This window comes from Bufo bufo, chromosome 1 (assembly GCF_905171765.1).
Source record: "Bufo bufo chromosome 1, aBufBuf1.1, whole genome shotgun sequence".
Taxonomy (NCBI): domain Eukaryota; kingdom Metazoa; phylum Chordata; class Amphibia; order Anura; family Bufonidae; genus Bufo; species Bufo bufo.
In genome coordinates this window covers 185,154,644-185,226,732 of record NC_053389.1, presented here as the reverse complement: position 1 = coordinate 185,226,732, position 72,089 = coordinate 185,154,644, and the positions used below count along the sequence as shown (strand labels likewise).

The 72,089-nt window shown below is 47.3% G+C and overlaps 1 pseudogene; it reads right to left on the bottom strand.

Moving 5' to 3' along the window:
• Positions 1-18,047: 18,047 nt before the first annotated feature.
• On the bottom strand, positions 18,048-21,016 carry LOC121001985 (annotated as a pseudogene).
• Between the last annotated feature and the right edge of the window lie 51,073 nt (positions 21,017-72,089).

Genomic DNA, 72,089 nt, shown 5'->3' with positions numbered 1-72,089 from the left:
CTATATACCTCCAGGAATGCTACCACTGGTTGGGACAGATTATGCAGTGCATGCCAGCCCTAAAAGCTAGGAAGAGCGTGAGCATGCACTAAGGGAGAGAGTCATGAAAGCAGCTGAGAAAGCCAAAAGCGGCCTGCTGCATGGAACAATCAGGAGGGTGAGTACTCCACCAGGGTGCCTCGCCAGGGGAGAGGACACATCACAGTATGTCAAAAGCTTGGATGCAACCTACCTGCTAAGGGGGTCACAAAATTAGTGCATTCTCATCCAAAGGATCCAGTCAGTTTCACTATAAGTTCAGAGTTCTGCTGCTGTCACAGATTATCAGTCACAATAGGTGTAAATGTTAATTTATTGTATTTTTTTATTTTATTTGATTTTCCACTATGTTCTGCATTTTGGGGATATGATACTTTTCTGGAAAACAATAACACAATTTTTTTTTACAGAGGACATAAATTCTGGACGGCACCTTGATAAAAAAAAAAAAAAGGTATTATGTCAAAGTACTATGTTATCCCAGAGGAGGGGAAAAGTGTGTGATACCCCCAAAATGCATTGGATACATTACATTACTGGAAGTAAGTAAGGTGGAGCTCTTCTGATTGGAAGGCCTTGAGATCTGTTTAGTTTCAAGCTTGTGACATGGAAGGAATAGGGTGAGTTATGATTTTTAATTTTTTTTTTATAGACTTTTTATATTTACACAGCGACAGAAAGCAAAACCAAAATTACCCACAACTCTTCCCACAGACTGCTCTGCATGCTGATTGAACTACTGTGAGTTGCCAATCTCTGGTTTAGAACTTTATGTATTTAAATCAATATTAATCTACAGTAATTTTGATTGATAATCTCTAAAGACAATCAGAAATCAGAATTTATATTGAATGGGAAAGGCTTCTTGGGATGAAGGAGTATTAAATTTGTCTTCCCCTTTTAACCAAGTATCTAAACTAAATTCTCAGAGTAAATTAAGTCAATTGGATAGTACATACCATTACTTACTTTATACCATAACTGGATCATTGCTGTGGTGACATTTATGGTGGCCAACATCATGCATGTTAGGGCCACTTGACATATGTCTGGCGGTCTAGCTCAATTTTCCTCCTGAATGGTGCAGAAAATGCTGAAGGAAAACTGAAGCTAGAAGTGACCCCATGTTTTTTTTATGGGATTGCTCATATTCATCCAGTGCATCAGTTGTTGGATGTCAAATGGCGATGAACTAAAAAAAAATGGTACGTGTTACATTTTTCTGTCCGACACTATCAGTCTATAGAAGCTGGACCCCTGCACTAAGTGCACATATGCATACAGTATATGAGTTGTATCTGGCTCCGCAAACAAAAACTAGACAGACACAACTGATGAATGTGACCCAGTCTAACACCTGTTAGCACTTTCTTCTTTTGTATTCTCATTCTTTATTTTGGAACACTTGAATTCTGGTAGTTTTGGCCTATACCAGGGGCTCCTAAACTTCTTCAGTTCAAGAAACCCCAAGCCAGATAGAAGTCTTACTTCAGAACCCTAACCTGATGACACATCATTGTTTATTGCATCCAAGAATATTTCAGCTTCTAAGGAACCCCAGTTTCTACCATTACTTGATACATAGAGGTCTAACATGAATATTCCACAATTATCAACCAGCACTGTCTCTGGTAGAGATATTTTGTCTCCTCTGAGTTCCCTCGGGCCAAAATTTCCACAGGTTGCAATCAGTTTGCCATTTCTACTGTGTGATACCTTTTGTTACTGCTTTCCTTTGGAGAACACATGACCAATGTCCAAGGAACACCAAGGCTCCGAGTACCCTGAGAAACACTGTTTTATATGGATTAATATTTATATGCCCCATTTTGGCTAGTTTAAGGGGTTCTCCCCATTTTTTATGTAAATAAGGAAAATCAAAAACCATATATTAACTGACAACCTCTTTCTCACAAAGCTAGAACCAGCCCTATACCTTACAAGAATGCAAAGCTCCCCAATTAATTGCTCCACTTACTCTACTAGACTTACAGTTGTGTTCCAAATTATTCAACCCCCAATGCTGTAAAGGGTTTTAGGGAATTTAGTGTACATTTGTAATTGTGTTCAGAATGAAATCTTACAAGGACTTTTTAAAGAACCAAATGCAACTAAAATGACAAATTGTTTTTGTAATACAGTATTAAATGTTTTTTTTGTGATTTCTTCATTGACACAATTATTCAACCCCTTAAAGACTACCACTCTTAAGAACAGAGGTTCATTCAAGTGTTTTCGATCAGGTATTGAAAACACCTGTGGATGTCAAGGAGCAGCAATCAGGCATAATAAGCACCAATTAGGCAGATTTAAAAGGACTGTGATACTCAGCTCCTTCTAGACATTTACTGGTATGTTTACAAACATGGTGAAGTCAAGAGAATGGTCCAGGAAGACAAGAGAAGAGGTGATTTCTCTTCACAGGAAGGGCAAGGGCTATAAGAAGATTGCAAAGATGTTAAACATACCAAGAGACACCATAGGAAGCATCATTCGCAAATTCAAGGCAAAGGGCACTGTTGAAACGCTACCTGGTCGTGGCAGAAAGAAGATGCTGACTTTGACTGCTGTGCGCTACCTGAAGCGCAAAGTGGAGAAAAGTCCCCGTGTGACTGCTGAGCAACTGAAAAAAGATTTGTCAGATGTGGGTACTGAAGTTTCAGCTCAGACAATAAGGCGCACACTGCATAATAAAGGCCTCCATGCCAGAACTCCCAGGCGCACCCCTTTGCTGTCTCCAAAGAATAAGAAGAGTCGACTGCAGTATGCCAAAAGTCATGTGGACAAACCACAAAAGTTTTGGGATAGTGTTCTGTGGACTGATGAAACAAAATTAGAACTGTTTGGGCCCATGGATCAACGCTATGTTTGGAGGAGGAAGAACAAGGCCTATGAAGAAAAGAACACCTTGCCTACTGTGAAGCATGGTGGGGGGGTCAATCATGCTTTGGGGCTGTTTTGCTTCTACAGGTACTGCTTCTCAGCGTGTGCAAGGTACCATGAATTCTCTTCAGTACCAGGAGATATTGGATGAAAATGTGATGCAGTCCGTCACAAACCTGAGGCTTGGGAGACGTTGGACCTTTCAACAGGACAATTATCCCAAGCATACCTCCAAGTCCACTAGAGCATGGTTGCAGATTAAAGGCTGGAACATTTTGAAGTGGCCATTGCAGTCACCAGACTTAAATCCGATTGAGAACCTCTGGTGGAACTTAAAGAAAGCAGTTGCAGCGCGCAAGCCTATGAATGTGACTGAACTGGAGGCTTTTGCCCATGAAGAATGGGCGAAGATACCCGTAGATCGCTGCAAGACACTTGTGCCAAGCTATGCTTCACGTTTAAAAGCTGTTATAACTGGAAAAGGATGTTGTACTAAGTACTAAGATTGAATGTCACTTGGGGGTTGAATAAAACTGATAATGATGTGAGCACAGAAAAGACATTTGTGGTTATTTCATTATAAATGTTATGTTATATTTGTCTGACTTACAAGTGCCTCTTTGATTTAATTGTAAACAAGATGACTTAAATGATCAAAATCAATGTCAAACTGGCCAAAACACTCAATTTCAGTGGGGGTTGAATAATTTTGAAAACAACTGTATATCAAGTTGGCAACTCACGGGGTGAGCCTTTCTCAGTAGGTGTGTTGTGTAAGATTAGATCCAGCTAGTGGCACTTGGATGGAACTGAGCATGTGTGTCCAGAGAGGTGGACAGAGAAATAAGGAAAAGAACAAAAGATGGCACTATGCAGATACATTGTTTTGCGTAACTTAGGGGTTATACTATATTCTTAATTACATGCAATTACTGAAGTATTCAGATTCAGGTGCTAGTCTGAAAAATGTAGAACAGTCCTTTAAATAAAATAAGTGGTCCTCCTATTCCTCCAGTAGCTTAAAGTCAAGGGCAAAATCCAATACAGATATTAGCACTTCAAAATGGCAGAACTTGTGAACAATTATGGACTTCATTGAAATTTTGTGATTTTAAAAGATGCCCTTTCATACTTCACTTTCCTAGTATAGGGGAATAGATTACAAACAAGTCTCCTTTAGCTGTTTATGAGAATATCCATGTCCCATTGTATTTCTGGATTCAGTAAAAAGTGCCACAATAGGCAGCATGTTTATATAATTTACAATACCCATGGGGGGGGGGGGGGGGGGGGGCTGTAGGTCTCAAGAACTGTCCACTTAGTACAAACATGGAAATTACAACAACCAAGTAGTACATGACGTCCCAGTACAACTTCATGTATAAGACCCAGGTAAGGAGGCATGCAACACAGTAGCCTGATACACAAGGATCATGGTCATTTAGAAGACATCAAGACATCTATTCAGTTCTTATTCCTTTGTGATAAAGGGATATTATATGGCACTCTGCTGAGTTACTCTTACGAAGTTTATGCTGAGTCACGGAGCATAATATAAGTGGGTCATGAGATGTTTTGTCAGCATCTCAGATGTTTTCGCCACTAAAAGTCAAGAAACTGGTTTTCAGATCTGTGTCAGAATTTATAAAAAATAGGATCATGAGGTATTTACTGCAGGGTTACTCATAATTCTTGCATGTGTCTTACCCTCCTGTAGGATGTCCAGAATGAATTACACAACATCTCTGGAGGTTCTTTCCATGTACAAATTGTTACCTCAACCAACGTCAAACATCACCTCTCAAGATCCACTGGATTAATTTTTACTTAATCTATGCACTTGAAATCTGAAGAATGATTCTCTATTACATGACCAAATGCTTAATCATAAATGTCTACTCATTATAGCAATTTTTCTCATCACCTAAAGATAGTGGCCAGGTTATTCTTCTCAGTGTAACATATATTTCTGCTTCTCTGAAAGGACATACTATCTAACCCTAAAATGTTCTTCAATTATATAAATGTTAAAAAGTATAAATATGAAGGTGTCGGCCCTTTAAAGAGTAATGAGGGGGGAGTCGCAGAGAGCGACGAGGAGAAAGCAAAGCTGTTAAATATTTTTTTCTCCAATGTATTCACTGAGGAAAATAAACTGTCAGATGACATGCAGAATGTAAAAATAAATTCCCCATTAAAAGTGTCCTGTCTGACCCAGGAAGAAGTACATCAGCGACTTAAAAAGATTAATATAGACAAATCGCCAGGACCGGATGGCATACACCCCCGTATCCTAAGGGAATTAAGTAATGTCATAGCCAGACCCTTAGTTCTGATATTTGCGGACTCTATACTGACAGGGAATGTCCCACAGGATTGGCGCATGGCAAATGTGGTGCCAATATTCAAAAAGGGTCCAAAAACAGAGCCTGGAAACTATAGGCCGGTAAGTTTAACATCTGTTGTGGGTAAACTGTTTGAAGGTTTTCTGAGAGATGCTATCTTGGAGTATCTCAATGAATATAAGCAAATAAAGCCATATCAGCATGGCTTTATTAGGGATCGGTCATGTCAAACTAATTTAATCAGTTTCTATGAGGAGGTAAGTTCTAGACTTGACAGTGGCGAATCAATGGATGTCGTATATCTGGACTTCTCCAAAGCATTTGACACTGTACCACATAAAAGGTTAGTATATAAAATGAGAATGCTCGGACTGGGAGAAAACGTTTGTATGTGGGTAAGTAACTGGCTCAATGATAGAAAACAGAGGGTGGTTATTAACGGTACACACTCAGATTGGGTCACTGTCACTAGTGGGGTACCTCAGGGGTCAGTATTGGGCCCTATTCTCTTCAATATATTTATTAATGATCTTGTAGAAGGCTTGCATAGTAAAGTATCAATTTTCGCAGATGACACTAAACTGTGTAAAGTAATTTACACTGAAGAGGACCGTATACTACTACAGAGGGATCTGGATAGATTGGAGGCTTGGGCAGATAAGTGGCAGATGAGGTTTAACACTGACAAATGTAAAGTTATGCACATGGGAAGGAATAATGCAAGTCACCCGTACATACTAAATGATAAAACACTCGGTAACACTGACATGGAAAAGGATCCAGGAATTTTAATAAACAGCAAACTAAGCTGCAAAAACCAGTATCAGGCAGCTGCTGCCAAGGCCAATAAGATAATGGGTTGCATCAGAAGGGGCATAGATGCCCGTGATAAGAACATAGTCCTACCACTTTACAAATCGCTAGTTTGACCACACATGGAGTACTGTGTACAGTTCTGGGCTCCTGTAAACAAGGCAGACATAGCAGAGCTGGAGAAGGTCCAGAGGAGGGCAACTAAAGTAATAACTGGAATGAGGCAACTACAGTACCCTGAAAGATTATCTAAATTAGGTTTATTCACTTTAGAAAAAAGACGACTGAGGGGAGATCTAATTAATATGTATAAATATATCAGGGGTCAGTACAGAGATCTATCCCATCATCTATTTATCCCCAGGACTGTGACTGTGACGAGGGGACATCCTCTGCGTCTGGAGGAAAGAAGGTTTGTACACAAACATAGAAGAGGATTCTTTACGGTAAGAGCAGTGAGACTATGGAACTCTCTGCCTGAGGAGGTGGTGATGGTGAGTACAATAAAGGAATTCAAGAGGAGCCTGGATGTATTTCTGCAGTGTAATAATATTACAGGCTATAGCTACTAGAGAGGGGTCGTTGATCTAGGGAGTTATTCTGATTGCCTGATTGGAGTCGGGAAGGAATTTTTTATTCCCCTAAAGTGGGGAAAATTGGCTTCTACCTCAGTTTTTTTTTTTTGCCTTCCTCTGGATCAACTTGCAGGATGACAGGCCGAACTGGATGGACAAATGTCTTTTTTCGGCCTTATGTACTATGTTACTATGACTGATACATCTATGATGCAGCCATCAGCACATTAGATTCAGTGGAATTAATTACCGTACTGTGGATGGAAGATTTCACCTGACTATATTAATTTACTCTTAGGCCTCTTTCACACTTGCGTTGTTGGGATCCGGCATGCACTTCCGTTGCCGGAGGTGCCTGCCGGATCCGTAACAACGCAAGTGTACTGAAAGCATTTGAAGACGGAACCGTCTTCCAAATGCTTTCAGTGTTACTATGGCACCCAGGACGCTATTAAAGTCCTGGTTGCCATAGTAGGAGCGGGGAGCGGGGGAGCGGTATACTTACAGTCCGTGCGGCTCCCCGGGCGCTCCAGAATGACGTCAGAGCGCCCCATGCGCATGGATGACGTGATCCATGTGATCACGTGATCCATGCGCTTGGGGCGCCCTGACGTCACTCTGGAGCGCCCGGGGAGCCGCACGGACGGTAAGTATGCTGCTCCCCTGCTCCCCGCTACACTTACCATGGCTGTCAGGACTTTAGCGTCCCGGTAGCCATGGTAACTATTCAGAAAAAGCTAAACGTCGGGTCCGGCAATGCGCCGAAACGACGTTTAGCTTAAGGCCGGATCCGGATCAATGCCTTTCAATGGGCATTGATCCCGGATCCGGCCTTGCGGCAAGTCTTCAGGATTTTTGGCCGGAGCAAAAAGCGCAGCATGCTGCGGTATTTTCTCCGGCCAAAAAACGTTCCGTACCGGAACTGAAGACATCCTGATGCATCCTGAACGGATTACTCTCCATTCAGAATGCATTAGGATAATCCTGATCAGTATTCTTCCGGCATAGAGTCCCGACGACGGAACTCTATGCCGGAAGACAATAACGCAAGTGTGAAAGAGCCCTTAAGTATATTATCTTCCATCCAAGCATACCAACTGTGATTGAAACTGCTACATATTAGCAATATAACTGTATTGTGGCAACCAAAGGGGTGAGGTCATTCCAATACGTTGGCAACACTTAGGCAACACAAGTATACTACATCTACGGCAATAACTGCTGCCCATCTCTTATCCAATATTCGTCTTTTGGACTCTTTACCCCCCCCCCCCCCCCTCTCCTTTTTCCCCTTGGAGACAATAAGAACATTTACCTTTCATATTTGCTTTTATTAGTTTTTTATCATTGATTTTTATACGATTAATTTCTAATTATTTTTAACGTTGCTCATAATAAAATAGATAGTACCGGGTAGACTTGACTTCTGCACATTATTAGATGAAGAGTGCCTGTCTATTTATACTATTACCAATCAATTGTTAACTGTCCTGAGGAACAGGGCGTTCCAGCCCTTGAAACACGATGACTACATAAAAATAAAGCTACTTTGATACCACTACGCTGGATATATGAAATCCTGCTGACCACACCGGACAAGCGATCTAGTTCTTCTCTTCACTTGATGCATATTCTTCTCCCGGTTACCGCTCCTGGAGCGCGGGCATGGGTTCGCGGCAGCTGTCCAGGGTCCTATTCACTAGACGGGTTGTAAACCAGCGAGGCGCTCTACAGTTGTTGTGACTCCTCACAACAAACAACGGTAAGCAGTATATAACTGTACGGCTTTATATATCTATCGACACCACACATGTGGCGCTGCCTCTCTATCTTTTATATACCAACTGAGCTACAGCCATACTGTGATCTAGCTGTACAGCCTAAATGCACCTTTCCAAAAATCACTTAGTAGATATCTGCTGACAAGGTTGGGTGCAGTCATCGCTGTAAGTTAGAGGGGTGACATGGTCTTTAAGCACAATGCACAATGTTGTGCATTTATGGCAGCACAAGGATTATGGTTTTCTAGTACTGAGCCGTACAGCCTCCATGGGCTTCCATTTCATCCTCTGTTAGGTGATGGACTAAGCTAGTCACTCATAGGAGAAATGCTCCTATGTAGAATACTTCTGTATATACCTGTTATCTGATGGAGGATGCCACCACTAATCTTTCCAGGTCATAAAAGAATACAATAGAAATTAAAGGGGTTGTCTCACTTCAGGAAATGGCATTTATCATGTAGAGAAAGTTAATACAAGCCACTTACTATTGCAGCATACGGGTAGGTTACCCGACACTGCTATATCATAATGTATGTTTCCCTTTAAGCCAGTTAGGCCTGGTGCAGGCAATCTTTATTCCAGCCAGCAGAGGGAGCCCCCAGTTCAGTATAAATAGGCTAGGGCCTAGCCAGGAAGTCAGTTCAGAAGTTTCCAGAGTCTGTGCTGAGAGAGACAGAGGCAAGTCAAGAAAAGCAAGAGGTACTCAAGACAACAGAGGAGGTACTTGATAGAGATAAAACCAAGGATATACGCCAGAGCTAGGGCATTGGACCTTGGAGAAGAGTTTCTATGTTCCAGTATCAGTCAGGAATAGAGTGCAAGCTTCCTGTACTGCAAGTCCTGTGTTTAACACTCGCACTTGCCTGCATCAACTGTATTGAAAATCAACTGTCTTCAAAGGAACTGCGCCTCCGTCAATGTCCCTAATTGATGACTACTAAAGTTTGAATTCTGTTTTAACATCACGTGGTTCCTCAGTTATTCCTGCTATCAGCAAACGGCGTGCCACCGTTTAATTGGCACTGGCGTCACGAACATTTCTCATCATCACCTGCCCTTGCAGAGAGTCAGCTTTCTCAGGTTAGTGTCTATTGCACTACAACACCCAGGAACATTTCTAAACCTAACTTGAGTACGCTGCACCTCTCTTTTGGAGTCACGAACAGGATACGCACGCTTTCTAGTGCAAGAAGCGTGAACTTTGTGCCTTATACAGTTGCCCTGTGACCAAAGTGACAAATTGCCTGTTTTATTAAAGTGGACTTTGTGGACTGAAAAACATACCCAAAGTGTCCCTAAAACCTCCAAAAAGCGCTGTGCAGTGTTGCGCTATCAAGAGGAAGAAAATCGCCACACCGGAGTGTGGTTTTATGGACTTTTCAACAACCCTGCTTGCTGTCAGGGAATGGAGACCAAGATGGCCACCGGCCGCCTGGAGTAAAGTTTCCCGCGCTGCTGAGGACCTTCGTGGGCGGATCCCTGCAAAGACACAGAGAATCCCGCCCCTCGTCATCATCGCACCGCCGCGGCCCGGTTTCTTCTACGTCACCACGTACTCAGGACGTCCGGAATCTCTCGAGACTTGGCCTGCGCAAGCCCGGCGATACCGGTAAGAACTTGTAACCGGAGGGAAGGGGATTGTTCCGGCCCCTTTAGTCACCAGCGGCCACATCTCAATAAACTAACATGTCAGAACCGGGAGTGCCTGAGCAGCCGGCCCCGGGAGAGCTTGCGGCTCCGAATCATCCTATAGCCCCCAGCATGATGCCCTTTACCATGCCTTACTATTTTGGGGCCCCATGGTTTCCACGCTACAAAGGAGAGACCCATACCCTAAGAGACTTTAAAGAAAAGTTGCTGGCATTATTCAAACTGTACCCCATAAATGCCGATCAGCAAATGGAAATCCTGCTAGCGCAGCTGGAGGGAGCTGCCCGCAGGGAGGTATTATCCTGGCCTGCTACTGAGGGGAGCACTCTAGAGCAGATATTCACCCGCCTCAGGGCCACTTTTGAAACCAGGACTGCCTCAGAGATAAAGATGCACTTCTTTGGCAAGAAACAGAAGCCCGGTGAGTCCCTCCGTGAATATGCCCTATCACTTCAGGAGGCTTTAGGGGCTGTAATTCAGATAGATCCCAAAGAGGCTGATAACCAGAACCAGACCCTGAGGGAACAATTTATCAACGGGGTGTCTAGTGAACAAATAAGGACCCAATTAAAGATGCTGTCCGCCCAGCACCCTAACAGTACCTTTCTGGACTTTAAAGAACTGGCGATAAAAATTCTGGGGTCAGCAGTATCTCCGGAGTTGAGCACCCCACCTGAATCATCAGCCTGCAGGCCAAAACCGCTTATCACTAACCGAGCTGAGGCCGGCCAAGCTGTTCAAGTGTCAGCTACCGATACTATTGCCATGCTGACAGAGCAAGTAAATCACCTCACTAAAAGTCTAGAGAGAGTGTGCAGGAAGATAGAGGAATGGGAAAAACCCATAATGTCAGAGGAAGAGTTCCTGTCGCCTCCTAGGCCGTTCCCACCTCCATACCAAGAGACTCACCCCAGGGATCCTGGGAGGCGTAATAGAGATCGCAAGCGGCCCGTGTGTACATACTGCAAAAAGCTGGGACACACAGAATCCACGTGCTGGCAGTTAAACGGGCAACCCCTGAGGCTGAGGACCACCCCTCGGGAGGTAGAACACTAGGTCCAGAGGATCCAAATTGGATGCCACGTTATGTAGGATCCCATCCTAAAATCAATATAGAGATCAACGGGGTCCCCTTTGAAGCCCTATTAGATACTGGGTCTCAGGTCACTACTATTCAGCTGCCCGCCTTTGAAAGTTTCTGGGACACCAACCAATTGACCCAGCCGCCTGAATCCTGGGTGGAAATTATCGCCAGCAATGGCAAACCAGTAAAGATTCATGGATACTGGGAACCCACCCTGCAGGTGGGAGAAGTAACCTTACCACAACAGGGGGTGATAGTAGTACAGGCCGGCGACAGAGGAGGACATCCTGTCATTCTAGGCACCAATGTCTTCAAAAACTGTTATTCAGAAGTACTTGCCGTATTACACCAGACTTTGCCCACTGCTTCCTCTGCATCCAGGAGGGTGATTCAAAAGACTATTACTGTGTTAAGTGCCCAGCAGAGGTTTGCTAATGGGAAAGGAGAAATTTGTACTGCCAGGATTAGTGATATTAAGCCTGTGACTTTGCCTCCTAATTCTCAAACTCTTTTATGGTGTCGTGCTGTCCTGGGAGTCCAAGGCCGAGATTATCCAGCCCTGGTGGAACCAATCCAGATGGAGGATTACCCTTATGTGAGAGCTGCCAAGTGCCTGGTGAACGTCTCCCAAGGTAAAGTACCTGTCGGTCTGATTAACCTGAGTGATCATCCTGTTGCGCTTACTAAGCATTGCCGTGTTGCCCAGCTGTCCCAGGTGTCCTTCCAAGACATCATTCGTCTTCCAGTGACAGAAAAGCCGCCAGCTGCAGTCAGCGGATGTCCGTCGGTGACCCAGCCACAAGTGCCCTGGTGGGAAGAGCTCCATGTAGGGGACGAGACTACCCCCCAACAACAACAAGAAGGGATTATACAGCTTGTCAAAGAGTACCACCAGGCCTTCAGTAAGCATGCTACTGATTATGGAGAGGTGAGTGCCATACAACACACAATACCTACTGGCTCTCATCCTCCTATCAAGGAGAGATACAGACCCTTACCGCCTACTTCATATCAGACTGTAAAAGAAATGATCCAAGAGATGAAAGACTCTAATGTAATCCGGGACAGCCGTAGTCCGTGGGCTGCACCCCTGGTCCTTGTAAAGAAGAAGGACGGGGGTATCCGTTTCTGTGTGGATTATAGGAAAATTAATCAAATAACCCACAAAGATGCATACCCACTGCCCCGCATTGAGGAGTCACTAACTGCTCTGGGCTCCTCTGCCTATTTCTCCACCTTGGACTTGACCAGTGGCTACTGGCAAGTACCCATGGCCCCTGCAGATAGGGAAAAGACTGCTTTCACCACTCCCATGGGTCTATTCGAATTCAATTGTATGCCGTTCGGGTTATGTAATGCCCCAGGAACTTTCCAGAGATTAATGGAGCGGTGTTTGGGTCACAAAAACTTCGAAACAGTGCTGCTGTATCTAGATGACGTCATTGTGTACTCAAAAACATATGAAGACCATCTGAAACATTTGGCAGAAGTATTTGAAATCCTTATCAAATATGGCTTGAAGGTAAAGCCATCCAAGTGTCACCTGCTCAAACCTGCAGTAAGATACCTGGGGCATGTGGTCAGCGGAGAGGGCGTGCAACCTGACCCTGATAAGCTAGCGGCTGTCCGTAATTGGCCGGTTCCTACTACCGTCAAGGAAGTGAGGGGTTTCCTTGGTTTTGCCGGCTACTATAGACGTTTTATCCCCCATTTTGCTCAAATAGCTGATCCTATCCAGGAGCTCTTGAGGGGGCAACCCAAGAAAAGCCCTAGAACTCCGGTGCCCATTGAGTGGAATGAGGAAAGAGAGATAGCGTTCCAATTGCTAAAAAAGAAACTGACCGAGCCTCCTGTGTTAGGTTATCCAGACTACAGCAAGCCCTTCCATCTGTATACTGATGCTAGCAAGCGAGGCCTGGGAGCTGTGTTAGCCCAGATCCAAGAGGGAAAGGAAAGAGTGATAGCTTATGCGAGCCGCTCCCTGAAAGGAGTTGAGAAAAATGACCAGAATTATAGTTCCTTCAAACTAGAGTTCCTGGCATTAGTGTGGGCAGTGACAGAAAAATTCAAGGATTATCTAGCCGCCACCCCGTTCATTGCATTCACTGACAATAACCCTCTGGCACATCTAAATACAGCTAAATTAGGGGCCTTGGAGCAGAGATGGGCCTCCCGCCTCGCCAACTATGATTTCTCTGTAAAATATCGTGCTGGACGTACTAATGATAATGCTGATGCTTTATCCAGGCTTCCCACAGAGACAGCTCCTGATGATGTGCGAGATGCTTGGGAAGATGTAGAGATGCCGGCTTTCTATAACAAATTTGCTCAACAGGATCAGGCTCGAGCTACCAATGACAGAGCTGCAGTTCCTTCACCCTCCAGTAGGCCTGATCCTAAGGAAGAAAGGTGGGTGAAACTACAGTCTGAAAGTAGAGTGCTGGGTGAGTTGTTGGACTTCATTACTAGTGGCAGAGTCCCTGAGAGGATTCGGCGTAAGAGTGCAGATCCTGAGCTCATCAAACTGTGGAGACAGCGCCATCAACTCTTCATACAAAAGGGCCTATTGCTACGGAGAAGCCTAGACCCAGTGTCCAACGAAAGGGTACACCAGATTCTCATACCCCGACGAGATGCAGGTATGGTGTTGGAGATGTACCACAATCAATCCGGTCACTTTGGGGTCCAAAAGACTGAGGCTAATATCCGCCAGCGGTTTTACTGGGTGGGCATGAGAGAAGACATTGAGAAGTGGTGTCGGGAGTGTGTAGCCTGTGCCTTAAAACGAAGTGAGCACCATGATCAGAGGGCACCACTGAGACCCATTGTAAGTACCCGTCCTCTTGAACTTGTCGCCATCGACCATGTGAAGCTGGAGCCTAGTCGCTCAGGGTATGATTATGCCATGACTATTATTGACCATTTCACTAAGTTTGTTGTAGCGGTGCCTGTGAGAGACCAGACAGCCAAGACTACAGCCGAACTGTTCTGGAAGCATTTCCTCCTGCCCTACGGATGTCCAGAAAAGATCCTCACCGATCAAGGACCTGCCTTTGAGTCCCATCTGTTCCAAGAACTGTGCCGCTTACACAACTGTAAGAAGATCCGGACAACGGCCTACCATCCTCAAGGTAATGGATTATGTGAAAAAATGAATCAGACCTTGATAGAGATGCTGAGGGCCGTGCCTCCTGACACCAGAGGAGATTGGCCTAATCTGTTGCCACAGCTCATGTTCACGTACAATCATACCATACATTGTTCCACCGGGTATACACCCTTTTATTTGATGTTTGGGCGCCAAGGGACATTGCCTGCTGATCATTCATTGGACATACACGTACCTGATTGCATTAACCCATTACCTAACACCGACTGGGTTGCTGAACATCAAAGGCGATTGAATACAGCCAAAGCCATTGTTCAGGAACGTATGGACTATGCTAGGGACCGACAGCAGAGAGACTATGATCAAGCAGCCCATGCAGAACCCTTGACAATAGGGGCTGTGGTATGGTTAAAAATAACCGCCCGTACCAGTAAACTGGACAGTAAATGGGAGCGAAGTCCCTATGTTGTCACTGCAATCCCAAATGTTGGAACTCACACCTATGAGATCACCGGGAAGGCAAGGGATCCCAAATTGTACACCGAAACCGGTTAAAGCTCTGCCTGACACCAGAACCTAGTGCCGAGAGTTCTGGAGCTGAATCCCCTGTGTCAGAGTCATCAATACAGCCCGAGGATCCTATGCAGGCTGTCAGTAATCTAAGGTATGACGCTGATCCCATGCATTGGCTTCTGACACCATGGTTGAACTTGCTGGTGCCTGCTCCAGCACCTACTGTATCTTCACCTCAGAAGAGCCGGTTCAGGATGCCCGGATGCAGTTTCCCCTCTAGTGGATCTAGTTGTTCCTGTTGTTCCTGTTATTCCTGTTGTTCCTGACCAAGGTCTCACTGATGGAGACCCTCCTGTTGCTCCTCTCTCTTCTACCTCGTTGCTAAGGGAGGAGGAGACCCCTGTGTTGAGAAGGTCCACCCGGATGACCAGGGGACGTCCGCCAGTCCGTTTAGGAGACTTTGACTATACTGGTGGTGTCTCCTCCCGAGCAGTTGCTACTGTAATACTTTACTTGACATTTGTGCGCAAGAATGGACTCCTCCACGTGAGCCCTTGCCTGTGATACACCCACAAGAAACTCCTGGGTAGTTCTGTTATTATACTGTCACCAAAGACAATGGACTAACCTGGTTCACCCTAAGTCCGCTGTGCCAGGTCAGCGGCCGTGCCTAAGAAGCAAGAAGACGCCCCTTTTCCTTACGTCATTTGTTCATGAAGTTACCAATGTTATGTTTTCTGTGTGAAATAATTATTTATTGTATTTATAATGGAATGCTTATGTTATGTACCATGTTATGCCGGTTCAGGAAGATGTGTGTGAGTACGAGGCCTTACTCACGTTAAAGTCTGGGGGTGTGCAGCATACGGGTAGGTTACCCGACACTGCTATATCATAATGTATGTTTCCCTTTAAGCCAGTTAGGCCTGGTGCAGGCAATCTTTATTCCAGCCAGCAGAGGGAGCCCCCAGTTCAGTATAAATAGGCTAGGGCCTAGCCAGGAAGTCAGTTCAGAAGTTTCCAGAGTCTGTGCTGAGAGAGACAGAGGCAAGTCAAGAAAAGCAAGAGGTACTCAAGACAACAGAGGAGGTACTTGATAGAGATAAAACCAAGGATATACGCCAGAGCTAGGGCATTGGACCTTGGAGAAGAGTTTCTATGTTCCAGGATCAGTCAGGAATAGAGTGCAAGCTTCCTGTACTGCAAGTCCTGTGTTTAACACTCTAAAGTCACCTTGCTATATATATATATATATTGCCTGCATCAACTGTATTGAAAATCAACTGTCTTCAAAGGAACTGCGCTTCCGTCAATGTCCCTAATTGATGACTACTTAAAGTTTGAATTCTGTTTTAACATCACGTGGTTCCTCAGTTATTCCTGCTATCAGCAAACGGCGTGCCACCGTTTAATTGGCACTGGCGTCATGAACATTTCTCATCATCACCTGCCCTTGCAGAGAGTCAGCCGTCTCAGGTTAGTGTCTATTGCACTACAACACCCAGGAACATTTCTAAACCTAACTTGAGTACGCTGCACTATTATATTATTATCCATATTGCTTCCTTTGCTGGCTGGATTTATTTTTCCATCACATTATACACTGCTCATTTCCATGGTTACAGACCACCCTGAAATCCATCAGCGGTGGTCATGCCTGCACAATATAGGAAAAAGCACTAGCCTATGTGTGGTTCCATGGTCCCGGCCACCACTGATGGATTGCAGGGTGGTCTGTAACCATGGAAAACGAGCAGTGTATAATGTGATGGAAAATGAATCCGCCCAGCAAAGGAAGCAATATGGAGAATCACAATACATTAGTAAGTGCTTGTATTAACTTTTCTACATGATAAATGCCACTTACTGAAATGAGACAACCTCTTTAAGTTCGGGGTGAAATCTGTACAGTAAGAACTCAGGCTTTATAAGCATTTGGCATACAATCTACAGCCCCCTTCCTTTATTTGCAGATTGAAATGTATACCAAGAGGACACCATCAACATATGCCCCACAGAAATAGGAATGCTATAATAATTCTGCCTTCACAGATATCAAAATTGAGACAGCAAGTTGGGATAAGCAGGGCTGGGCCGACACAGAGGCTGGGGAGGCTCCAGCCTCAGGGCGCCCCAGCCTCTGGGCGGCAGGCAGGCCACAGACCACGTCGCTGCCGCGCCTGCCGGCCACGCTGGAGGACGGAGGGAGTAGTGAGCACTTGGCACTGACTTACGTGCTCACTCCCCGCTCTGGTCTCTGCTCAGTCGCTTGCCTGACTGGCTGCGTACAGCGCGCACTTTGTGCGCCCTCTAGAGACTGGGGTTCTGGATGGGGTAAAATTACAAGGAACGCCCCGGGGGGGGGCGCACTTGGGCAGCTCAGCCTCTGTTGGTGGTGGACCTTGTCCCAGCCCTGGGGATAAGTGTCCAGTTATAAAATCTTCAGTATTCTCAATTTGTGTGCATTATGAACATTCGAGACCAGACTTCGGGATCCAATAGGATCCGCCCTCCAAAACAGCCTAGGGCAGACCGCCCGTTTATGCCAGTGACACCATCAGGATGACTGCTAGGAGGAAGTCTGTTTTTGCGGGGGGGGGGCGGGAAAGAAAAAAAAAAAAAGTCGACCACTGGGTCGCCTGCCAAACTGCAAAAATAGGGGTCCAGTTTCCCAGTTCTGACGGAATGGCAGGTTCATTCATCCTCTATGTGACTGCCAGAAATAACCAAGAGCTGTACTCTGCCATCTCCAGAACTAATAGAGCAGTAAGGCACATGCCTGACCTGCTGCTTCATCATGAGACTGGGAGAACGGGACCTTTGTTTTTGGGATTGGTGGAAGTCCCAGCGGCTTGACCCCCACTGATCCTGTGGATGGGACCTTCAAAACTTGGCACAATTCGTTTAATGGCTGATGACCTACTTTGTTGATTGTCCTTTATGCCTGCCAGTTCCCCCAATGTGCACTTTGCTCAAGTTGGTAAAGAGATGTCACCTGAATGAAACATAGAGTTCCTACATTAAACATCGTTACAGATAATACAAACTGTCTACCCCTCAGTCATCTGAAGACCATTTTATGAAGGACACAAACGCAAGAAGCATTAGAATGCAGAAAAACTTTATTGGAAAACTTGTTGACAAGCACAGTCACGTCTACTTAGGCAAGAGAGGGATCACAAAAGGATTACTGGCCCACCACGAGTCAGGGGGTTGTTATATTCATTCCACAGAGACAGGGAATTGTGAATGCAGAACAGACTGGTAGTATCCATGAAGGAGACATCTTAGCTGCTGCTCTCTCCCATGGTGTGCTTGTCGAACAGGTACTCGCCCATGCCGTTCTGTGGTACCCCAAGGCGCTTCAGGTTGGTGATGTAGTCTCCAAGCTGCTTAATAGCCTTTACCTGTTCTTCCAGGAACTCCGATTCCAGGAAGTCACAGAGCTGAAAGAAAAGGTCAATTAATGCTATATAAACACTACTACCTTCATTATTCAAGCCGTGATTAAAGAGCTAAGACTAGGAATAGAAATATGCAGCTGTCTTCTTTGGAGGAACAGTGCCACAGCTGTCCCAGGTTGTGTGTGGCATTGCAACTCAACCCAATTTACTTGAATTGAATGAAAACTGCAACACAGGTGTGGTGCGGTTTTGGAATTAACCCAACAGTTTTTTTTTAATCCTGTACTGTCCCTTTAAAACAAAACAAAAAAACAAGGGGGCGTTTTAAAGAAAAGGAAGAGTCAGCCATAAATGTTAAAGGCGTATTCCCATCACAGACCATGGGGGCATATCGGTGGGACCCGCACCTACAACGAAAACGGTGCGGGGAGAGCTGTGGCTGGTGGACCCTGGATTTCCCAGGGGTCCTTCCACCACCAAGCGCTGCTCCATAGAGTGAATGGAGCGCACAGCGCACGCTCGGCCCCTGCTCCCATTCATTTCTAATGGGGCAGACGGAAATAGCTGAGCCAGCGCTCGGCTATTGTCGGAAGGCCCATAGAAATGAATAGAGGGCGGCTGCACATGCGCAGTGTGCCCTCCGTTCATTCCCTGCTCCGTTCTTATTGTAGGTGCGGGTCCCAGGGTGGTGGGAATACCCCTTTAAGCTTGCGATAGCAGATATTAATATGCCGAGTAAACACGCCTGCAACGCCCTATACCAGGTGTTGCGCAATAGAAAAAAAACAGAATTTAATGAGTATTCATGAGGGTGGGGAAGTTAACTAACCACAGAAGAACTAACTAAGCAGAGAACTTACTTGAGGGTCAACTTTGTCAGAGGCCAACTTGTGAAGATCAGATGGGCCTGGTTCACAGTCTTCTCCAGCTGCAGAGCAGCCTGCATGGTCTCCAGAGTGTTGGTCCACTCATCACGTTCAGGTTTCTATGAGTAAAAAGACAGTATTAGGAGCATTGGTGATCGTCACTTTTAAACAAGACCTGGTCTTTTGTCAGCTTAGGAGGAAATCACGTCAAGATATATAGCCAACATTCACTTACTGGCCTCAGGTTTAAAAAGGGCATGAGGACGTGACGAACACTATAGAGTTGTACAGTTGTTTGTAAACCTCAGACTAGCCAGATAAGGTCCATATAGAATCATGTGACCTAGTATGATATCTACATGAGTTATGCATTATTGGGGTCCACTAGAATAGTACTTATTAACGACTTCAGGTCTTGTCAAGGAACAAACAAAAGTCTCACCTTAATGTCCTGCAGGACAATGCGGCCCCCACGCTTGTTCTGATACTTCAGTAACTTCTCAGCATGCTCTCGCTCTTCATGGCTCTGTTCTTAAAGAACTTCGCCACATTATGAAGGGCTACATTCATCACGGTCAAAGTAGAAGGACTAAAAAATAATGGAAATACATTTTAGTTGTCAAGAAACATCCACTATTATATATGTAGACAGGCTATTAGGGATGTGCCACACAATTGCCTCAAGATCATCACTGCATGCAGGAAGAGGACAGTTGTTCTTAGGAGCCGTGTGTCTAGGTCAGACAGGCATATACCGGTATGCATAGCATTGGAGGAATGAGATACTTTCCAACTCACTGCATTAGTAGTGGAGAACAAATGTCTCATTGTATAATTGGCAACATAGTTTTTATTGACATGCATGTGTACTGAACACTATGAAGCCATGGGAATGTGTAACCTCAAAGACCAAACAACAGCAGTGAGAACCACAGATGTTCATATCAATCCAACCACTGATCTGTGTGTCAAGGGTAGATGCTCTTCTGCTATAGGCAATTTGAATTCTATTCCCTTGGTAGGAGGATTCTTTGAGTTTTTTTCTTCCTGATGGTATCTTATGGTGCTTTCCTCAGTAATTTTAGGTCATCAACCTGTGCTACATGGGGGCATGCAATGTCCATTCTCCTCTTTCACTAGTGGGGCCAGTGCACAAGCATTGATTTGGGGGTACTTTGATGAAGCTGGTGAAGAAACAAACACTAGTAGAGAACATTCTTCCAAAGATCTTCCCAGGGCTGCTTCATTCCTCCCTCCCTATGTGGACTTTGAATGCAAGCAATGCAAACAAAGGTGTGGGTGAGGATCATGATCATGAGGTTTCCTTTCCCCACCCCATGATGCCCTTGTGTAATCACTGTGCAAAACACATTTCAGCCCAAGCATTAGAGATAAGTAGTGTTTTGCTCATCAGGAAAACACACTGCACAGAGTGTGTATGGAGATCTCTACAAGGAGCCAATATCACTGGAGGGAGTAACAGATGGAGATGTTTGGCAAGTCACATCACAAAGCAATAGGTGAGGGTGAAGATCAGAAACAAGAGCTCTCAATGAAGCTGAAGCTCAGTGCTGAACATCTATGACCAAATACCTCCTATGGAGCGACAGGAAGACCCTCAACCTTCGCATCTAAGGCTACCTGGACCTGCTGGCACTTAGCTTGAGCATGCATGGTCACCATGAGAGTAAGGTCCCACAACTAGAAGCAGCATACATCTAAAGACTACAGGACATAAATGGGTACTCACCATGGAGAGATAGGTGTAGGAGGCATAAGCTCCATATTCACCATGCGGTTGATGGCAGCCTCGCAATCGCTGTGGAAGTTATGCCGCTCCTGGGATTCCATGCGGGCTTATTGATGGTTTTCGTGGCGCAAAAGGAATAAAAAGTCTCAATGCAGGAATAGAAGCGGTTGGAGGAAGGCGCTGAGGACTCAGAGAGTGTTCCGTCAATCACTGTTGAAGCAAGAACTCTGCTCAGAGTCAGGGATGTTCTAACCCCAGCCCTATGGAGCTGGATATTTATAGCGGAGTCTGGGCGAGGCTTGCTGCCCTTCATACATCTGCTGGGCCAATCATGTGCGGACCTGCTGCAACAAACATGATTGTTAGTGCGACTAACCAATCTTCAAAGTTTTTAAAATCGGGACTTCATGGAGATGGACTCAGAATCTACATCATGCCTCAGGTGCCAGGCATTCAATTGTGTTATTGTGCATGACCATATTATGCTTGAGAAAGACTACTGCTTAGTTGAAAACGTTGCACTTTATTCTGGTTTTTGTATACACCACTTTTTATGGACCCATTGTGAATAAAAGAAATTGCTTGGATATGCTGCCGTCAACCTCTATCTTTGTGCTATTCTACTGACCGTGTGGATCTGTGTCAAAGGACGAGCTGTCGCATTCCTGAAGCAAGTCTCAGTGGTCACTTGTGCTGCTCTCATACGATATTTAGACTATTTCTATCAGTCCAGTAAGTGTTCTGCAGATACAGGCAGGGCTAATCTGGGACTGTATTCTGCTTGGAGGACAAGGATCTCAGAACCCTACGGGGAGAAATTTACTACGGTACATATCACATTAATATTGCTTTTCTAAAGAATTTTCCCTACGTTTTAGTTGCAAAAATCTACGGACTAAACACACAGGCAGCGCCTGAGGGCCAAAGACAAGCAGGGGCCCGCAGTCCTATGGTCAGTTAGAATACATAGCCAGGCTTCATGCCCACTGTCCTATTGCAGCTACATCAATCTCTTAATGCACCATTCATAAAAATTCCATAGGCAGTTACTGGACCTGTGTGTGCCTCTGATTTCATGGAGGTTTTTCCCAGAGGTATTCCGCAGAAAATAATCATGGCGTGTTTCTACCAGCATTTCCTGTGTATGGATGGCAGGACCAAAAGCTGAGACCAGCAGGGACCTGGTAAGTATCAGAAAGGGACTGGCGTAGGGATCAGCAAGGTATCGCTTTAATATATTTTTAACCTATTCTAACCGCTTAGAGCGTTTCTTCCCCCCATTGGACATTCACTTTCAATCTACAAACCCATTACTCCACTCTTAAGTGTGTTCTCTGGCAACAGATATCAAATCTGTGAGGGATCCGCACCAGTTAGCTGTTTTGGGCTGGCACGGCGCCCCTAAACTATGCATTGTATGGAGCTGGAGGTATACACTGTGTATTGGGCGTGTACCGTGGCAGCCCGAAAAAGCTGATTGTTGGGGACCACCATCGTTCTGATATTGGTGGCCAAAAGGTCATCAATATCTGATAGCCCGGAGAACCCTTTAATACTTTCTCCTAATGGGCCTGTTAAAACTTATACTGTTCATCTAAAGCCCCTAGGACCAGTGGGACCACCAGCTGTGTGGCCAGCGCCATCTTGCCCTTGCAGGACCCAATACGTATTCTAGAGCTATGCCCCAATCGTCATACTTTCTGCTGCAGCATGGGGAAGAAGCCATTCAGCTCTCACGTGATATTTTTCATTTTGTGACAGTAAATGACAGAACACTAAACGTGTGACACAAGTATCAGAGATGTTCCACTGGGGTCAGGCAGGAATGACTCAGCAGAGAGCACACAGCAGGCAGGCGGTGGGTGTCGTGCAGAGCCCTCAGCCAGAATGACATGCAGAACTGGAGACATAATGCAGGAAGTAGAAGTGGTGCTGGTTGTCATGGTGACTGAGGAGGAAAGGCCAGGCCTTCAGGCCTTGTAGCTGCTCCCGTCCTGTGCTTTACCCAGACTGGAACTGCAGCATTCCCCTGACTACTAGCCCACTTTTTCACGTGCGAGTTTTCTGCACGGGTTCATGTGTGAATGAAGCATAGCACCGCACTGAATCCTGACCCATTCATTTCAATGGGTCTGTGTACATGAGTGAGAATCGAAAGCATGATTCTGTATTCTCCATTTTATTGATTGATATATTATCACTGGTGTAGCTATAGGTTGCAGCGGTCGCAATTGCGACCGGACACCCCCCTCAAGTCAGGGGGGCCCACGGGGCCCCTCAAGACAGGAGAGCAACAGTAACCCCCCTATCCCCCCCCCATCATTGGTGGCAGTGGCAGTTCCGATCGGAGTCCAGCAGTGTAATGTGCGGTGTACCCGTGCAGCCCGAAAAAAGCTGATTGTTGGGGACCACCACCGTTCTGATATTGGTGGTCAATAGGTCATCAATATCTGTAGCCAGGAGAACCCTTTAATACTTTGGAGAGCACCCGACGGTTTAGGGAGGGTGCTGAGGGACTGTTGGTGCCCCCATCCCCTTCCCAGGTTATAAGAGCAGGCCCCCCTTTCCCCCCCCTGTCTCTTCTCTTCTCTGCCCTAACCCTGCAGTCTGGGCCCGTCTGGGCGATGTGTGATTAAAACTAGTTGGGAGTGCGGGGTGTAAGGGTTAAATGAGCGGCGGTGGGCCTATGGAGCAGGAAGGGGAGGAGGAATGACAGGTGATATATACGCCCCCCCCCTGCTCCTGCCTCTTCCTCTGTTCGGTGAGGGCAAGCTGGTAGCTTCTGCTGGCTGCATGTCCCCTAAGAGCTATGGCCGCAAGAGACGCTCACCTCCGCAATGGGCTCTTGGCAAGGTTCAGTGAGGAAGGGGAGGGCTGGCTGCGTTCGTTCTTAGGCAGCCTGAGCGCTCCCTCTTCCTCCATCCCTCCTGCGCCCATGATGCCTGATGCGGTGGGGACACCGCAGGTGACTGCCCCACTCCCACCCAACCCCTTTGTCATGCCGGCCGAGCGGCGTTCGGGAGGACTCACCGCCCTCCTGTACGTCTGGGCACTCGCCTCCTTCTTCTCCGGGCTCTACTCCGGCTTCGGTGGGATGCGCAGGCGCGCGGCTTCTCGTGCGCAGCCGGGAGTTTGCCCCGCCCCTTCCTCTTCCTCCGCTCCCTCCGCTTAAGCCACTGTGTACCTCAGCGTGGCAGGCGGCAGGAGCGTGTAGCATGGGTCAGGCAATAGTGTGGAGGTAGCGGAGGATCGCCCATTAACCCCTCCGGATTCTCAACAGGCGCCCCCCCCCCCCCCCTCTTCCCACCACTGCAGGAGACATGTTGCCCCCCCCCTTCTGTGGGGTTGGGGCTGGCTCAAACAGTTCAGCCACTGCAAGTGACTCCTGCTGGGGGTATGCCCGTTTCTGGCCCCCCTCAATTTTCCCCTCCCTCACCAACCCTCTCAGCCACTTGCGGTCCATCCCCCCCCTGTCGGATCACGCAGGCGCAGGGAGTTGTCATTGTCCCCCTCCTCGTCAGTGGACGGCAGGAGTAGGGGCCGGCGGGACCGCCGTAGTCGCCGTTCGCGGCGGGGTTCCCGGTCGTCTAGATACAGTCGGTGGTCCAGATCCTCTCGATGGCGCTCCCCCGTCGTCCTCGGGTGGGTCCTCGGGGCGCGTCAGAGGAGTCTGTTCGTACACTGCGTTCCAGACGGGGACAGACCGGTTCCGGTTGAGGGGTCCAGGGCCTCTAGCCTGGCTACTTTGGCGGTTCACAGGGATGTCGTGCCTGTACCTGCAATGGCGGCGCCGATGCCTTCTTCAGCTGGTGAGTACCAATATGCGGGGGCCTGGGGGGCGGGTGGGATCCAGTACAGGTCTGGAAGTGTTGCTGAATCCTTATTGGACAAATTGCCGTCCTTGTTGCCCCCAGCGGCTCCTGTGTCTACGACGGCCGGAAATCGGGGTTGGATCCACAGGAGGCCTGGTCGCCCTCTGGGAGGGTCCCCCCGGTGTTGGCGAGCGTTGCATAAGGATTCCTTTTTCTGCGGGGTTAGCCCCTTAGGTTCTCATTTAGAGGAGGGCGGTGCGGGAAAAAAATTGGTCCAACCAATATGTGGACATTTGTTCTTTGATATCGGTGGATCAACACACGGTAGATAAAGAAAAAACGTTTTTTAGATAAGCCGTATGACAGGAGGGTGAAGGTGTCAAAGACTATGAACAATTGGTTTCAAGCGTTCTCAGTTCTGGGTTGCGTTATGGGTCAGCGGCACCCCGAGCGCTGTTCTGAATTGTTCATATACTTGGACACTATCTATAGTGCGTATAAGGCTCACGGGGGCAGTGCGTGGTGGAGATATGATGAGGAGTTTAGGAGACGTTTGGCGCTTCAGCCGACCTGGGTAGGGGGGTGAAAGCCACGGATGTATGGCTTCACCTGATGGTGTCACAACGACCCCCTTCCTTTCAAGTGGCAGCCGCTGGGACCGGGTCCTCAGCAGCCCAGGGACCAGTGGCCGTTCGACGACCAGGCGCGTGCTGGTTGTTTAATGAAGGTTTCTGCAAGTATGCCGGTTTGTGCAAGTACAAGCACGAATGCTCGTCATGTGGGGATTCTCACACAGCGGGTAGGTGTACCAGGTCCCAGGTTAGGCCCGGTAAAAACCCCATCCACCTTCGAGCAGAAGGACGCCAGTCAGCGTGGTAGAGATGGCGCCGTGGCTAGACAGGTTATCCCAATAAGGAGGCAGCTTTCCACGTTGCATAACGTTTTTCTGAGGGTTTTTTCATACCGTTTGTTCTTAATAGGTCCCCGGTTTATTCTGATAATCTTAAGTCAGTCAGGGAAAACCCGGAAGTACTGGAGGCTAAGTTGCGGAAGGAGGTTGTCAGCGGGAAGGATTGCCAGCCCTTTTGTAGCCCCCCCTTTTCCTAATTTGAGGGTTTCGCCGTGGGGCGTGATTCCTAAAAAAGAGTCAGAAAAATTCCGCCTCATACATAATTTATCTCATCCCCGGGGTTCGTCTGTTAATGATGCTATCCTCCAATGAAGAAGCATCGGTAACGTATGTCTCGTTTGATAGGGCAGTGGCGTTGGTGAGAACAGCGGGTCAGGGTGCCCTTCTGGCCAAATCAGATATAGAATCGGCATTCTAGACTTCTGCCATTCACCCTGACTGTTTTCTTTTGCTGGGAGGTTGTTCGAGGGCCTTTTTTACTACGGACATGTGCTTGCCCATGGGGTGCTCTATTTCGTGCCATTATATCGAAAATGTTCAGCTCATTTTTGGAATGGGTTGTGCGTGTTGAGTCTGGGTTGTCGTCAGTGATTCATTATCTTGACGAATTCCTTTTTGTGGCTCCGCGGGAAGGGGACGGCTGACGATTCCTGCTGTCTACCTTTCTGAGTTAATGGCGCGTTTGGAGTCCCTATCTCGGCCGAAAAATCGGAGGGTCCGTGACCTGTCTCTCCTTTTTAGGAATTGAGATTGATACGGTCGCTATGGTCTTTCGTCTCCCTGCGGACAAATTGGATAATCTCATGGGATTGATTGATGGTTTTTTGGTGGTGCGGAAGGTTTCCCTACGGCAACTCCAGTCTCTCTTGGGTTTACTTTGCTTTGCGTGCCGAGTCGTGCCCATGGGACGTTTTTTTTCGCGGCTCCTATCTTTGGCTACGCGCGGAGGCCTGTCCCCTCGGCATCGTATTCGACTTACGAAATCGCTGAAAGCTGACTTGAGGGTATAGAGTTCTTTTTTAGGTTCCTATAACGGGCACACTTGCTTTATTGCTGCGGAGGTTTCAAACTCGGAGCTGGCATTGTGGTCTGATGCGGCTGGCTCCTGTGGTTTTGGCACAATACTGGGCATGGAGTGGTGCGCGTCTTCCTGGCCGGAGGATTGGCATGCCTCGGGGCCCGTTCGGAACCTTACTCTGCTGGAGCTGTTCCCTATAGTGGTGGCGGTGGAGATCTGGGGGGATCGTTTTACGAATCGGCATGTTTGTTTTTGGTCTGATAATTTGGGGACTGTCAATGTATTAATTGTTTGTCTTCATCATCCCTCCCGATGTTAGCGTTGCTACGGCACTTGGTCCTCCGTTGCCGGGAGTGTAACATTTATTTTAGGGCCAGACATGTTCCTGGGGTCGACAACCGGATCACCGATGCTCTTTCTCGCTTCAATGGCGGGGGTTTCGGGAGCTTCTTCCGGTGGCGGATGGAATGGACTGCCCACAGTACCTGTGGCAGCTAGTAGCCAGCAGTTGATGTCCCTTGTGAGTGCGTCGGTGTCATCGGCGACGTGGCAGGCACATGGTAAGGCCTGGGCAGACTGGTTGGCTGTGAGAGGGGTAAGAGAGGTCGCTAGGAGGGATGATATTTGTTTAGAGGTTACTATTGAATGGCTGTTAGGGATGAGGTCCATGTGGGTCTCTGCCCCGGTGGCGCGGCGGCGTTTGGCGGGGTGGCGTTTTACTTTAAGTTGTGTGGATGGGCGGATGTGACAAAAACTTTGTGGTGAGGCAGGCCATGAAGGGATGGCAGAGGGAGTATGTAGTGAGGGATAGTAGACGGCCTATTTCTTTTACAATTGCTATGCAAGTGATTGAGTGTTGCGTGGAGGTTTGTTCATCAGCCTTTGAGTGTTCTATGGGTGGCGGCTAGTTTCAGTCTCGCCTTTTTTGCGACTCTAAGGGTGGGGGAACTCGTGGCGCCTTTCAGGCACTAGGCCTGGTGGCTTGTTGGAAATGGATGTCGTGCTGGGTAATAATGCTCTCAGAGTCCGTATTAGAAGGTCAAAGACAGACCAGTTGGGGAATGGGGTATGGTTACCGATATTGCCAGTATCGGGAGTAGCCTGCCCGGATCGGTTGGTGTCTGAATACAAGTCGGTTAGGATGGGAGGCGTAAATTTTCTCGGTCCCATGCTGATGGGTTACGAAATTTCAGTTTTCTTCGGTCTTGCGCAATTGCTTGAGGCATTCGGGGGTGGAGCCTGGTGAATTCGGCACTCACTCTTTTCGTATTGGCGCGGCCACAGAGGTGGCTAGGGCGGGTTTATCGGAATCGGAGGTGATGCGCATTGGCAGGTGGCGGTCGGCCTGCTTTGCGCGATATATTCGTCCTGATTTACTGGTTTGAGTTATTATGTTTGCAGCCATGGCATTATTGACACATAAAGTAAAAAAAAAAAAAAAAAAAAAAAAAAAAAAAAATATTAGTGATTAAGGTATTCATGGTAGATCTATGTTTCATAATTTTTTCTTTTAGGGGCTGTTCATCCGGTGGTGTGGCTGTTGGGCCACTCTTACATATTTTGGGCAGCACAGAGGGCGGAACGCAGGCCTGGAGGTCGGAGCCTTGGATTCAGGGAAGTAGAGTTTTTTCGTAAGGGTATACGGGGCCTTCGATGGTCACAGCCACTGGAGAGGTGCCGGAAAACTTTAAATGCCCGTATTTCACGCTTTGTGCGCTCCCGAGGTGGTGTAACGGTTCGTCACCGGCAATTGGAAGGTGACAATAGGGTGTTGATGAGACGGATGGGGTACACCTGACAGAAATCGGTTTGGATATATTTTTATCTGTCCTTCAGGATGGCATATTGAGCAAGGTTTCTTTTTGCTGGGTGGTGGTCGGAGTCCCGTATAAAGTCGGTCCTCCTCCGTGGCGGCAAATGTAGAGAACAGGAGCATGGTGGGAACAGATTTGGCGCACGTGCCCTCTGGGGTCCAGGGGTTGGCACACCGCACTGAAGGAGTGGTTGGAAGAGGAGTTTAAGTATAATGTTTAGCTGTGGCCGATCATCACCCAGTAAAGCAAGTTAAAAGACGGGTAAAACGGTGTTCGTGTCCTTAGTTATAGGATAAGTTGATAACGGGGGGGGGGGGGGGGGGGGGAAGGGCTGGTGGTATTTTTTATCCTAACCCTGCTCCTGAGTACCAGCAGTCTGGAGAGCACCCGACGGTTTAGGAGGGTGATGAGGGACTGATGGTGCCCCATCCCCTTCCCAGGGTATAAGAGCAGGCCCCTCTTCCCCCCCCCCCCCCCTGTTTCTTCTCTCCTCTGCCTTAACCCTGCAGTCTGGGCCCGTCTGGGTGATGTGGGGTTAAAAGGAGTTGAGAGCGGGGGGTGTAAGGGTTAAATGAGCGGCGGTGGGGCTATGGAGCAGGAAGGGGAGGAGGAATGACAGGTGATATATACGCCCCCCCCCCCCCTGCTCCTGCCTCTTCCTCTGTTCGGTGAGGGCAAGCTGGTCCCACCTCCCTCCCTTTTTATGGTTATGTTTGTTTGTATTTTGGATGGTCATGTTGTCTTTCCTTTTTTTTGAGGTTCCTGAGTTGGAGCGGAATTCGGAAGTCACAGCTGGCGGCAATGTAGAGAACAGGAGCATGGTGGGAACAGATTTGGCGCACGTGCCCTCTGGGGTCCAGGGGTTGGCACACCGCACCAAATGAGTGGTTGGAGGAGGAGTTTAATTTGCCGTTATAATGTTTAGCTGTGGCCGATCATCACCCAGTAAAGCGAGTTAAAAGTTAAACGGTGTTCGTGTCCTTTGTTATAGGATAAGTGGATAACGTGGGTGGGGGGGGGGTGCCTGGTGGTATTTCTCTTATCCTAACCCCTGTTCCTGAGTACAGCAGTCTCCTCCTAATGGCCTGTTAAAACTTATACTGTTCATCTAAAGCCCCCTAGGACCAGTGGGACCACCAGCTGTGTGGCCAGCGCCATCTTGCCCTTGCGGACCCAATACGTATTCTAGAAGCTATGCCCACTCGTCATACCTTTCTGCTGCAGCATGGGGAAGAAGCTATTCAGCCCTCACGTGATATTTTTCATTTTGTAAATGACAGAACACTAAACGTGTGCCACAAGTATCAAGATGTTCCACTGTGAGAGCACACAGCACGAGGCGGTGGTGTGCAGAGCCCTCAGCCAGCATGACTAGCAGAACTGGAGACATAAGACTGTAGAGAATGTAACTTTATAACCCACCTTGTCACTTAGCAGCTAGGAATAACAACATGACAACACTTTTTGTTGGGTGAGAGTCGGTCACAGCTTTATACTTATTTTCTTTATCAAACCACTTTTTTATATATCTCAAACAAACATCTACAATTTGGATGTCTCCAGAAGCGGTATGCCCCACAGACTCCCTCTGTGGGCAAGTCCGCCTTCTTCTCCGTTTTGCTTTGATCACCGACCTCCACGAGGGGCCCGTGTACTCCTACACGCGCTCCGACCCCCACCCAACAAGAATTGGGCTTGCTCGATTCCATCCTGTAAACCAGACAAGAAAATATCTAACCCTATGTCGTTTAGATGGACACCATCGGGCCGCATAAGACACCCATTGTCCCCTTCCAACTGGCGATGGCGTACGACTACCCCAGCTCTGGAGCGGACAAAACGCGAAAATGCGGTTATTGACCGTGCGCCTGGCCCTTTCTATCGCTGTGCATCCCTGGTACCTTGCCACGTAACCCGGGGAATAATTTCCGACCACACAATAATCGCCTCTTGGAAGAAAGAAGGGAGTCTCTCCAGAACAGCCCTTATCAATGTGATCAATTCCGCTATTTTTAGCAGACACAGGTCATTGCCACCTGCAAGAATAACTAATATCACCGGGGATCGCACTAGATGGCTACATTCCACAGCTTCCGGGAGAACCTGAGACCAGCGTAAGCCCCGGACACCCCGCCAGCGTGCTTGTATATTTCGGTAACCGAGGCATCGACCACCCGGACGACTTTCTGCTCTCTGTCCTGCCCAAAAAATGTACGAATGGCCGATGAAACATACTGTAATCTGGACCGCATCTAAAAGAAAATCCAATCAGTAAATGAGGTCGCACATATGAAGCAAAGCAGGCAGATTTCCAACGCCCGATCCTCTGAACCTCGGACTCTGGCAACCCAGCGCGAGCCGCCTCCGTGGCTGCCCCAATTCTGAAAGAGTGTGTGCCAAATTCGGAAACTGGTAAGTGAAGGAAAAGGAGGCAACGGCGAAATATGGACCTAAATTGAAAACGGGTAAGGGGAGGTGCCGTCAGCATGTATCAGGAAAGTAGCTCCCACTGGTCAAGTAGACACGAACTGGGCTACAGCCGCAATGGGGACAAGCTGGGCAGCCAATCTTATGCAATGGAAGCCAGGCCCCTCGCGCAAAAGCATCTGTTTTAGAGCGCCTGATGAAGACCCTTAGGGCCGAGTCGCTGATGAAGATGTCCGTAGCTCCTAAGCCTCTTGCGCGAGCGAGAGAAGTGGAAACCAGCTCCCCTATACGAAGGGCCGCAAAAAAAGCTAAGCAAAAAGCAGCCCTAAATAAATACACCTCATAAGGAGATGCACAAATAGAGGGTAGTAATTGACATATACTCGCTAATAATGAAAATGATATCGGGCGGCGACATTCGCGGCGGATATGCTCCTTTCGCCAACCCCTAATAGCTTGCCTGATTAGGAAATGCTGAGTCACATCCTGCCAACCGCGCATTTTAAGGTAAAAACCAACACCACACAATCTACGCTGCGCCACCAAAGCACTAACTCCCTTGGCTTTCAGGGACAAGAGATAAGAAATGGTCACCTGTAAACATGCTTGCTGGCAATATAACATTTGCGGAATTATCCGCCACCTCCTCCATTCCGCCCACGCCTTACCATGTGCTGCACGTGGCTGGTGTCACTGACGCTTGTACCATACTCATCAGTCGTTGATTGGCAAAATCCCAAAGCGTTGGCGGGGCATGGGATTCCTTCCTGGATTGCCCCCGGCAACAGGAACCTGAATTCCTGCCAACGAAAACGAGAGAGAGAGCGTCAGCTATAGGGTTGTTTACGCCTGGCACATGCCGGGCAACGGACCAGACATTGAACTCTAGGCAGCGGAGGACAAGGTGGCGGAGTAGTAGCGAGAGAACTGGGAGGGAAGAAGAGGTTAATGAATTAATACAGCAGACTACCGCCATATTGTCCGTGTAGAAACAGAACGCCTGTTTCGGAAACAGGAGCCCCATACGTTGATGGCTACAATAATAGGGAACAACTCCAGCAGTGTGATGTTCGAACACAAGCCCAGCGAACGCCAAGAGTCAGGCCACGGTGTGGCGCACCCCTCATGGCCTAATATGGCACCAAAACCGGTAGTAGACCCAGCAGCATCCGTGAATAATGACAAATCCGGAGAAGAAATCTCCAAAGATGGTAACAAGTGTGGCCATTATACTGAGACAAAAAAGATTTCCAGAAATGCAAATCCAATTTCAGCTTCTTGGTCCAATCGGATGTGGTGAGAAGGCTTTTTTGCACCGCGAGTTGACAGTGATAGTCGGGAAAAAACGCAAGCCATCGGCATGATGCGGCACGCAATACTAATAATCCCAATAACTCATTTGTCGTAGCGTAATCGATTTTACTGAAAGGAAACCCAATATCAAGCCAGATAATTTTTGTAATTATCGCTTGGTAGGCGAAAAACCATCAAGTTGGTATCGATTTCGATACCCAAAAACGTGATAATTGTCGCCAGAACCCACCGTTTTATCCTCAGAGAGGGGGACACAATTCGGGCATGAAAAAACGAAATGTGTCCAGGAGAAATTGACATTTTTTTGAATTGCCAGAGGAAACAAATAGGAAATCATCTAAGTAATGGATAATATTCTGTGAGCCCGTTTCAAAACGGATGACCCATTCCAAAAAGGTGCTAAATGGAGCACCTCGATGCTGAGCCATGGTGTAACCCAAAACTGCAAATGCTTGTATCCAATTACCTATGGTACGAGCTACCTTTGGTTTGCGGTCTATAAACCATTCAGCATTAGGGCGTCGCTCTTTGTCCACCGTATGCTGATCCACAGAAATTAACGACCAGATATCTATATACTGGTTAGCCCATATTTTGTTTTTGGTGTCATCATCTAGGTGGGCACCTAACGGAGTTAACCCGCAAAATATTGATTCCTTATGATCGCTAGGTCTGGACTTACTGGACAGAGTAGCCTCCGTGGCGGGCTGTGTCAGGGAAGAACCGGGGTCTAATTGTGCTAGCAAGGCCCTAAGCGCCGAACTAAACCTTTGGCTACTGTGTCCGCACCCCAGGCCCCAGTAAAATGTACTCACGGTAGAAGGATTCTGTTGTGTAGGAGCGACTAAACTCGCCTGGGGAGTTGTTGTTGGAACCGCGCTGGCAGACTCGCCACACGGGAAGGCCTTCTTGACTGATGTCTGGGGGGCCCGCATACTTCGAGAACGTGACCTGCCGGAGTCCGAACCGCAGGAGCTCAACTCCGAAGACGAAGGCGTCCGCCATAGCGCGATCTTGACCGTGTCGAACGGCTACTCCGGCTATGGGCGCTGGCTGGATACATGGCGGGAACGGCGGCAACGGTGAGAACCCGACCTGCACCTTTCTCGGCGGTCGTGTGTAACTGCAGGTGATCTATGTCGGGAAGGCTGGCGTGGGGCAGGCTCCTGCCCAGGAGGAGCGCTACCCGGCAGGGTCATCTGTAGGTTGGCAGATGCATTTGGGATGTGAAGAGGAGGGGGGGTGACTGTAACAGTGGCTGGGGGGTGGGAACATAGCTAGGAAGCAGCTGCATTGGGGGGCCTGGAGGGGGCATGATCTGTTCTGTAGGCTGTGTGTGCGGCGCTGCTACAGCTACAGCAGTACTATAAACAGCCTCCCCCATATGGGCCTCTTCAGTAGGGGCCAATGACTGCATCTGCGGCAGTAGCGTTATATTCTCCTCAGCAGAGGAGCGCTCGCTGTGCCGATTCCCCATGGTGTGCTGCACAGGGCAAACAGGAAGGAGGGGCTGTGACTCGGCCGGCGGGAACTGAAGCTGCAGTTCCCGCCGCGCCGGAAGTTGGTGAGCGGGTGGGCGTGGCCTGCGGACGTACAGGACGAAGCGCAGGAGTCCCTCCGAACCCTGGAAGCCAGAGGATCGTTGTGCTGCTGCTGCCGCCGGCTTCTGGTGCGGCGAGGTACTGGGGCAGGTGAGGGGCTGAGACGGGCAGGTGGACCGCCTGCCACCCGGCCGCTCCGGTAGTTGTGTGCAAGGGGCGGGCGGGGGAATAGATGAGTGGGGCGCTTGTAAGCCCGCCATCAGGCGGGATAGAAAAGACGGGCCCTCAGTTTGGAAGTGTGCAGCAAGCGCTGCCAAAAGCTGCTCCTCTGTGGCCATACCTGCTGCAAGCTGCCGCTGGTGCCATAGAGAAAGAGGCAGAGACTTGCCTCATCCCCCTTTAACCCTACATGGCCCCTACCATCTTTAGCCACCAATCAGAGGGCAGGGGAGGATAGCCTGGATCACCAGGAAACACAATAAGCAGACCAACTAGGTCTGGAGAGATACCCCGCTTTATTTTGGTAACTTCCATAACACAAGCTGCTAGCTGCTGATAGCCTTAACCCCACTGTATCGTCTCAACAGTCTATGCCGCCTTCATTTAACCCCCTCGGCGCCACCTATGCAGGAAGTAGGAGTGGTGCTGGTCGTCATGGTGACTGAGGAGGAAAGGCCAGGCCTCAGGCCTTGTAGCTGCTCCCGTCCTGTGCTTTACCCAGACTGGAACTGCAGCATTCCCCTGACTACTAGGCACTTTTACACGAGCGAGTTTTCTGCACGGGTTCAATGTGTGAAATGAAGGCATAGCACCCGCACTGAATCCTGACCCATTAATTTCAATGGGTCTGTGTACATGAGTGAGAATCGAAGCATGTTCTGTATTCTCCATTTTATTGATTGATATATTATCACCTGGCGTAGCTATAGGGGTCGCAGCGGTCGCAATTGCGACCGGGCCCCTAAGTCAGGGGGGCCCAAGGGGCCCCCCTCAATCCAGGAGAGCCACAGTAACCCCCCATCCCCCCTCCATCATTGGTGGCAGCGCAGTTCCAATCGGAGTCCCAGCAGTGTAATGCTGGGGCTCCGATCGGTTACCATGGCAGCCAGGACGCTACTGAAGGTCTGGCCTGCCATGATTAGTTAGTTAGTAGCATACTTAAATGCGCTGTGGCCGCCCGACGCTCCATCTTCTTGTAACTCGTCTCAGGTCTGTCCGGCGCATTGCTATAAGCATAAGCAATGCGCCGCACAGACCTGTGACGAGTTACAAGAAGGAGCGTCGGGCCGGCCACAGCGTATGTAAGTATGCATGCTGACTAACTGACCATGGCAGACAGGGACTTCAGTAGCATCCTGGCTGCCAAGGTAACCGATCGGAGCCCCAGCATTACACTGCTGGGACTCCGATCGGAACTGCCGCTGCCACCAATGTTGGGGGAGGGCGCACTGCCCACCAATGATTTTAATACTGGGGGGGGGGGGGTGCACTGCCCACCAATGATTTTAATACTGGGGAGGGCGCACTGCCCACCAATGATTTTAATACTGGGGAGGGGGGGGAGGGCGCACTGCCCACCAATGATTTTAATACTGGGGAGGGGGGGCGCACTGCCACCAATGATTTTAATACCGGAGGGGCGGGGCGCACTGCCCACCAATGATTTTAATACAGGGGAGGGCGCACTGCCCACCAATGATTTTAATACTGGGGAGGGGGGTTGGGAGAGGGTGCACTGCCCCACAATGATTTTAATACTGGGGAGGGGGTGAGAGGGCGCACTGCCCACCAATGATTTTAATACGGGGGGGCGCACTGCCCACCAATAATTTTAATACAGGGGAGGGGGGGGAGGGCACACTGCCCACCAATGATTTTAATAAAAGGGGAGGGTGCACTGCCCACCAATGATTTTAATACAGGGGAGAGGGGGAGGGCGCACTGCCCACCAATGATTTTAATACCGGGGAGGTCGCACTGGGGGCTGATGGAGAGGCACTGGGGCTGATGGAGATGCACTGACTGGGGGCTGATGGAGATGCACTGACTGGGGGCTGATGGAGATGCACTGACTGGGGGCTGATGGAGATGCACTGACTGGGGGCTGCTGATGAGAGGCACTGGGAGCTGATTGAGAGGCACTGGGGGCTGGTGAGAGGCACTGGGGGCTGGTGAGAGGCACTGGGGGCTGGTGGAGAGGCTACTGGGGGCTGGTATGAGGCTACTGGGGGCTGCTATAAGGCTACTGGGGGTTGCTATAAGGCATGGGGCTCTTATCTGAGGTCTGATTGGGGGTCATTCATATTGGGGTCTGAGCTGAGGTGTTATCTGAGGTCTTATGAACATTGGGCATCTTATTGGGGCTGTTAGCTGAGGTCTGATTAACATTGGGGGTATGATTGGTGGTCTGACCTGAGGTATAATGAATTTTTTTTTTCCGGAGCAGCTTGGAGAAAAAAGGCCTCACAGTCTCCCACACTCCTTCTGCCCGGCCAAGCAGCCAGCACCCCTGAGGCCAAGCCAGCCAGCACCCCCTGAGTCTTCAGAACTGTAAGTAAATTATATATAAGGGGAGCTTATGATATGAAAGAGACGAATTATGTCTGAACAGACATATAGCGCAAATTCAGTTTTTGTTTATGTTTTATGTAGCACTGAATTTTCTGCGAAATATATTTTTTTTTTGGGGGGGGGGGGGGGTTCCACACTTTTTTTTCCCAGGACTTGACCCCTGGAGTGGTCCCGCAGTTCTGACTAGTCCTACTTAAACCCCTTCCCGACTGCAATACGTTTATATACGTGATATTTGCACATGCCCCGTGCAGCTATCACGTCTATAAACGTCAAACCAGCTCTTTAATCCAAGCGCTGCAAAGCGCTTGGATTAAAGCTTCTGCCCCTGCACTGCTGCTGTCACGGACAGCATACAGTCCAGTAATGCGGGCAAGGGACCAATCAGAGTGGCCCCTTGCCGACAATCGATCCGATTGGTTAGTCTGTGCAGACTAACCAATCGGATCGCGGCAGTGAAAAAATGCCGGTTTCAGGCTCTGATCTGCGCTCTGTGCCCCCTCTGTGTCTCTGTGCCCCCTTCCTGTGCCCCCCGATCTGTGCGCCTCCAACACCCCCCTGTCCGCGCCTGCCCCTGATGCAGTAGTTCCCCCGCCCGATCCATATTCATGTCTGCCCCTGATGCGGTCCGCCCCATGCATTCTCCCCGCCCCTCCTGCCCCAGCCTCCCTCACCCTCAATGTTGGTGGCCGTACCCCCCTCGCCCCCCCCTTTCCAGCGCTGCCCCCCGGTCCCCCTGCTGTGTGTGATGGCGGCGACTCCATTCCTGAGCCGCCGCCCATCAGCAGCGAGTGTCAGCTCTATGCTGACACTCTGCTGTAACCCCATAGATGCCGCAGTCACGGCATCATGGGTTTAATAGAGGGAGGGAGCTCCCTCTCTCAACCATCGGGGCTGCAGCGCTGTGATGGCAGCGCCCGGTGGTTGCCATAGCAACCGGACGCTTTGCAAAAGCGTCCGGTTGCCATGGCAAAGGCGTCCAGTGCTGCCACCTACAGGGCATCTAATAGTATTATACTTTGCAATGCAAGAGCATTGCAAAGTATAGTACAGAGCCATCAGCCCCACTGGATCTTCATGATCCAAGAGGGACTTGATAAAAAAAGAAAGTGAAAATAATAAAAATGAAAAATAAAAAAATAAATAAAAATGTAAATTAAAAAGAAATTGCCTTTTCCTATAAAAAATAAAAAAATAAAATAAAATACACATATAGGAGTCACCGCGTCCGTAACGACCGTCTCTATAAATATATCACATGATAGACCCCGTCCGATAAACACCATAAAAAAAAAAAAGCAATTTTTGTCACCTTACATCACAAAATGTGCAACAGCAAGAGATTAAAAAGGGCTTATGACCCCCAAAATAGTACCAATCAAACCGTCACCTCATCCCGCAAAAAATGATACCCTAAAAATATAAAAGCTATGGCTCTCAGACTATGGAGACACTAAAACATAATTTTTTTGGTTTCAGAATGCTATTATTGTGTAAAACCTTAAATAAATAAGAAAAAGTATACGTATTAGGTATTGCCACGTCCGTAACGATCTTATCTATAAAACTATCACATGACCTAACTCCTCAGATGAACGCTGTAAAAATAAATAAATGAACTGTTCCAAAACAGCCAATTTTTTGGTCACCTTGCCCCATAAAGTGTAATAATGAATGATCAAAAAATCCTATGTACCCAAAAATGGTACCAATTAAAACTTCAACACTTTCTGCAAAGAACGAGCCCCTGCACAAGACGATCGGCAGAAAAATAAAAAACATATGGCGTTCAGAAAACCAATCCAGCAAAATCTGCCTTCCAAAAACCGTATGGCATTCCTTTCCTTCTGCGCCCTGCCGTGTGCCCGTACAGCAGTTTACGACCACACATTGGGTGTTTCTGTAAACCGCAGAATCAGGGTAATAAATATTGAGTTTTGTTTGGCTGTTAACCCTCAATGTGTTAAAGAGAAAAATGTAATAAAATGGAAAATCAGCCAAAAAAGTGAAATTAAGAAATTTCATCTCCATTTTCCTTTAATTCTTGTGGAACACCTAAAGGGTTAACAAAGTTTGTAAAATCAGTTTTGAGTAACTTGAGGGGTGTAGTTTCTACAATGGGGTCATTTATGGGGGTATCCACTATGTAGGCCCCACAAAGTGACTTCAGACCTGAACTGGTCCTTAAAAAGTGGGTTTTGGAAATATTCTAAAAATTTTAAGAATTGCTTCTAAACTTCTAAGCCTTCTAACGTCCTAAAAAAATAAATTACATTTCCAAAATGATGCCAACATAAAGTAGACATATGGGGAATGTTAAGTAATAATATTTTATTAGGTATCACTTTCTGTTTTAGAAGCAGAGAAATTGAAATTTGGAAATTGTGAATTTTTCAAAATTTGGGTACATTTAGTTTTTTTTTATAAATAAAGGTGAAATATATTGACTCAAATATATGACTATCATGAAGTACAATGTGTCACGAGAAAACAATCTCAGAATGGCTTAGATAAGTAAAAGTGTTCCAAAGTTATTACCACATAAAGTGACCCATGTCAGATTTGTAAATTTTGACCTGGACACTAGGGCATCAATGACCCTTGGTCATGAAAGGGTTAATACACAGACATTTAGATTCATACATTTCCTACACTGGCACAAATGCGTTGCCAGTGACCAACTGTCTGTGCTCAGTCCTACGCGTAACCGTCGCAAGTGCATGAGGAGCTGCGGATGTGGCGGCGAGGTCCGAGAGGTATGTGGAAATCCGAGGAGGGGGGGCCCATAATATTTTTTTGCTATGGGGCCCAGTCATTTCTAGCTACACCCCTGTATATTATGTATAAATTTACACCGAGATACTTATATATATATGCGGTCTGGGTTTTGTGGGCGTTCCAGCGTAAGACGCATAGCGTCAATTCCGGTATGTCACATCCTGTTTAGTGGCGTGTAGCATGAGGAGATGCCATGCATGATGTAATTTAGGTGAGCCTAACAGGTGGTGTGGATTATTTTAGATTGGATTGGTATATAGGTACTATGTGGCTATCAACAAAAGAGGAGAGACCAATAACCCCATTGAAGAATGAGAAAACACTCATATAAAATATATGTAGTTTATTAGGGCACAAAATAATAAATATACCATAACACGAAGGCACAAGGTAAAAAGGGGGGGATGGGACGCCCCGTGTAGCGGGACCGTGAACCCCCACCCTCACATATACCAGACTAACAAGGAAAGGTGTCATAAAACACTAAGTGTAGACCCGCACTTTAATGGGAGAACTGTAGATTCGCCCAGAATAACATATAAGCATACAGTACAGACCAAAACTTTGGACACACCTTCTCATTCAAAGAGTTTTCTTTATTTTCATGACTATGAAGGCATCAAAACTATGAATTAACACATGTGGAATTATATACATAACAAACAAGTGTGAAACAACTGAAAATATGTCATATTCTAGGTTCTTCAAAGTAGCCACCTTTTGCTTTGATTACTGCTTTGCACACTCTTGGCATTCTCTTGATGAGCTTCAAAAGGTAGTCCCCTGAAATGGTCTTCCAACAGTCTTGAAGGAGTTCCCAGAGATGCTTAGCACTTGTTGGCCCTTTTGCCTTCACTCTGCGGTCCAGCTCACCCCAAACCATCTCGATTGAGTTCAGGTCCAGTGACTGTGGAGGCCAGGTCATCTGGCGCAGCACCCCATCACTCTCCTTCATGGTCAAATAGCCCTTACTTTCAAAGTTTTCCCAATTTTTCGGCTGACTGACTGACCTTCATTTCTTAAAGTAATGATGGCCACTCGTTTTTCTTTACTTAGCTGCTTTTTTCTTGCCATAATACAAATTCTAACAGTCTATTCAGTAGGACTATCAGCTGTGTATCCACCTGACTTCTCCTCAACGCAACTGATAGTCCCAACCCCATTTATAAGGCAAGAAATCCCACTTATTAAACCTGACAGGGCACACCTGTGAAGTGAAAACCATTTCAGGGGACTACCTCTTGAAGCTCATCAAGAGAATGCCAAGAGTGTGCAAAGCAGTAATCAAAGCAAAAGGTGGCTACTTTGAAGAACCTAGAATATGACATATTTTCAGTTGTTTCACACTTGTTTGTTATGTATATAATTCCACATGTGTTAATTCATAGTTTTGATGCCTTCAGTGTGAATCTACAATTTTCATAGTCATGAAAATAAAGAAAACTCTTTGAATGAGAAGGTGTGTCCAAACTTTTGGTCTGTACTGTATGTATTGCACACATGTGAAAGATCAATAGGGTCACACATAACAGACTTGCCCAACACTAGTAACTATTGTGGCCGTCACGTGTAATACAGACAGCCAATTCATATAGTAACTAGATACGGGTGAAACAAGAGTGGTATGTGTAAGCAATAACACTAAGATAACATACTAGGCATGTATAAAGCAAAACATAAATTACCCATGATATGCGGGAACACTGGGTGTATGACAGGAGCTGCACCTCGACGCGCGGTTCGCAAAGAAAGGCTTTCTTCAGGAGGTAAAGATTACACGCAGGTGTCCGTCTTTAAAAAGTGTGGTCCACAACCAGCATTCGACTTTGCGCATGCGCCTAGTGATTAAGGATGTAACATCCACTAACACCCTCCTATATGCCAAGTCCTCACATTACCCACAGACGGTTAGGGCCATTCCGGTGGGACAATTTTTGCGCCTTCGACGTGTCTGCTCAAGCGATCAGAGATTTGAGGCCCAGTCTAGGGAGTTGTCCAGGAGATTTCAAAATAGAGCGTATAATTAACGTGACATTAAAGGGAACCTGTCACCAGGATTTTGGGTATAGAGCTGAGGACATGGGTTGCTAGATGGCCGCTAGCTCATCCACAATACCCAGTCCCCATAGCTCTGTGTGCTTTTAATTTTGTAAAAAAAACTATTTGATACATATGCAAATTAACCTGAGAGGAGTCCTGTCCCGGACTCATCTCACGTACAGGACTCATCTCAGGTTAATTTGCATATGTATCAAATAGTTTTTTTTACACAATAAAAGCACACAGAGCTATGGGGACTGGATATTGCAGATGTGCAAGCGGACACCTAGCAACCCATGTCCTCAGCTCTATACACAAAATCCTGGTGACAGGTTGTCTTTAAGAGGGGTTATACACGTGCTAAATCCACAAATCGGGACTCTCTCTTGGCCAGCAATAGACAAAAGACCGATAATACTAGCTGTCGGTTCATTACGCCTTTTAATATGCAATGGCGTAAAATACGTGAAATACTTACCAACTACTGGCCCATACTGCTCTCAAATAATGATTTGCGGGCGACACTTCGAGACTATCCCCAGGTTACATGGCGTCGATCCAAAAACCTGGGTGATATGGTTACCAACAGCCACTATGTATCCCCATCGCCATCTTATATCTTTGGGAGTAAGGGCCCTAAATGGGGCTCTTACCCATGTAACAACTGCCAGGAATGTAGATACATGGTTCGGACCTCCACATTTATGGACTCTGAGGGTCTACGGGATTATCATATTGTACATCACATCACATGCATAACTGCATCTGTGATATACCTGATCACATGTCCCTGCAATCTCTTGTATGTTGGGATGACGACTAGGGAGTTGCGTGTTAGGGTATTTGAACATGCAAGTAAGATCCGCCAAGCAGCTACCACAGAATAAGACGAGTTGACCCAATTTCAACCTATAGCCCTACATTTTAGGGATAAACACAATTGTGACCCCCGAGCTTTACAGGTTAGGGGCATTGACAGGGTCTCCATGGGCTGTCGTGGAGGTGATATTAAGAAGCTGGAGCTGCAGCTGGAGACAAAATGGATTGTTCTGCTTAAGAGCGAGATCCCTAGAGGTTTAATTGAGATAGTTAGCTTCAAGTCTTTTCTATAAATCGTGTTTTTTTTGGTTGTCCCCTTATTATGTATTTATTGTTGTTATTTGTTTTTCATAGTACATCTAATTCTGCTGCGATTTTGTGTGGTTCTACTGGAGACATGTGAGACTCGGGCCTAGAGAAGAAAAACTGCTATTGGAGCAATGGATATCCATTAACATCCTAATACCTACACACATCTGTGTGGGGGGTTTTGGCTGCTGCTCTTTTTTCCTTTATACTTTTTTGTTAGTATTTGGCGACCTCATGATGCAGTTGGGGCATTGGCACTTATAATGTATCTAGCATTTATTATTATTATCTCCTTTTGTAGGGATATGCTCTGTGGATATGTCTCAGGGCTGTATTGCACTATGCACTTTATTGTTTTCACACTTTATATTCACGTCATTCATTTTTATTATTATTTTTTATTTTTATAATGTGGATTGGTTTTATAGTTTATATTAAGTGTTCTGATATTGTGACATGTATTGCACTTTATATATGAATTGCACTTTTTAGTATTATATTTTATACTAAATTATATATGGAAGGGGGGATGAGAAATTTTCAATTATTTTTATTGATTGTTTCTCAGTCCTGTATATCACTTTTCAATTAATTAACTTTTTCATTATTACACCACCATTATGGTATATTGTTTAATGATATCACTGTATCTATTATGAGGGTATATTGTTAGTATGTCACTTATAGTATAGGTCACTTTTAGTTACGCATCATGTGGTATGATTGAGAGGGGGAATATATCCCTGCTTGTTTGCCAATACTTTATCATTGTATTTTGTATTTATTAATTATTTTTTATAATTCTATAATCATTGGATTTTACAACTTGCCTTGACATGATATGTACTGTAATGGGAGGTATATTGCACTTGGGACATGTTATGTTACTTTTGAGTATTATGTTACCCCTGTATGCTGTATTACCTAGACCAGTGGTGGCGAACCTATGGCACGGGTGCCAGAGGCGGCACTCGGAGCCCTCTCTGTGGGCACCCACACCATGGAAAAAGTCTAAGGTGTACCAATATGCCATAGATTTTTCCTGCCATTCATCAGCGCAGGGCGCACTATGAACAGCACAGGCAGCGCACTGAATGTAGGCAGGATATTATAGCTAAATGATAAAGTACATGGAAGATATACTATATTGGTATTCATATTGAATTGCAGTGTTGACACTTTGCGATAAATAAGTAGGTTTTGGGTTACAGTTTGGGCACTCGGTCTGTAAAAGGTTCACCACCACTGACCTAGACGATATTTATGATATTTGCCCCATTTGTCTTCCACTTATTGTCTCCACCTGGCAATTGCGCATCGCACCGGTGCGCTGTGGAGTGACATTGTGGGGGCGCTCCTATACCTGGTTTCCATGGGAGCCGACTGACGGGCGCCCTCGTGTCATGTGATCGAACGGGAGGGGGTGTGGCTGCGCGTCTCCAGCACGGCTCCCTCTTCCTTGCCTGGCCATGTGACGTGATGGGCGGGTCTCGCTTGCTTTCCGGGCAGCGGGTGGCGCGTTTCTATGATGTTACATCCTTAATCACTGGGCGCATGCGCAAAGTCGAATGCCGGTTGTGGACCACACTATTTAAAGACGGACACCTGCGTGTAATCTTTACCTCCTGACGAAGCCTTTCTTTGCGAACTGCGCGTCGAGGTGCAGCTCCTGTCATACACCCTGTGTTCCCGCATATCATGGGTAATTTATGTGTTGGGCAAGTCTGTTATGTGTGACCCTATTGATCTTTCACATGTGTGCAATACATATGCTTATATGTTATTCTGGGCGAATCTACAGTTCTCCCATTAATGTGCGGGTCTACACTTACTGTTTTATGACACCTTTCCTTGTTAGTCTGGTATATGTGAGGGTGGGGGTTCACAGTCCCGCTACACGGGGCGTCCCATCCCCCCGTTTTTACCTTGTGCCTTTGTGTTATGGTATATTTATTATTTTGTGCCCTAATAAACTACATATATTTTATGAGTGTTTTCTCATTCTTCAATGGGGTTATTGGTCTCTCCTCTTTTGTTGGTTTCAGTATATCATACTAGACCTCAGTGTATTTTGTACACCTTAGGCCTCATGCACACGACCGTTGTGTGCATCCGCAGCCGTTGTTCCGTTCTGCGCTTTTTTTCGCGGACCCATTGACTTTCAATGGGTCCGTGGAAAAATCGGAAAATGCACCGTTTGGCTTCCGCGTCCGTGATCCGTTTTTCCAGTCCGTGAAAAAAATATGACCTGTCCTATTTTTTTCACGGACAACGGTTCACGGACCCATTCAAGTCAATGGGTCCGTGAAAAATCACGGATGCACACAAGATAGTCATCCGCGTCCGTGATCCGTGTCCGTGATCCGTTTCCGTTTTTCCTATCATTTTCAATGCAAACTTGACTTAGTTTTTTTATTCACTTTTCATGTCCGTGGATCCTCTAAAAATCAAGGAAGACCCACGGAAGAAAAAACGGTCACGGATCACGGAACAACGGAAATCCGTTTTGCGGACCGCAAAAAAAACCGGTCGTGTGCATGAGGCCTTATTATAGAGTTTTTATTATAGGTTGGTCTAACTATGTGGCTATCAGTCTTTACCCTGATGAAGCTTTGAGGGAAACGCGCGTCGGGGCGCAGGGTCCTGCGGCCGGTATGGTATACTCATAAATTATATTTTGCACTTTGTTCCTGGCTATATTTGGTGTCTTTCTTACTTAAGTTTTATTTACTGAAGTATATCTGTATACACTTGCACTTTATCTGTTATGTTTTCACTTCTGACTAATATACCAGGTTCCATCTATTCCGTATAATTGTCAACCGTTTGTGTTCCCCGCTTTAGCCATGTGCCTTATGTATCTTTTGACCATCATGGATCTATTTTAATGATGTAATTTTATGATAATTGTATAATAAAGATTTATTGATTTACTTATTTACTGGCTGTTGCTTTTTGGTGATCTGGGTTTAGCTCAGTTAAATGGAGCTAAACCGCGAGCAGGCTCCCAATATGGATTTGTGAAGGATCCGCTCAGTAACCTTGCAAGAAAGGACCTGGACATTCTTGATACAGTCTTGAAAAGAGCGTGACAAAAATACTCGGCCACTTAAAAACAAAGGGGTTATCCGACTTAAATAAATTTATTCTAATTACTCTTATTCTAGTTAACTGAAAGTTTCTTTAAATCACTTCTATAAGGCCTCTTTCACACTTGCGTTGTTGGGATCCGGCATGCACTTCCGTTGCCGGAGGTGCCTGCCGGATCCGTAACAACGCAAGTGTACTGAAAGCATTTGAAGACGGAACCGTCTTCCAAATGCTTTCAGTGTTACTATGGCACCCAGGACGCTATTAAAGTCCTGGTTGCCATAGTAGTAGCGGGGAGCAGGGGAGCGGTATACTTACAGTCCGTGCGGCTCCCCGGGCGCTCCAGAATGACGTCAGAGCGCCCCATGCGCATGGATGACGTGATCCATGTGATCACGTGATCCATGCGCTTGGGGCGCCCTGACGTCACTCTGGAGCGCCCGGGGAGCCGCACGGACGGTAAGTACACTGCTCCCCCACTCCCCGCTACACTTACCATGGCTGTCAGGACTTTAGCGTCCCGGCAGCCATGGTAACTATTCAGAAAAAGCTAAACGTCGGGTCCGGCAATGCGCCGAAACGACGTTTAGCTTAAGGCCGGATCCGGATCAATGCCTTTCAATGGGCATTGATCCCGGATCCGGCCTTGCGGCAAGTCTTCAGGATTTTTGGCCGGAGCAAAAAGCGCAGCATGCTGCGGTATTTTCTCCGGCCAAAAAACGTTCCGTACCGGAACTGAAGACATCCTGATGCATCCTGAACGGATTACTCTCCATTCAGAATGCATTAGGATAATCCTGATCAGTATTCTTCCGGCATAGAGTCCCGACGACGGAACTCTATGCCGGAAGACAATAACGCAAGTGTGAAAGAGCCCTTAGCTATCTTTCCCCGTTTGGCCAGTTTAATTCTGGGTCATGTGACCCCTGACGTCAGCAAGCCGGCTCTGGTGCTGACGTCTCGTTTACAGGCTTCTCCCTGCTTAAGGGAGCGGCCAGGCTCTGTAAACGAGACGTCAGAGCCTCTGGTGCCTGCCCCTCTCCAGCTCTCCTCACACTGCCTCGGCTCTGGTATGCGATCGCTCATGCGCGGTACATACCAGAGCCGAGGCGATCTCTTCTCCAGCAGCAGGGTATGTTATCGCTCCTGCACTCACTGGGCTAGAGGTGCCAGTTTGTACACATGGATCGTTCTTACAGCCCTGTTCCCTGTTCTTACAGCCCTGTTCCCTGTTCTTACTTCCCCTCCCCACCCCACTAGTAGACATTACACATTGAACACCCCCTGGGAAAAAAAAAAAATGTCAATCATATTTTTGGATTCAGCTATACATAATCCATATCTGCCACCAATACATATATTTATCTAAGCAATATCTATATTGAATATATATTTGAATAATATAGATATTGCTTAGATACAGATACTGTGATACATTTCACACTAGCGTAAGTGTACTTTCACACTAGCGGCAGGACGTATCCGACAGGCTGTTCACCCTGTCGGATCCGCCCTGCCGCTATTTGGCCGTGCCGCTGGACTGCCGTTCCGTCCCCGTTGACTATAATGGACTAAGTCTACTTTCACACTTGCAGCATAGTGATCCGGCGAGCAGTTCTGACGACGGAACTGCCTGCCGGATCCGGCATTGCAAAACAACTGAAGGATGGATCCGTCCTTCCGGTCTGCGCATGAGCAGACCATGAAAACTGTGAAAAGGACTGCCACACGGATCCGTTCATCCGCATGACAAGCGTATAGACGGATGCTGTCAGTTGTCACACTGATCGGCGGATCCGGCAGGCAGCTCCGACGACGGAACTGCCTGCCGGATCGGGCAGTGCAAAACAACTGAAGGACGGATCCGTCCTTCCGGTCTGCGCATGCACAAACCGGGAAAACTGTGAAAAAGACTGCCAGAGGGATCCGTCCATCCGCATGACAAGCGTATAGACGGATCCGTTCTTGCAATGCATTTCTAGACGGATCCGCACCTGGATCCGTCTGCAAATGCTGTCAGTTGTCACACTGATCGGCGGATCCGTCAGGCAGCTCCAACGACGGAACTGCCTGCCGGATCGGGCAGTGCAAAACAACTGAAGGATGGATCCGTCTTTCCGGTCTGCGCATGAGCAGACCATGAAAACTGAGAAAAAGACTGCCAGAGGGATCCGTCCATCCGCATGACAAGCGGAGAGACGGATCCGTTCTTGTAATGCATTTCTTGACGGATCCGCACCTGGATCCGTCTACAAATGCTGTCACTTGTCACACTGATCGGCGGATCCGGCAGCTGCAATGTGACAGGAAGATCTTCTGCCAGTGTGAGCTAGGAGATGATCATGTTTGTTTTTGTTTTTTTGCAAAGTGCAGAGCAGGGTGAAGGAAAGGTCAGGTTGTTCACGCCCAGAAATATTCATGAGGCAGAGCTCAGGCTTTGTTGTTACATGCCCCCTCAGCATGTACTTCAGCATGTAAACAAAGCAATGACAGAACCATGAAAAGGTGGACATATGGGTTTTAACTTGATGAAATCTAGCTTAAAGGGAGTCTGTCACCACATTTCAGCATATTAGACCGATCAAATAGGGTTATATGATCCACCCAGAACTTAAAAACGGTACCTTTGTTGTAGAAAACAGACTTTTCTTTTAGCCGAAAATGAACTTATAAGGTTATGTTAATGAGCCCTCTCAAGTGCCCAGGGCGGTCTCTCAATCCTCGGAGCCCCAGGCAGCACCTCCTAAACGGCTCATAACCCCGCCCTCCGTGCGCCTCTGCCCGCCAAATCGTAGCGGGCGCATGCGCAGTAGGTATCGCGATGCCCTGCCAGGAGCGGGCATCGCATTGCGCATGCGCCCGCTACGATTTGGACCGCACAGCCGCATTGGAAAAGGACAGGGGAGGGGAGTAAACGGGCGGGCAGAGGCGCACGGAGGGCGGGGTTATGAGCCGTTTAGGAGGTGCTGCCTGGGGCTCCGAGGATTGAGAGACCGCCCTGGGCACTTGAGAGGGCTCATTAACATAACCTTATAAGTTCATTTTCGGCTAAAAGAAAAGTCAGTTTTCTACAACAAAGGTACCGTTTTTAAGTTCTGGGTGTATCATATAACCCTATTTGATCGGTCTAATATGCTGAAATGTGGTGACAGACTCCCTTTAACCAAATTATATGTATATCCTGATTTTAAGAGGTTTTATTTTTATTAACTCGGATAACCCCTTTAAGCCGTTTCAGCAATTTCAGTGCAGATTCTGCCCGGTTTTCAGCACCAAACCCAAACCCAAAATTCTCCGTTAGAACATACCCTAAAGGTCCTCATACATTTGAGATAGAACAAAAGTTCAGCCAACAAGTATTCCTACTGTCTGCACCATGTTGGCAGAGCATGTTTTTTTTAATGGGAAGAGGTAGACAAGCTTAGACCCCTCTGACATATCTTTGGGGAGTCATGCCTTGGACATTACACTGTGTAAGTTTTTCCTGAAATGTTCCTTCAATTTCTGCAATATATGAAACAAAAACAGCTGAGGTTGTGAAGATGTCATATGGCCAGTGAGGGAACATGAAGTCAGCAGATATTCGACTCAGCTTTACTATGAAGACAAGTTAACGGTAACACAATATTGAGGGTGAATGGACTGCTTATTTAAATAAAAGTAATATATGTGACTTCCTGGTATGGAAGAGTCTCGGGCTCTTATCTCATAAAACCCTTTAAGCCAAAAACGACTCATGAGCCTGACTTGGTGTAAAAGACCGTAGCGGCAATTTATTAACAAACAATAATTTACCAAACATTGTACAAAATACCTTGTAACCATAGTAACATTAAACCAACATGTAAAAAACTTCTTCTTAACTTCCTGTCCCAGAATACTATGACGCAAAGGGATCCTAGAAGGCAATCCCAAAAAAACATATTCGCCACTCGCGAACCTCTACTTATGATCCAGGTTTTAATCCAGCTTTACCCTCGGGCGCACTCTCCGACCCAAGGGCAGCAACTCCTGGAGATTATACCCCTGCTGGGCTATTAGCCCAAACAGGATCCCCCAGCTCTCCATTCACCACAAACCTCGTAGGTGCACGCTAAAAGAGATAGAGCCATGCACCTATTACAAGTTTTGCCTCCCAGGATCGCCCCGTTTTCTTGCCACCAGACGAGCAAAGGTGTCACCTCACCTATGCTCGTCTCTCCACACCTTGAAGGCCATTTCCAAGCTATCCCGCAAGCCCAATGTCCACAGATCAATCCCCACGTCATTTAAATGTACCCCATCCGGCCTCAAAAACATTGTGGACGCGGCCTCTAACGCCTTATGCCGCACCACAAAACCACCCTGACGCTTCACAAAGCGACCTACCTCCTATTTATTCACCAGTCCGCTTGCTCACCAGTGTAGGGTCAGGATGACAAGGTCCTTTAAGGCTAGCGCAGGGGCTGCCTGGGTAGCAGACGTGCGTGACGCACTTCTGCTACGTCACGTGATCCCCCCAGCGGGATTAATGCAGGGGAGCAAGCCTGTGTGACTCCGTCTGCTGCCTAAGTTCCTTTAGTGCCTGTCTGCCCTCAGTGCCCACCCTGGTAATATATTGTATATAATTTAAAGTCCAGGAACAAAACAACTATGCAAAGGAACAATAGTTGTAGTGCTGTGGAGTCTGTAGAGTCTTGTAATGACATCATTTTACAATAATATGTACGGTGAAACCAAAAAAGTTATATTTGTGGATTCTGTTGTGTTTACAATTACAGTATCAAAAAATTCATGGAGAACAAGGTAGGACTTCTAGAAAAGTAAGCTTCGTGGTACAAACATTTTTTGAAATTATGACAAGTGCCCTTTTTTTTTTTACTTAAGCTCCTGCCCTTCAAAATGTCTGTGCACGTCCCTGGCTCTGGCCCACCGGCTGGTGGCCGCAAAATGTTGTCAGCCCCTTCATCTGCCTCAGCCGCAGGGACACTCCTCTTGGTGGTCATAGCGAGACTCCCTGTTACCTCCGCTGCCATTCTAGGGAGAGGAGCCGCACCAGCTGTGCTCTTGTCCCTGTGCCGCAATTGCCTCCAGCCCCCAGAAGGGGTCCTCGGCGCTTGAATCCTCTGCCTGCTCGTCCTCTCTGCGGTGCATTTGCCTCCGGCTCCCAGCAGAGGGCCTCGGCGCGCTGACCACGTCTTCTGCCTGCCTGTCCTCCCGTGTTCTGTAACTGGGCCGCCTCTGACTTGCTTCCCCTGGAGCCCGCCCACCGATCAGAAGCAGCTGCCCCGACTGCAGGTACTTTCCCGGCTCGCCCCCTGACTCCGACATATAGCAGGGGGGCCGCCGCATCCTCTTCCACTTGTGCCGAAAGGGAGCCGGAGCGGGGATTAACCCGTTCCCCTCCCGCAGAGTCCAGCCGCCGTGCGGGATTCCTCCCAGTGTGGCCGCGGGCAGTGCTGGCACCACTGCCGCGCCTACACACCGGAGGGTCCCTTAAGGGGCTCCCTAGGCACCACCTGACTCAGGGGTAACTTCAGGACTAAGCCTCTCTGGGGGCCTGCATCTCCTCGCCCGTGCCACACTCACCAGGGCCACAGTCGCTGACCCGCCTCCGCTCAAAGCCGCCTGCAGGGACTCCTGAATACGCTGCGAGCCATGATGAGCCGCAGCAGCCCTAATCTGTTCAATTAACTGCTCTAAAGAAGACATGTTAAATGCAACCTGATGTTCAACCAACTTCACAGCACACTACTGACTACACCCCAAGCTCCTCCCCCTAGTGCTTTATATCGCCGGCGTGAAAATGCCACTCCACCCCTCATTCCCATCCTTCCAAATCCACATTAACCCTCTACGCCACTACCTTCCACCATAGTCAAGCCACATTTCGCTACGGCTGCGCCCCGCTCCATTGCTTTTCTGACTTCCTGGGATGGAAGAGTCTTGGGCTCTTATCACATAAAACCCTTTAACCCAAAAACGACTCATGAGCCTGACTTGGTGTAAAAGGCCGTAGCGGCAATTTATTAACAAACAATACTCTACCAAACATTGTACAAAATACCTTGTAACCATAGCATCATTAAACCAACATGTAAAAAACTTCTCCTTAACTTCCTGTCCCAGAATACTATGACGCAAAGGGATCCTAGAAGGCAATCCAAGAAAACCATATTCGCTACTCGCGAACCTCCACTTATGATCCAGGTTTTAATCCAGCTTTACCCTCGGCCGCACTCTCCGACCCAAGGGCACCAAATCCTGGAAATTATACCACTGCCGGTCTATTAGCCCAAACAGGATCCCAAAGCTTTCCATTCACCACAAACCTCGTAGGTGCACACTGAAAGAGAGCCATGCACCTATTCCAAGTTTTGCCTCCCAGGATCCCCCCGTTTTCCCGCCTGCTACGACACAGAAATAAACAAATACCCCAGGAAAATTAAAAACGAGGGAGGGTGGGCAACTTCACAGCACACTACTGACTACACCCCAAGCCCCCCCCCTAGTGCCTTATATCGCCGGTACGAAAATGCCGCTCCACCCCTCACTCCTCCCCTGACTCCCTCCTTCCAAATCCACTTTAACCCTCTACGCCACTACCTTCCACCATAGTCAAGCCGCATTTCGCTACGGCTGCGCCCCGCTCCATTGCTTTTCCTCTCATCTTATTGTGGCAACTCGCCGTACCATCAGGAGGGGTGTGTAGATGTAATCCTATCCTACAGATTGACATAAACCGATGCTATTTTTGATTAGCAGTGATGAAGTTTATGGTCAGCTTAATAGGGGTTTTAAATAACGAAACTCCTAACTACCACCCTAAACCTCAGCACGCAAACAAGCACTGATGATGTAATTTTCAAATGAATCTCACAAATACCAGCTACTGGTGTTTTAGGGTTCCTGCATCACCAGCCGTTCTCCAGTGACCTACAGAATATGGTGGTCTATATTAAAACACTTGGACAAAGAAAGTGATTTCCAACTGAGGTTACTTTCACACAAGTGTTTCTATTTTCCGGTATAGAGATCCGTCATAGGGTCTCAATACCGGGAAAAAAAGCTTCAGTTTTGTCCCCATTCATTGTCAATGCGGACAAAATGTAATGCTCCAAAATGCATTCCGTTCCGTTTGGTTGCGTTCTCATACCGGAGAGCAAACCGCAGCATGCTGTGGTTTTCTTTTCGTCATGGGATACTGAGCAAGACGGATCCACAAGTCAATGGGGACGGATCTGTTTCAAGGGCGCCCTGGAGCGCCCTCTTCCTCAGGACAGTTAACAATCAATTGTAAATTGTCCTGAGGAAGAGGGCGTTCCAGCCCTTGAAACACAATGACTACATTAAAATAAAGCTACTTTGATACCACTACGCTGACCGCACCAGACAAGCGATCTAGTTCTTCTCTTCACTTGATACATATTCTTCTCCCGGTTACTGCTCCTGGAGCGCGGGCATAGGTTCGCGGCAGCTGTCCAGGGTCCCATTCACTGGTCAGGTTGTAAACCAGCGAGGCGCTCTACAGTTGTTGCGCTGCCTCTCTATCTTTTATATACCAACTGAGTTACAGCCATACTGTGATCTAGCTCAGGGCCGGATTAAGAGCATCATGGGCCTGGTGCTGAGGATTTTGCTGGGCCTTTTTATGGAACTGCACTCAGTGTCTTAATTACATATATATTTTATCGATACCATTAAAGTATTTTGTTCTTGCAACTACCCCTTCATTTGGCGTCTATCTTGGCAACATGGAGGGGGAACACGGGAGGGGGACCCTGAGGGTGGGGGCACCCTCAGGGCACTATAGTGTCAGGAAAACCGCTTTGTTTTCCTGACACTATAGTGATCATTTAACATGACTATGAAGATTACTGTTTTCTAGCTGCTGTGGAATGTGGACAACAGCAGCTAGAAACAGTAATTTTCATAGAGCTGTGTTATGATTTATGGACACAGCACTCAGCATGCTTAGCCAGTCAGATAGAAGGCTGGCTAAGCATGCTGAGAGCTGTGTCTAAATAACATAACACATTAAAGGGATTCTGTCACCAGGTTTCACCCCTGTCAGCTAAAAATATGCTGATGTTCAGGGCGTCTTCACGATTCCCAATGTGGGCTTATAAATGTCATCTGTGGGCTTATTTAGCTAAAAAACAGCTTTTACTAACCTGTCAGTCAAACAAATAAGGTGCCCAAGGGGATGTTAATGGATGCAAGGTGTCGGCCGCACCCGCCGCCGTTCGTGCCCAGCGCCGCCTTTCCGGACTTCTGCGGCGCCTCCTAATCCTCTGTGCTGCCTCTCGCTCTCCCTCCCTCCCCCTCCTCCTGCTGTAAGATCTCGCGCATACAGGGGTTGAGCGAAGTGCCGGCGCATGCGCACTTCGCTGTAAGAAGCCAAATGGAGAGGTCTGCACGGGCGCATCAGGCAGAGCCCTGTGCGCAAGCGCGAGATCTTACAGCAGAAGGAGGGGGGAGGGAGGGAGAGCGAGAGGCGGCACAGAGGATTAGGAGGCGGTGCAGAAGTCCGGAAAGGCGGCGCTGGGCACGAACGGCGGTGGGTGCGGCGGGCATCTTGCACCCATTAACATCCCCTTAGGCACCTTATTTGTTTGACTGACAGGTTAGTAAAAGCTGTTTTTTTAGCTAAATAAGCCCACAGATGACATTTATAAGCCCACATTAGGAATCGTGAAGACGCCCCGAACATCAGCATATTTTTAGCTGACAGGGGTCAAACCTGGTGACAGAATCCCTTTAAAGAAATTACTGTTTCTAGCTGCTGTGGACTAGCAGCTAGAAACAGTAATTTCTTTAATGTGTTATGTTATAGAGACTGAGCTCTCAGCATGCTAAGCCAGTCAGTAATTTTCATAGTGCTGTTATGATTTATGGACACAGCTCTCAGCATGCTTAGCCAGCCTTCTATCTGGCTGTGCTTCTTGAGAGTCACAGTCCACAGGCTCAGAAACAGCCTGTGGACTGTGACTCTCAAGATGCAAAGCCAGATAGAAGGCTGGCTAAGCATGCTGAGAGCTGTGTCCATAAATCATAACAGCACTATGATTGCCCTCCCTTCCAACTGGATGAGTTTATCTGATACCTGCCCTGCTCCAGAAGCTCCTGCTGTCTCACGGGCTGGTGTGGCTGAGCGCTGTGGGCCGTGTGCTGGTCGAAACTGCTGAGTAGGTTGTACACAGCACAGCGTGCAGGAGGGATAACCGCGGGCGCACTGAGGTCATATCCGGCGGGCCGGCATTACAGGAACCGCACCAGCTGCTCTGACGTCCTACCGCCGGATATCCTGTGCTGTATATCCGGCGGCAGGACGTCAGAGCAGCTGGTGCTGTTCCTGTAATGCCGCGGCCCGCCGGATATGACCTCAGTAGTGATGGGAAGTTCGGATCTTTCAGATGAATCGGTTCATGAATCGGATCTTCGGTTCACTTGCTGAGTCACTGACTGCTGAGCTGACTCGCAAGTGAACCGAAGACTCTAGGTGCCGGTGCGCATGCGCAGATGCTATCCATCCGATTCACTTGCTGCTGCTGACTCAGTCGGCTCTTCAGCTCGCTAATGAGTGAGTCCGGATCAGGAAGAGTGATTGATTATAGTGATAGTGAAGGGAGTCTGAGGCTGACGCCGGACAGGAGGACTCAGGAGCTGTCCCTGTGGTGTGCATTGTTGTCTGTTGTGCTTTGTTACCCACAGTGACAACAGTCTGACACTGACAGTAGTACAACGAACCAAGTGAAGTGAAATGTGAATGCACGGGAAAAACTATGTGCTGAATTGATAACAGTATTACAGTAACACAGTCACTGGCTGATAATAAAATAGTCCCCACAGTCCCCACTTAACTGAATCCATAAAGGAGATGTGAACCCACCCTTAGTTATATAGCTACTGAATGAGATGCCTTTAACATATATATCTCCTGAGAAGCCAATTTGATCCTAAAGGGTTAATTCAACCTATAATCTAAACTCTGTGTCATCTGTCACTTCTCTTATCTCTCTGGGCCCCATAGCAAGAATCTAAATTGGGCCCCTATTCCCCTTTTATAGCCCCTCCCACTACCCATTCCAGGCCTCTCTCTTTGTTCCATGAACTATGTTCGCTGCTGTTTTATAATTTATGCCATCAGGGCCGGATTGGGATTACAAAACAGGCCTGGCACACAAAAGAGGCATAATAGATACTGTACAGATGTATAGTGTATACAGCAGTGTACTGATATGTGAGGAACGTGGTATAATATATGCAGTGTGTTCAGGTATATAGTATATACAGCAGTGTACTGATATATGAGGTATAAATGACAGCTCGTACCTCACATATCAATCCAATGCTGTATATACAATATACCTGTACACACCATCTATTATACCTCGTACCTAACATATCAGTACACTGCTGTATATACAATATATCTATACACACTGCATATATTATACCTCGTACCTCACATATCAGTACACTGCAATATATATTATATATCTGTACATATTGCATCTATAATACTGTTTAATATATGCAGTGTGTGTGTGTGTATATATATATATAGATGTGAGGCATACAAGGTATAATACTGTAGATGCAGTGTTTATAGAAATATGTGGTCAGTTATGCATTATAGTCACTGTGTGTGTGAAGTACATGAGGTAGTGGTAACTGTCTGAAGTATTATACATGAGTGAGCAATGAGTAAAAACAGGGCATGTAGGGGGGGGGGGTAAATGATGAAAAGTGGAGGACCTCCTCTTACCACTCCATTCCAGTCTGTATGGATCAATGCAGTGCTGCTTGTGAACTTCTAATACTTGCTGTTAGGGGTTGAAGGACCTGTGATGATGTCATCACAGGTCCTGGCAGATGTACCTTTCAAACCTAGGAACTACACCATTTTTGGTGCAGTTCCTTTGCTAGATTCTGCAGGACCTGTGATGCTGAAGATGATGTCATCACAGGTCCTGGCAGATGCACTGTTCTAACCTGGGAACTACACTTTACACTGTGCACTTCCCTTACAGGACCTGAGACGACTCAGAGCTGCTAGTGCTTGCCTTGCCTCAGCTCTGATTGGTTGGTGGGCGGGGAAGGGTGGGGCTGGCAGAAGCATCTTCCACTCTAGGATCATATTACGCTCCTCCCGAGTCCCTCCCTCAGGCTCCTGCTGCCAGCGTGAGGTGAGCGTCTCTGCATTGTCAGTGTGCTATGTGACGCTGTGTACAACAGAGGACTTTTAACCCTCCGACGGCCTTTTGGCTGGCAGATGGGCCTATTTTCACTCAGGGGCCTGGAGCTGCAGCTCCATCAGCCCCTACGTTAATCCGGCCCTGATCTAGCTGTACAGCCTAAATGCACCTTTCCAAAAATCACTTACTAGATATCTGCTGACAAGGTTTGGTGCAGTCATCGCTGTAAGTTAGAGGGGTGACATGGTCTTTAAGCGCAATGCACAATGTTGTGCATTTATGGCTGCACAAGGATTATGGTTTTCTAGTACTGAGCCTTACAGCCTCCATGGGCTTCCATTTCATCCTCTGTCAGGTGATGGACTAAGCTAGTCACTCATAGGAGAAATGCTCCTATGTAGAATACTTCTGTATATACCTGTTATCTGATGGAGGATGCCACCACTAATCTTTCCAGGTCATAAAGGAATACAATAGAAATTAAAGGGGTTGTCTCACTTCAGGAAATGGCATTTATTATGTAGAGAACGTTAATACAAGCCACTTACTAATATATTGTTATTATCCATATTGCTTCCTTTGCTGGCTGGATTGTTTTTTCTATCACATTATACACTACTTGTTTCCATGGTTACAGACCACCCTGCAATCCATCAGTGGTGGTCATGCCTGCTCAATATACGAAAAAGCACTAGTGTATGTGTACTCCCATGGTCCCAGCCACCAGAGAGGCTTCCGCTTTTTCCTATAGTGTGCAAGCATGACCACCACTGATGGATTGCAGGGTGGTCTGTAACCATGGAAACGAGCAGTGTATAATGTGATGGAAAATTATAATTACACTTACCGGTACTACACTTATTGGATTTTCCAGAACCCATGACAGCACCATAGAGAGAGATGGATCAGCCCCCACAACTGGACAGGAAGCCCCAGAGCAATCAAAAAGGGAACACCCACTTCCTCCCTCAGTGTTGATTCCAGAATAGATCAGTAGGAGTCGTACAAAATAGAATTCATATAACCTTATTCTTCCTTTTTCTTTTCACTTGAAAGACAGTTCTCATCAACCATAAGCACCAGGGAGAGAATTAGAGGGGTGTTGTCATGAGTTCTGGAAAACCCAATTACCGGTAAGTGTAATTATCATTTTTCCCTTCGCCCATGACAGCACCATAGAGAGATCGAAAGAAAAACACCCCTAGGAAGGGATGTGCTTGAAAAGTAGTCTTAAGCAATGAAGACCCCAAAAGGTAACAAGAGGTCCAAACTAGTGGGAACAATAAACATCCTAACCTAGGAATTTTAACATTATACCTTAAACCAAGGATAATCTTATAAAATAAATCTTATATGGGTTTCTCATCAAGTGTTAACATAAATCATAACAGATTTAACAAAACATCTTAGAGAAGTACTTATCTTGACACAGAATGATCAAACTGAAGATGATTGCTGAACACCGATTCCTTTGGTGCAGATTATTGTCACGGTGGGTAATGGGGGAAAAAAAACACCGTACAATGTCAAAGGGATAAAAGGGAAGAAGCTAGGCCAGGACGCCGGAATCAGGTCACCTCCTAAAGCGTCCCTAATCCTCACCCTAACTCCTCACCGTATGAGCGGACCTGGATGGTAGGACGGCTCATACCAGGATACCTTTGGCCCTGAGTCGCCCTGATAATCCCTCTCATGGGAGCAGAGGAGAGACGACCTGTTCTTCCAAGACACGGAAGGACAGGAGTCTCAAATGGCCTAGATGCAGGGAAAATAAGGAGACTGTATACAGTAACTAGAACGGCAGGTAAGCACACAGAAACACACTTACCTGCCGCAGCCACCACGATTGGAACCCATGCATAAGTACAGGAGCCCACACACCAAATAGGACACCGTACAAACAACACACACGCACAGGTATCCAACACGCCAGATACTGCCTGGACCCCATGCCGCAAGGTGCACGGCTGCCCCAGGCAGCGCTGCATACAGGCTTATGGTTCACCCCTCCAGGAAACCAGCCCTCTTCCAGAGGTACAACACACACAGGGAAATGCCTTGCACACATGCAGGGACAAGCACCAACAACATCCCAGACATGTATCAACAAACAAGACATACAACAAACCCTGAACATAAAGGCTGCAAGGGAGACAAAGGAATGACATTGCAGATGACATCGATGTCCTATAAGGTGGCCCTCAAGGACTGGGCAGACAGAACACCCTGGACGGGAGCAGAGCTCCAGCACCGACAACGGCTGGAGTACCACTGACTCCAGCTAGGGAGCCACAGGTAATAAAACCCAAGTGACCACACCCAGTCAGGGAGTTAACCCTTCCAGCACTAGACAGAGGGAGGATACAACTTAAAGGGGAAGTGCACACACAAGCATAAAAAGCAACACGTTGCCGCAGGCAACAGCATGCGTGGCAACCATGTCACGGCGCACACAACAAAGGCCGTGACACTGCCCCTGCATGCTATAACAGCAACACGTTGCCACAGGTAATTGCAAGCGTGGCAACAGTGTCACGGCGCACACCAAAGGCCGTGACAATTATATTCCGAGACAGATGTTTCTTCCTGTCTCAACAAAAGTTCCCCAGGCACGCCAACTGCACTGTTGAATCTTCAGGGAGTGCATAGCGGGGAACTCACCCGGCATGCTCCCTACCCGGTGATCCAAGATCCACTGGAGGACCAGAAGAACTTCAGATGCCAAAATCTCCGAAATTTCTTGCAATCTGGCATCCATGATGGAACCCCCTACCGTGGCATCAATCCCTTATCTGGAGGAGCTCATGGATCTGCTGCAAGAGGTCCAAAGAGCCCCCTGGACCCCTCAGATCTCCTAGGGTCCCCACCACCGGAAACTACCGCTCACACTCCAGGGACTCCCTGGGAAGTTCTAGATCGGCAGTAAGTATTTATAGGGCTTTGCTGGTGAGCCATACTTCCTGTAGGCCATCCAGACTAAATGGACCAGCCCATCTTCTTACTCCCAACCAGCAGCCATATAGGACTTTGTTGGCACGTCATATGTCCTGTAGGCCGTCCAAACAACATGGTCCAGCCCATATCTTCACTCCCAACTAGGAGACTTATAGTGCTCTAAAACATCTGGTCCAGCCCATCTTCTCATTCTCCACTAGGAACATTATAGGACTTCGTTGGTGTACTATGCCTATTGTACATCATTAAACTACAAACTGTCAATCAGGCATAGCCACAGAACCAGTTCACCATGCAGGCATAGCTATCAAAGTAGACTGCCACCAAGACATGGTTGTATCTCAGGCACAGCTGGTCACATAGACACCCTATCAGAGCCAGGTACCATCATCCAGATACTGTTGCAAGAACCGTCAGTTATCAAGACAAGGCGGCACGAGCCGCCAGGCACACAGATATGGCGACCAAAGCCGCCAACCATGCAGACAGAGCCGCAGAAGCCGCCAACCACGCAGACACGGCCTATGCAAAGTAATCAGCTGAACAAACACAGCTGCACTAGATAAGCCCAGCAGCAGAAGCAGCCAGCTGCAATGCAAAGCTGGAGGAGCAGTCATCCCAGGTAAGCATAACATAGAAGCAATTAGCTCCATAGGAACATAAGGCCATGAAAATAGTCACCCTGCCACAAAGACTGACTTTTTTTTATTTTTTTATTACCACAGGCTCAAGGTAGTGAACCAGAAAGGCCCATGCTCCCAGACAGCCATCATTTTTTAGGCATGGACCAAAAGGGGTAACCAGCCAGCCAGGCATATACTCAAAGGCAGTCAGCCAGCCTGCTAAACAGAAACTCAAAGGCAGCCAGGAAAGGCAGCCAGCCTGCTAAACAGACAGAGACTCAAAGGCAGCCAGCCTGCTAAACAGACAGAGACTCAAAGGCAGCCAGCCAACCAGGCGCAGACTCAAAGGCATCCAGCCGACCAGGCGCAGACCCAAAGGCTGTCAGCTGACCCAACATGGACGCACAAGTGTTCAACCAATCAGGCATAGATCCACAGGCGCTCAGCAGACCAGGCTTTCAACGAAGCAGGTATAGATGCAAGACATTCAGCTAAGCAAGCATAGATGCACAGGTGGACCCCAACCAGGCGTTCAACAAAGCCGGAATAGATGCAAAAATGTTTAGCCAGACAGGCATAGCCACACAGGCATACAGCCAAGCATACACAGTGCATCAGAATTCAATGAAACCAACATAAGATCAAAGGCATTCAGCCTGAAGCCAATAGGCAACCAACCAGGCCCCAAAGCTATCAGGCCTCCCCAAAAGCCAAGAGAAGTCAACCAGACCCTGAAGCCAAGAGGCAGACAACCAGGCCCTGAAGCCAAGAGGCAGACAACCAGGCCCTGAAGCCAAGAGGCAGACAACCAGGCCCTGAAGCCAAGAGGCAGACAACCAGGCCCTGAAGCCAAGAGGCAGACAACCAAGCCCTGAAGCCATGAGGCAGTCAACAAGGCTCTAAATCCCGACAAATATTCAAACCTATCAATCATGCTAAAGGCACCAAACAGATTCATACCATGATATATATTAGCTGTATAACCTAAGTTCATAAGGTATTCTTTGTTTAACAGCCCTGGAGGCTGCATGCTCCAGGCTCCTCTGTCCGGAGGACAGGAAACCACACTGAGGGAGTATGAGGAATATGGATTATTGTTCTATGTCAGCCATGTGCCCACACCAGCCATCTGGCCCTGCTGCAAAGCCCAGCCAAATGGCAGAGAACTTCTTGCAGACTACCTTTGTTTACAATTTCTCACCTCCATTCAGCCAGCCAGGAACCCAGCTAATGGAACTGGAAAAACCTCCTGCAGGGGTCTAGGCCATTCCCCAGTTCAATCAAATTTATCAGACCCCATGAAACCGGCAATTCATAAGGAATTATGAATCGCCCGGCCATCACAGGCATAAACCGGATACATATTTGTGTCCCTGTGGCCACGATTAACAGGCCTGTGGTCATACACTGCCTGTCCAAAAAAAAGGTCACCACCTGGATTTAACTAAGCAAATAGTTATGAGCCTCCTATTGGATAATTACTGCATGGGCGATTATCTTTCAGCTGGCAATAAGTTATTTAACCCCAACTGGTGCAATGAGTTGCTTCTCATTTCTTAAACAACCATGTCGAAAGACACATCTCGTGGTCGTGGAAAAGATGTTAGTCTGTTTGAGAAGGGTCAAATCATTGGCATGCAGGGCCGATCCTAGGGTCACAGGCGCCTGGGTGCAGAAATATTTCTGGCGCCCCCACATGGGCGTGGTTATCTTACTAACTCCTCCCCTTTACAATGTTTCTATGGCAACAACTTCAGCCCCCAACTTCAGCCCCACGAATCGGCGGCTCGTCTGCTCGGCTTAAAAAAAAAAAAAAGTCAAAAAAAAAAAAGTCCCGGCGGCTCGCTCGGCCAGGGCCGGACTGGGGATAAAAACCAGCCCTGGAAAAAGTTGCACACCAGCCCCACAGCATTGCGTCATTATTTACTTGTTTATAATAGGAGAAAGCATTCATTTTAAAACACGTGTGTAAACACGAATATGAACTTTGCCACACGATAGCTCTTTTGTAGAACCCCCATAAACATAGAAACATAGAAACATAGAATGTGTCGGCAGATAAGAACCATTTGGCCCATCTAGTCTGCCCAATATACTGAATACTATGGATAGCCCCCGGCCCTATCTTATATGAAGGATGGCCTTATGCCTATCCCATGCATGCTTAAACCCCTTCACTGTATTTGCAGCTACCACTTCTGCAGGAAGGCTATTCCATGCATCCACTACTCTCTCAGTAAAGTAATACTTCCTTATATTACTTTTAAACCTTTGCCCCTCTAATTTAAAACTGTGTCCTCTTGTGGTAGTTTTTCTTCTTTTAAATATGCTCTCTTCCTTTACCGAGTTGATTCCCTTTATGTATTTAAAAGTTTCTATCATATCCCCTCTGTCTCTTCTTTCTTCCAAGCTATACATATTAAGGTCCTTTAACCTTTCCTGGTAAGTTTTATCCTGCAATCCATGTACTAGTTTAGTAGCTCTTCTCTGAACTCTCTCTAGAGTATCTATATCCTTCTGGAGATATGGCCTCCAGTACTGCGCACAATACTCCAAGTGAGGTCTCACCAGTGTTCTGTACAGCGGCATAAGCACTTCACTCTTTCTACTGCTTATACCTCTCCCTATACATCCAAGCATTCTGCTGGCATTTCGTGCTGCTCTATTACATTGTCTTCCCACCTTTAAGTCTTCTGAAATAATTACTCCTAAATCCCTTTCCTCAGATACTGAGGTCAGGACTGTGTCAAATATTCTATATTCTGCCCTTGGGTTTTTACGCCCCAGGTGCATTATCTTGCACTTATCCACATTAAATTTCAGTTTCCAGAGTTCTGACCATTCTTCTAGTTTTCCTAAATCCTTTTCCATTTGGCGTTTCCCTCCAGGAACATCAACCCTGTTACATATCTTTGTGTCATCAGCAAAAAGACAAACCTTACCAGCGAGGCCTTTTGCAATATCACTTATGAAGATATTAAACAAAATCGGTCCCAGTACAGATCCCTGTGGAACCCCACTGGTAACATTACCTTGTTTTGAATGTTCTCCATTGACTACAACCCTCTGTTGTCTGTCACTCAGCCACTGCCTAATCCACTCAACAATATGGGAGTCCATGCTCAATGACTGCAGTTTATTGATAAGTCTTCTATGTGGGACAGTGTCAAAAGCCTTACTAAAATCTAGATATGCGATGTCTACTGCACCTCCACCGTCTATTATTTTATTCACCCAGTCAAAAAAATCTATAAGATTTGTTTGACATGATCTCCCTGAAGTAAACCCATGTTGTTTTTCATCTTGCAATCCATGGGATTTTAGATGTTCCACAATCCTATCCTTTAATAGGGTTTCCATTAATTTGCCTACTATTGATGTCAGACTCACTGGTCTATAGTTGCTCGATTCCTCCCTACTACCTTTCTTGTGAATGGGCACGACATTTGCCAATTTCCAATCTTCCGGGACGACTCCTGTTACTAATGATTGGTTAAATAAATCTGTTAACGGTTTTGCCAGCTCACCACTAAGCTCTTTTAATAATTTTGGGTGTATCTCATCAGGCCCCTGTGACTTATCTGTCTTCACCTTAGACAGCAAACTTAGAACATCTTCCTCTGTAAAGATACATGCATCAAACGATTTAATAGTCATTCTTTCTAGTGGAGGTCCTTCTCCTTTTTCTTTTGTAAAAACTGAACAGAAGTATTCATTAAGGCAGTCGGCTAGCCCTTTATTCTCTTCTACATACCTTCCGTCCTTTGTTTTTAATTTAGTTATTCCTTGTTTTAATTTCCTTTTTTCATTTATATATCTGAAGAATGTCTTATCCCCTTTTTTCATAGACTGAGCTAGTTTTTCTTCTGCCTGCGCTTTAGAAGTTCTTATAACTTGCTTGGCCTCTCTCTGCCTAATCTTGTAGATTTCCTTATCTTCATTGCTCTGGGTTTTTTTATAATTACAAAATGCTAGCTTTTTATTTTTAATGATTTGGGCCACTTCTGCTGAGTACCACATTGGTCTCCTCCTTTTTTTGCTTTTACTGACGAGTCTAATGCAATTTTCTGTTGCCTTCAATAATGCACCTTTTAAGTAGTCCCATTTCTCCTGGACTCCATGTAATCCGTTCCAGTCTGATAAGGACTCATTTATGACTAATTTCATTTTTGAAAAGTCTGTTTTTCTAAAATCTAAAACTTTTGTTTTTGTGTGGTGGGACTCTTTCACAGTTCTTATATTAAACCACACTGACTGGTGATCACTAGATCCCAAGGTTTCGCCTACAATGACATCATATACCGAATCCCCGTTTGTGAATACCAAATCCAAAATGGCCTCCCTTCGGGTTGGCTCCTCAACCACTTGTTGTAGAGATAACCCCAGTAGGGAATTTAGAATATCTGTACTCCTGGTAGAACTTGCTATTTTGGTTTTCCAGTTTATATCTGGAAGATTGAAATCTCCCATAATGATAACTTCTCCTTTCATTGTCATTTTAGCTATTTCTTCAACTAGTAGATCATCTAGTTCTTTAACTTGACCAGGTGGTCTATATATCACACCTACACGAGTTACTGCATGGTTAGCAAACTGCAACGTAACCCAAACTGACTCTATGTTGGCCTCACCAACTTGTATTAGGTTAGATTTAATGCTATCTTTCACATACAGGGCCACTCCTCCTCCTTTCTTGCCTTCTCTGTCTCTTCTGTATAAAGAGTACCCTGGTATGGTTATGTCCCAGTCATTTCTTTCATTAAACCATGTCTCCGTAACAGCCACTAAATCTACATTCTCAGATGCCATTATTGACCCAAGTTCATTGATTTTTTTACCTAAACTGCGAGCATTTGTAGACAGGACTCTGAGCTTATCATTTCTTAACCTCTGTGCTTCTGACCTGTTCTGGCATTGTTTCGGGGGGCAATTGGACTCTTTTATTTTCACTCTTTTGCCCCCCCTTCCTAGTTTAAATACTCTTTCGCAAATTCTTGGAGCTGTTCACTAAGTACATTTGTTCCTTTGAGAGAAAGATGCAAACCATCTTTTTTGTACAGTTCCTTTCTATTCCAAGTAGAGCTATCATGAGAAACAAAGCCAAATCCTTGCTCTTGACACCATTTACCAAGCCATATGTTGAACTCCTTTATGCGCCTCTGCCTATCATTCTGAACATTATGCACAGGCAGAACTTCAGAAAATGAAATGGTGGATGCAAAATCCTGTACGTCATTACCAAGTGTGATAAAAGATTTTTTCACCTCTGACACTTCATTGCAAGCCAGGTCATTTGTCCCTAGATGGACAAGAACATCCACGTCCCCTTCCTGCTTTGCTCGCTTAACAATATTAATAATACGTCTTCTATCTCTTCTAGCAGTAGCCCCAGGGAGACATCTCACAAAACCATTTTCTTTAAGCTCCACACTTCTTATGATTGAATCACCCAGCAACAGCTGCATCCTTTGAGACTTCACTTTATCTTTTTTGTTGCATACATTAGACATAGGAGTCGATGGTTTCTCACCCTCTGTGCTTGAGTCCATATCCATGTTGTCCTTACATTCTGAGAGTGCTGCAAATGAATTATGGAGAACCACCGACTGTGGGACATGTCTTCTATCCACCACTCTAAGACTTCCAGAACCTACATTAACCCATCTGCCATTTCTGGGGGTCCTCTGTGGCAGTGGCATTGCAGCAGTCCTAGCTGGAGTTTGTTTAACAGATAATTTAACAGATAAAACTTACAGTTACTTGACTTGGCCCTTGGGGATCTCGGACGCCACTTCAACACTTTGGCCGGGGGCTCGGCGGAGCTGATGTTGTGCTTTAACCTAATGAGAAAGATTTCATAATAAGGATTTGGAGAAAGGGCAGAGGGATAGCAGAGCAGGGAGAGGCTGGTGCTGCTACTAGGGGGTCATACCATGGGGGAGTAATAAAGCCCACCATAATGCCCCCCCAGTAGTAATAATTCTCCTTATAATATGCAAAACATTTGTAATGCCCCCAGTTGAGCTAATGTTCCCATAATGTGCCAATATAAAATACCCCTTCTCAGTGCCCCCGTAGATGACCCCCATAGTGCCCCCCCCTTCCCCATAGTACCCACCATAATGTGTCCCAGTATAAAATTCCCCTATACAGAGCCCCCATATAAAATATCTTCTTTTTTAGCCTCAGTAGATGCCCCTATAGTGCCCCCCAATAATCTGCAGTAAGATGTGCCCCCATAGATGCCCCCAATCATGTGCCAGTAATAAGAGCCCCCCCACCATCATGTGCCAGTAGCCAGAGCCCCCCCATATCATGTCAGTAGCCAGAGCCCCCCCATATCATGTGTCAGTAGCCAGAGCCCCCCATATCATGTGCCAGTAGCCAGAGTGCCCCCAATCATGTGCCAGAAATAAGAGCCCCCCCACCATCATGTGCCAGTAGCCAGAGCCCCCCATATCATATGCCAGTAGCCAGAGCCCCCCCATATCATGTGCCAGTAGCCCCCCTTATGTGCCAGTAGCCCCCCTATGTGCCAGTAGCCCTCCTTATCATGTGCCAGTAGCCCCCCTTATCATGTGCCAGTAGCCCCTTTATCATGTGCCAGTAGCCCCCCTTATCATGTGCCAGTAGCCCCCCATATCATGTGCCAGTAGCCCCCCATATCATGTGCCAGTAGCCCTCCTTATCATGTGCCAGCCCAGTAGTCTCCCCTTATCATGTGCCAGCCCAGTAGTCCCCCCTTATCATGTGCCAGCCCAGTAGTCCCCCCTTATCATGTGCCAGCCCAGTAGCCCCCCTTATCATGTGCCAGCCCAGCCCAGTAGTCCCCCCTTATGTGCCAGCCCAGTAGCCCCCCTTATGTGCCAGCCCAGTAGCCCCCCTTATCATGTGCCAGCCCAGTATTGTACCTATATAAAAAAATAAAAAAAAATAATACACTTATACTTACCTCCAGCAATGCGATGCGATGCAGGCCGCCTCTTCCGTCTGTGTCCCTCGCTATACGGCTCAGGCGACGCGATGACGTCATCGCGCCGCCTGCACCGGCCTCTGATAGGCTGCCAGCACTAAGCCGGCAGCCTATCAGAGGAACAGGAGGGGACACACCTCTCCCTCCTCTGCCGCAGCACAGGCATCTGTATTGCCGTCCTGAGGACGGCAATACAGATGACTATGGAGATGAGCGCTTCCGCAATGGAGGCGCTCATCTCCTGCTCTGCCCTGCCGCCGGCCGCGGCCGCCCCCACTTGTCACCAGGGCCGCGGCCTTGCGGCACTCAGGCTTGCCGGCCCACCGGGAAATTTCCCGCTATCCCGGCAGGCCAGTCCGGCCCTGCGCTCGGCGCCTTTCGGGTGACAGCGCTGGGGTGCGGGGCACCCACTGCACCCCGTGTAGGATCGGCCCTGTTGGCATGCATCAAGCAGAGAAAACATCTAAGGAGATTGCAGAAACTACTAAAATTGGGTTAAGAACTGTACAACGCATTATTAAAAACTGGAAGGATAGTGGGGACCCATCGTATTCGAGGAAGAAATGTGGCGGGAAATAAATCCTTAATGATCGCGATCGACGATCACTTAAACGTTTGGTGAAATCAAATTGAAGAAAAACAGTAGAACTCAAGGCTATGTTTATTAGTGAAAGTAAGAGCATTTCCACACAGACAATGCGAAGGGAACTCAAGGGATTGGGACTGAACAGCTGTGTAGCCGTAAGAAAACCACTAATCAGTGAGGCAAACCAGAAAAAAAGGCTTCAATTTGCTAGGGAGCATAAAGATTGGACTCTGGAGCAATGGAAGAAGATCATGTGGTCTGATGAGTCCAGATTTACCCTGTTTCAGAGTGATAGGCGCATCAGGGTAAGAAGAGAGGCAGATGAAGTGATGCACCCATCATGCCTAGTGACTACTGTACAAGCCTGTGGGGGCAGTGCTATGATCTGGGGTTGCTGCAGTTGGTCAGGTCTAGGTTCAGCAACAGTATGTGCTCCAAGAATGAGGTAAGCTTGCAGCGTACTCAAGTTGTGTGCAGTAGGTGTTTCTGGGTGATGTAGTGCAATAGACACTAACCTGGTACGGCTGACTCTCTGCAAGGGCAGGTGATGGTATAGATAGTTCGTGACGCCAGTGCCAAGTAAACGGTGGCACGCCGTTTGCGGATGCAGGAATAAATTGAGGAACACGTGGTATTAAAACCAAACTCCAACTTTAGTAGTCATCATCAATACAGGGACATTAGTGGAATCACAGTTCCTTTGCATACAGTCGATCTTGCAATACGGTTGATGCAGGCAATTACAGTTTTAGCAAGGTGATTACAGAGTGTTGAACACAGGACTTGCAGTACAGGAGCTTGCACTCTATTTCTGTCTGATCCTGGAATATAGCAATTCTTCACCAAGGCCCAATAACCTAGTTCTGGCTTTATATCCTTGGCTGTAGCTTTATAAAAGTACCTCCTCTGTTATTCTTAGTACCTCTTGCTTTCCTGATCTTTGCCTCGGTCCCTCTCAGCTTTCTCAGACTCTTCAGCTAAGATATTCCTGTTTCTGCATATGGGAATTCAGGAGGGAATCTTCTCCTGGACAGCAGGCTTCAGGCCTGGACTTGTCTCAGACATTGTCTAATCTCCAACTGTAGATTACAGACACTAGACTCCGTCTGCCTTTCACTTCCCTGACTGGGCCTTATATAAACTAGGGCTCCCTAGCTCCCTCTATTGACTAGAAGCTGGAATGACACCCCTAGCAGGCCTGTACATGCAAGTTTCATAGTAACAGGGAAACACATAGCATTGCATTACATGACATTTTATAAAACTGACATGTACCAACTTCTCCATAACTAAGGAGGGACGACAGCACACCAAGTGACACTTTGGTAGTGACAGGTATTACAGTTCCCGTACACTACATACCCCACTGCTTTAAGCTGAGTACGACCTCGTACTCCATCATGGGTCGCCCAACTGGAATCTCTACCTGAAATAGAAAATAGAGACATGCAGGCATACATACATGTAATTCATCTGCATTTACATTTACATCAGGTCCAATTGGCAAAGGTGAAGGGTAGTGACAAGGGGCGTCGTTCTCTTCTCTCAGGATAATGAATGGAACGGGGGCGCTGACCTGGCACAGCGTAACATTATAACCAGGATAGTCCATGACAATGAATAAGTCCATAATAGAACAGCAAAATAGATAAAACAGTATAAAAGTTCTTGGAGGCTCAAAGAACAAACATGAGTCCGTACCCAGGCCATTTTAAATCACAGAGGCTCTCATACGGTGGAGTCCATCTCTGGGCACATTACTTTTAAAAGAATAAGAATCTCAGAGGCTCAGGTTCTTTTGAGTCTGTCTCCGGCACGGTTCCTTAGTATGAAGTTGCACAATAAAAGGACAGCAAAAACAAGTGCTGTAATACCCCTGATCAACCTGAAAAGGGGGTGAAGGGTAAAAGGTGCAACTAAGGAACAGGCACAACTTGGTGTGGGGTACAAAAGCAGGCAGGAGATCCTGGAAACAAACGTGGCCTTGCTGACTTTGTGATTTCAGTGGTCAACACCTACCACTGAGCCGTGGACAAACTGGCAGCCGCAACAAAGGACCAGAAACGTAGGACTCCTGTCCTGGAAGGGTTAACATCAAACTTCTGCAGTGAAATAAATCAAAGGCCTAGCAGGCTGATTACAGGGGCATATCATAACCACTTGGCTCCGCTGGCAGGTATCGTCTGTAGTAATCTTCTACAGGAGGGTGTGCCCACATAACAGTGTCAGGGGGCAGCTGTAGGGTAAAGGGGCCCCTAATAGGTATTGGCCCCATAGGCCTAGGGGTGAACCCTCTGGTGGACCTTGCCGGTCCTGACATGATCACTGCAGGGTGTAACGTGCTTGGCACCGCCGCAGCAAGCGGTCCGGTGCTCTGGGTGCAGCAGTTTACGGCAATCGCGGGTCCGGTCTGGGGCACTGACGGAGCGGTGGCAACAGAAGGTGGTCTACGGGTGGTGACAGGCACCCTTACCTCATCCTTCCCTGGCAGTGTCCGGATCCTGGCGGTGTGTATCTTGCGTAACTCCCGCAACTTCTCCTCCAGCCGGACGATCTGCTCACCGATGCTCTCTGTGTCGGAGTCGCTGTCCTCTGCTGGCGCCGCCGGCGCAGGTACAGTCACCGATGGCGCGGACTCGGCCTCTGCAGGTTCAGGCGATGCGTCTGGTCTCCGACCCAACCGGATGTTCTTAAAGGTAGCACTAAGTCCTTTTAACTGTTCCAGCTCTGATATGGTCCTCTCCCAACGAGGCAGCTCGGGGGAAGGATAGGGGCTCACCCATTTCTCCAACACGGTTGGCTGCCAGAAGACATTAGGCCCAATGAAGGAGCTCCGCTCCTGGAAGGCGTGATGGGCCGGCTCTGGAGAGCGTTCAGGTTCCCGCTCGCAGCCAGAGTAGTCTTCTCCTTCTTCTGCCTCCCAGTCCTCAGGTGCTCGCTTGGGACGGGTCACAGCAGTGGCATAAGGGCCTCGCAGGCTCTCGGCAGGGGTGTACTCCACTTCCTCTCCCTCGCGGAGGCTGTGCTGGTACGAAGGGAGGTAGTCTCTTTTGACAGACCTTCGATTCACATAGAGGTCTCTGCCAGTTAGATAGTCCTGGATAAACCCGTAGCCACGGGATTTGTCAAATGACAGCACCACTCCCTTTCTCCTTTCCAGGCGGGGTTGGGTGTGCGTATGCTTCTCATGTATTGTCTTTGTTAGTTCCTCATAGATGATTTTGGTCTTTGTATTCCGCTTTATAGCGGCCTCTCGGATCTCCGCCATCAGGGAGGACCATTTAAAAGATGGTTGGAAAAAGTCCCTCCACGAGCCATAGCAGGGCTCGGGTTCTTTCTCCCTTGGGCGGCAGGCGGGTTGCTCCGGTCCCGGAGAGTAGGCCGGTGGAGCCTCTTCTGGCTCTACACCGATATCAGTCATCTTTGCAATTTCAGGTGCGGACGCTGCAGTAACACTCTGCTCACTATCCAACATGCTCGATCCTTCTGAGGAGAGCGATAGGGTCGCGTCGATTAGAGTAGCCAGCTCCTCCCACTGCACTGGGAGGCCGCCCCCCAGGTATTCCAGTATATGGAAGGCGGTGTCCATGCTGGCAGACATGCAAATATCCAGATAAGCCGTGGCGCCTGACCTTGACCTTCTTCCCGCTTTTTCCTCAGAAAGGCGCCAATTTTTCCCGCCTTTTCGGGATGAAGGTGACGCAGCAGTAAATTCAGCAAGCCCAGCAGCCATCTTTGGGTATAAACGCTGTCTATTCACTGACAGCAAGCAGGATTGTTAAAAGTCCACAAAACCACACTCCAATGCGGCGATTTTCTTCCTCTGGATAGCGCAATACTGCACAGCGCTTTTTAGAGGTTTTGAGTACACTTTGGGTAGGATTTTCAGTCCACAAAGTCCACTTGCAATAAACAGGCAAATTGTCACTTTGGTCACAGGGCAACGGTATAAGGCACAAAGTTCACGCTTCTTGCACTAGAAAGCGTGCGTATCCTGTTCGTGACGCCAAAAGAGAGGTGCAGCGTACTCAAGTTGTGTGCAGTAGGTGTTTCTGGGTGATGTAGTGCAATAGACACTAACCTGGTACGGCTGACTCTCTGCAAGGGCAGGTGATGGTATAGATAGTTCGTGACGCCAGTGCCAAGTAAACGGTGGCACGCCGTTTGCGGATGCAGGAATAAATTGAGGAACACGTGGTATTAAAACCAAACTCCAACTTTAGTAGTCATCATCAATACAGGGACATTAGTGGAATCACAGTTCCTTTGCATACAGTCGATCTTGCAATACGGTTGATGCAGGCAATTACAGTTTTAGCAAGGTGATTACAGAGTGTTGAACACAGGACTTGCAGTACAGGAGCTTGCACTCTATTTCTGTCTGATCCTGGAATATAGCAATTCTTCACCAAGGCCCAATAACCTAGTTCTGGCTTTATATCCTTGGCTGTAGCTTTATAAAAGTACCTCCTCTGTTATTCTTAGTACCTCTTGCTTTCCTGATCTTTGCCTCG